This window comes from Amphiura filiformis, chromosome 11 (assembly GCF_039555335.1).
Source record: "Amphiura filiformis chromosome 11, Afil_fr2py, whole genome shotgun sequence".
Taxonomy (NCBI): Eukaryota; Metazoa; Echinodermata; class Ophiuroidea; order Amphilepidida; family Amphiuridae; genus Amphiura; species Amphiura filiformis.
Genome location: NC_092638.1, coordinates 16733476 through 16800041, shown reverse-complemented (window position 1 = coordinate 16800041; position 66566 = coordinate 16733476). Strand labels below are relative to the sequence as shown.

General features: G+C 35.7%; 5 protein-coding genes across 5 annotated transcripts; 2 read left to right on the top strand and 3 right to left on the bottom strand.

Annotated features, from left to right (window-relative positions):
• The first annotated feature begins 18841 nt into the window (after nt 1–18841).
• Nucleotides 18842–27366, top strand: LOC140164448 (uncharacterized). The gene is made up of 3 exons (XM_072187730.1): nt 18842–19101; nt 20101–20476; nt 21945–27366. The coding sequence occupies exons 1-3, from the start codon at nt 18966–18968 to the stop codon at nt 22336–22338; spliced, it is 906 nt and encodes a 301-aa protein (XP_072043831.1). The 5' UTR covers nt 18842–18965; the 3' UTR covers nt 22339–27366.
• LOC140163516 (uncharacterized) lies at nt 26468–30097 on the bottom strand. The gene is made up of 3 exons (XM_072186829.1): nt 29764–30097; nt 28288–28666; nt 26468–27991 (listed from the first exon to the last, which is right to left on the bottom strand). The coding sequence occupies exons 1-3, from the start codon at nt 29891–29893 to the stop codon at nt 27400–27402; spliced, it is 1101 nt and encodes a 366-aa protein (XP_072042930.1). The 5' UTR covers nt 29894–30097; the 3' UTR covers nt 26468–27399.
• Nucleotides 30098–33456: 3359 nt separating this feature from the next.
• On the bottom strand, nt 33457–38111 carry LOC140164447 (uncharacterized). The gene is made up of 3 exons (XM_072187729.1): nt 37729–38111; nt 37062–37443; nt 33457–35541 (listed from the first exon to the last, which is right to left on the bottom strand). The coding sequence occupies exons 1-3, from the start codon at nt 37895–37897 to the stop codon at nt 35139–35141; spliced, it is 954 nt and encodes a 317-aa protein (XP_072043830.1). The 5' UTR covers nt 37898–38111; the 3' UTR covers nt 33457–35138.
• Nucleotides 38112–43021: 4910 nt separating this feature from the next.
• Nucleotides 43022–46861, bottom strand: LOC140164446 (uncharacterized). The gene is made up of 3 exons (XM_072187728.1): nt 46650–46861; nt 45076–45460; nt 43022–44030 (listed from the first exon to the last, which is right to left on the bottom strand). Exons 1-3 carry the CDS (start codon nt 46792–46794, stop codon nt 43592–43594), a joined length of 969 nt encoding a protein of 322 aa, XP_072043829.1. The 5' UTR covers nt 46795–46861; the 3' UTR covers nt 43022–43591.
• A 7922-nt stretch (nt 46862–54783) lies between these two features.
• Nucleotides 54784–64977, top strand: LOC140164445 (uncharacterized). Its single transcript, XM_072187727.1, has 2 exons — nt 54784–54797; nt 59985–64977. Exon 2 carries the CDS (start codon nt 60002–60004, stop codon nt 61949–61951), a length of 1950 nt encoding a protein of 649 aa, XP_072043828.1. The 5' UTR covers nt 54784–54797; nt 59985–60001; the 3' UTR covers nt 61952–64977.
• The last annotated feature ends 1589 nt before the right edge of the window (nt 64978–66566 follow it).

The window sequence follows — 66566 nt, the reverse complement described above, 5'->3', positions numbered from 1 at the left end:
CGAAGTTTTTGTTTTCGCCGCCTTCGGCGCCAATTTTTTTTTAATGCATTTATACACAGTTAGGTGGGGAAAGTTGTTGTTTTTAGTGTTGGTGGGGAAAGTTATTTTTTTTGCTCATGTAGTGGGTGATTTTTTTTTCCAAAAACTTCTTACCCCCACCTGAGAATCTAATGGTGCGTCCCTTAGTAACATTTATACCAAGCCCCTCATTATCTGCTTTATGTTTATCGGAAGAAGTCACAGAGTGGCAAGAAAGTTTTTTCGGGGACGGCAAAGTTAGCTCTTTTGTTAGATTGATGAGGCAATTTAGAGTAAGTACGAAACTATCGGAGGGTAAAAACATTCAGTCTTATGAAACAATATTTAACCTTTTTAGAAAGCTGGAGTTTGAAACTTACGACACGATTGAGTGTTACAACTCTGTGAAGAACTACCAGAGCCGGGGCATGCACCACTCAGAACACAGGTCCTGTGCCGATACCTTGTGCCACCGCCACATGTCCTGATGCAAGTGCCCCAGGAATCCCACGAAGACCAGGCGGCTGTGTATAGGATTCAGAAATAAATCTAACGGAGCACTGTATTATCAACAATATTAAAGACAAAATAACAACAACAACAACAATAACAATAGCAACAACAAAACGAAATATGACGATATGGCATGATTGTTGTTAAAAGTAACTGAAATATGGCAGCATTAGTCTCCCTCCACAGTTACACTAACTTTTGCCATGTTTTAAGGGTACATAGCCATCAATTTCATTCAGAAAACAAGAAAGTACATAGTCTATAATGTCTGTATAAGATGATGCGGTAATCTGGTCTACTGATATTTCATAATGCTCCATTCCAAGAGGTCTCATACACTCTAAAGGAAGAAAACAAGAAAGTATATAGTCTATAATGTCTGTATAAGATGATGCGGTAATCTTGTCGTCTGCTATTTCATAATTCTCCATTCCAAGAGGTCTCATACACTCTAAAGGAAGAAAACAAGAAAGTATATAGTCTATAATGTATGTATAAGATGATGCGATAATCTTGTCGTCTGCTATTTCATAATTCTCCATTCCAAGAGGCCTCATACACTCTAAAGGAAGAAAACAAGAAAGTATATAGTCTATAATGTCTGTCTAAGATGATGCGGTAATCTTGTTGTCTGCTATTTCATTATTCTCCATTCCAAGAGGCCTCATACACTCTAAAGGAAGAAAACAAGAAAGTATATAGTCTATAATGTCTGTATAAGATGATGCGGTAATCTTGTCGTCTGCTATTTCATAATTCTCCATTCCAAGAGGTCTCATACACGCTAAAGGAAGAAAACAAGAAAGTATATAGTCTATAATGTCTGTATAAGATGGTGCGGTAATCTTGTCGTCTGCTATTTCATAATTCTCCATTCCAAGAGGCCTCATACACTCTAAAGGAAGAAAACAAGAAAGTATATAGTCTATAATGTCTGTATAAGATGATGCGGTAATCTTGTCGTCTGCTATTTCATAATTCTCCATTCCAAGAGGCCTCATACACTCTAAAGGAAGAAAACAAGAAAGTATATAGTCTATATTAATGTCTGTATAAGATGATGCGGTAATCTTGTCGTCTGCTATTTCATAATTCTCCATTCCAAGAGGTCTCATACACTCTAAAGGAAGAAAACAAGAAAGTATATAGTCTATAATGTCTGTATAAGATGATGCGATAATCTTGTCGTCTGCTATTTCATAATTCTCCATTCCAAGAGGCTTCATACACTCTAAAGGAAGAAAACAAGAAAGTATATAGTCTATAATGTCTGTCTAAGATGATGCGGTAATCTTGTTGTCTGCTATTTCATTATTCTCCATTCCAAGAGGCCTCATACACTCTAAAGGAAGAAAACAAGAAAGTATATAGTCTATAATGTCTGTATAAGATGATGCGGTAATCTTGTCGTCTGCTATTTCATAATTCTCCATTCCAAGAGGTCTCATACACGCTAAAGGAAGAAAACAAGAAAGTATATAGTCTATAATGTCTGTATAAGATGATGCGGTAATCTTGTCGTCTGCTATTTCATAATTCTCCATTCCAAGAGGTCTCATACACGCTAAAGGAAGAAAACAAGAAAGTATATAGTCTATAATGTCTGTATAAGATGGTGCGGTAATCTTGTCGTCTGCTATTTCATAATTCTCCATTCCAAGAGGCCTCATACACTCTAAAGGAAGAAAACAAGAAAGTAGTATATAGTCTATAATGTCTGTATAAGATGATGCGGTAATCTTGTCGTCTGCTATTTCATAATTCTCCATTCCAAGAGGCCTCATACACTCTAAAGGAAAAAAACAAGAAAGTATATAGTCTATATTAATGTCTGTATAAGATGATGCGGTAATCTTGTCGTCTGCTATTTCATAATTCTCCATTCCAAGAGGTCTCATACACTCTAAAGGAAGAAAACAAGAAAGTATATAGTCTATAATGTCTGTATAAGATGATGCGATAATCTTGTCGTCTGCTATTTCATAATTCTCCATTCCAAGAGGCTTCATACACTCTAAAGGAAGAAAACAAGAAAGTATATAGTCTATAATGTCTGTCTAAGATGATGCGGTAATCTTGTTGTCTGCTATTTCATTATTCTCCATTCCAAGAGGCCTCATACACTCTAAAGGAAGAAAACAAGAAAGTATATAGTCTATAATGTCTGTATAAGATGATGCGGTAATCTTGTCGTCTGCTATTTCATAATTCTCCATTCCAAGATGCCTCATACACTCTAAAGGAAGAAAACAAGAAAGTATATAGTCTATAATGTCTGTATAAGATGATGCGGTAATCTTGTCGTCTGCTATTTCACAATTCTCCATTCCAAGATGCCTCATACACTCTAAAGAAAGAAAACAAGAAAGTATATAGTCTATAATATATGTATAAGATGATGCGGTAATCTTGTCGTCTGCTATTTCATAATCCTCCATTCCAAGAGGTCTCATACACTCTAAAGGAAGAAAACAAGAAAGTATATAGTCTATAATGTCTGTATAAGATGATGCGGTAATCTTGTCGTCTGCTATTTCATTATTCTCCATTCCAAGAGGCCTCATACACTCTAAAGGAAGAAAACAAGAAAGTATATAGTCTATAATGTATGTATAAGATGATGCGGTAATCTTGTCGTCTGCTATTTCATAATTCTCTATTCCAAGAGGTCTCATACACTCTAAAGGAAGAAAACAACAAAATATAAAGCATTCATTGTGCGTTTATAATGCACATGTCTAAATAATGAAAGATCTGAATATGAATTTGCAAAAAAAACCCAAAAAAACAACAACACTTATTTCCACAATTCAGTTCCTCATGTATTACAGCACCCCACAGTTGTAATATATGTGTAGACATCTATGATATGATGACATACATTTCCCACTTAAGTGACAACTGGTAAAGATAAAGCTGAATGTTTGTCACCACTATTAGCTATTATATCACTCATACATAAATTCTAGACAGTTCATTGGTTGATTACCATTTGCCATTTTTACTATCACCCTCTCCGTTTGATAGTCTTTACCATCATAGTGCTGTGCCGTAGTGCGCCTGCGCCAAGCCTTGCGCTGACTCTTGGACTCGCCGATTTAGTTACGGGGTGGTCCCCAAAATGTGAAGTATATCACCGCAAAACATGGTGTTATGTTGATGAATAAATGTATTTCCTACCTTAAATAGTATTTTAGTAATAGAATTTATGCATGAGTGATATAAAACAAATATTAACTGTCTTAAATTCGTGTAATGGTCGAAATATAATCACTCGGTGAAAGATGTATTGTTCCATTCCACTCGCCGTTCCGGCTCGTGGAATGGAACAATCCATCTTTCACCTCGTGATTATATTTCGACCATTACACTCATAGACAGTTAATATTTGTATACTATCCCTGAAGACAAGATCAGCCAGGCAGTTCTTTCTGTGATATCAAAAGTACTTGAGTAGCTCATCGGCAATAAGATGTAGACCAACATTGTCTAATTTCCAACGAGCAGTTTGGCTTTAGAGCTGCGCACGTCTTACATTTCACAATACCTCAACAATGCATTAAACAACAATCAAGAAGCGTTGTCTGACTCAGCCTCAGTAGAGTATTTGACAGTGTCTGACATACTCGTCTCCTGCCCAAACTGTCTTCACTGGAACACTTGCTGGTTAACTATATCAGTTCGGGGGCACTGATAATTCAAAGACGTCTCTGATATCAAAGACTCTTCAGTGCCGAGTCACCTGGCAGTATCATAATTCAAAGACGTCTCATAAATCACATACTCCCTAGTCTCAAAACCCAGCCGCAAACGATATTGTGAACGTGAACTGGCGCAACGGGAATAATTTTGCGAGTAGGCCTAATGAGCATGATCAGGGTTGTAGCTAGCCCAAGTGCCTGCTAGCTCCTGCTAATTTTACTATCCAATTTATGAATTAAATCGCGGGCGCGAGATACACTCTTTCTAGTGAACGTGAGAATCGGAGAATGCTAAAAAAATGTTGCTCTTTTTCATAATTGAGCTTAAATGCTGCAGAATAACTTTGCTCCCTCGACGACATTTTGCAGACTTTTAATTCTCCGGACACATCAAAACTGTTTATTGGTTCGGAGCATTCTTTAGTATATTTTTTTACAGATTTCCAACTGAGCCGCGAATTTTAGTTTTAGGCCTATATGAACACTCGTGCTCAATAATTCCTCCAATTCAGCCTAAGTTTAGGCTTTTCTGTTTTGCTTGAGGGGGATGTGCTATAGGCCTATAATCATTATATCTATGAAATATAGGCCTATAATACCTAACAAATGTCCTGCGGACCTGACTTCTGCATGGGTATGAACCTGCTCAATTAGGCCTATATGGATAAATGCAAGTTAGCCTTTTCTTTTTTGACGGACAAGGGTGCCTGAGGGGGATTTGCTCCCTCAGAAGTTGGAGAATTATTTTCAAAAAGTTGTGAAAGCCACAATAAAGTCATTTGGTGTAAAATTTTACACTTATTATTCGTATTATTTTGGGCATAACAGATTTCAACGGACCCGACTTGTGAGGGGGATATTATCCTCAAACTAAAAGCCAATTGGTGCATCATTTTGCATTAGGCCCCTATTATTAACTTATTTTTCCGACCATCATGATTAAGCATAGCCTATAGGCCATATAACCATGTCATGATATTAAATGCATAATATGTATTTTAGAATGGATTTCCAATGGATGCGACTTCCGTTTCACAAATTTCAAGCATGAACATAATTATGATGCGCAATGACTCAGAACGTACTCTTCCTCGTTTCTTCTTGTTTTCTTCCTTGTTTTCTTTCCACTTTTCCCCCTTTCGTTTGCCTAAAAGTCCCCGGATATTGAAATGAGCCTGGGTGGCTGTGGCAAAACAAAATTTTCAACCCACTTTTGCTAATATTTTGTCCTGATTTTTGTAACATTTTCGTCTCGGTATTGGCAATTATTGTGTATATGTTTTCAGCAATGTCAGGATATTTCTTTCAATTTTTTGGGAAATCAGACCGAAAAAGTAGACATTTTTCTTTTCCTCCCTTTTCCGCCCTTCAATTTTTTGGGGGCACTATACTGCCCCACTGGCTATGCCCAGGCCCGTACGAAGAGTGGGCCGTGCGGTGGGGCAAAAGTCCTCAAAAAAATCCTAATTTGCGACCGTAGGGAGCAAAAAATATGTTTTTTATGCTTTTTTAGTCAAAAAAAGGTCCAAAGTTTGTGAAGAAGGTCCACTTTTTACAAAATCGCCCCTGGAAAAAAAGGAACGACTTTTTCAAAATCAGCACCCCCAAACAAAAACGGGCCTGGCTATGCCACTGCTCTGTCACTCCCCTTCCTCTCCCTCCCTCTCCCTTCTCTCTTCTCTCTCTGTCTCCCTCATTTTTTTAAGACCCGGGGCTGCAGGCCCCAAAGCCCCACTCCCTGGGCAGTGGGCACGCGCCTGGTTTACCGTAATTTGTTGATCTATTTTGAGCCACTACCTAATCATATAACCCAGCAAACACAAAAACGTTTTAAAAACGTTTTAAATAAGTTATATTTTGGCTTTTGGTTTAGGTAAAAACGTTTTAATAACATTAAAATGTCGGGTTATATAAAGGTCATGATAACGTTTTAAAACGTTTTGTATGAAAACACACTACAACAATATTTTTAAATGTTTTCAAAAATGTTATTGTAAACTTTTTTGCAAACATTGTTGCCAAATATTGTGTCAATACTAAAATAACATTATGTTAAAATATTTGAACCCAGCAAATACAGAAATGTTCTTAAAATGTTTTTTTCAAAACATTTTCAAAACATTTAAATGTCGGGTTATATAAAGGTCATGGAAACGTTTTTAAAACGTTATTGAAAATATTTTGTGCAAACATTTTTCGCAAAATATTTTTTCAACCCAAAAGTAACATTCTGTTTAGAATGTTTTGTATCAAGTTTTCAAGAATGTTTTTGGAATGTTTTTAAAACGTTTTTATACCCTTTATATAACCCGACATTTAAACGTTTTCTGTAAATCATTTTTGTTTCCTGACCAGTAGATTATCAAAAAATGTTTTTTAAGGTTATGAAAACGTTTTATACTTTTAATATACCCTTTATATAACCCGACATTTAAACGTTTTCTGACAACCTTTTATAACCTTTTGCGAATCATGTCGAAAACGTTTTGTGTTTGCTGGGAACATAACCCTACCCCTATCAATAAAATACAAGTGTCCATATTTCTCCGAATTCATCCCGTGCACGTGTGCAAGAGTCAGGCCACGAGGTTAGGCCTGAACGTTTCCGTAGGGGCCTACCATTTTTCAAGTCATTTTTGCCCGGCATTTTTGAATATATTTTTGAAAAGTTGCCGCCACAATGCGTGCCAAAATCGCTCCCCCCCCTTCGTTGACTGGCCAATAATTCATTGTTCCTCCTTTTTTGCCTTGCCAAAATATTCACTCCCCCCCGTGACTTGGGATTTTTTATTATTTCAAAACGTTGGATATGGCTCGATTTTGCCAATCTAAGTGTTTTCTGGGACCATTTGTCAGAATTTGCACAGATAGATATGATGTTTGCACAGGCAGATATTTGCTAAACATAGGAAAGCATATTCCGATACAGTCACCTTCTTTCCGATGTGCTGCATCTAGTCCCAAACTGTAAAAAAAGCACGACGTATGTGATATCACAGACCCCCGTATGTGAAATCACTGACCCGTCTTTGAATTAGCAGTGCCCCCGAACTGATATAATAAGTCACTGAAGGTTGTTCTAATCGGCAAAGTATTAGGTGCAAACCTTTATTCATTCACGATTTATTAAAAGACACGGTAGCAACTAAAAGCTGAATTTATGTGGAATTTACAATCAGTGAAAATTGTTAAAACACACAATGAATTACTTCATAATTGTTAAGTCATTTATATGTCACAGCACAAGTATTAAATAGGCACACACAAACCAGTAAAAAAAGAAAGTAAAAAAGAATAAATTCGAAGAATTCGCTACAAGGAAAATCTACAGATCAGCGGGTAGTATAGCTGGTCGAATCCAACAAAAAGTGTACACGGCATGTTCAGGGTCATAACTTTAAAGTATTAAACAATTGGCTTTCGTTTTTGTATTGTGTGTATTCGCCTTGATCATATGCTTCGCGCCATATATAATAAGACCCCCTTCTGTGAAAAACTTAGACGCAGAGACCCAAAAACATGCTATTTTGACCCATTTTTTCAAAATATTTCTTAAGGTATTTTTAAAAACATCTACATCAGTTATGAAAAGCAGTCGTTGGATTGAATCTAAATTGATTTCCTTAAAGGTGTGTATTCAAAGATTGTCTGTTAAATTTTTCACATATTTGTACATTATTATGAAATTTTTGTGATAATTTTTTGAGTGGTATTTTTTTACATTACCTACGAATACAATTTTTCATAGCGCTAGATACGGTATATCTCTAAAAAATGGAAATCACTAATAAATGCGCGATTGATACAAGCTTTGATATGTCCAATACTGAAATGCATGTCATTCAGACATCTTTATTATTGTGTTTAGCTGCCAGAAATTCTAAATGTATGCATTATGCATTACCTCCGAATACATGTTAAAAGCTCTGTCGTTTCCACAAACTGAGAGAATAGTAAATTATATTTAAGCAATAGGTGCAGGGTAATACACTCTTTAATACTACCAAGTTTCAATAGCCTGCATTTAATTATTTCTGAGATATTAACAAATTGAGTAAGTATTCGTAGTATTTTTCGCTAGCCGAATGTTGCCTACAAACACAATTTGACATCATGACCCTTTTGTGAAAAAACACCATTCATGCCAATGCCCATATCGGTACATAAAGAAGGCCCGTACGTTCGCTATCAAATCATATGTCAATGAAAGTTGCAAATTCACATCCATGCCTACCATGCAAAACTGAATACGGCTTAATTGTTGAAAAATATGTACTGAAATAAACGACGGTCTGCTCATTTGAAAGAAAAATCAGATTCGAGGAAGATTAGAAGGGGATAAATACCTGGATTTGTCAGCTGTCATGTGTGCTTCATTTTAAATGTTTACCGACCTTCTGGTTTCTGAGTAATTTGTGTCCAAATTGATTTATTCGAAGGTAACTTTTAACATTTTCGCAAAGATTACCTACGAATACCATGGACAAAAACGACTGTTATGATTGTCTCCTGATCTAGACAACACAGTGATGGACCCTGGTATAAAGTAAATTGTAGTTGCCCTCAAACGAAAGGCCACAAGACGTAACTGACACCAAGATGGATTTCATAAGTCTGTAATAACGGTTTTAAGCAAATTAAAGTCACTTTAGTGCCTTTGTTTTTTACTTCAAATCTCATTCAACCGCTGTGAACCGACATTATTAATACATGTCTCTAGTATGAATAAACGCACATAAAGAAAATAATACATTCAAAGTGCTATATAAAATGAAGATTTGATTTCGATATTCACCAAAAGTCTAATTCTTACCTACAAATACTGAAATGTTACTTACGAATACAGCATAATACATGACATGTGTAATGAAGTGTTCCTACCAATGGAAATTAATTGTCAAAAACTTTAAGCGGTACCCCGGACAATATTATTACCCATATACGGATTCATCCAACAATTGTTTATCATGTAAATTTACTGTTTAACTACTTGTATATCAAAATGAAGTGTTCAAAATCTTGCTAAAAGCATCAAAAAAATGTTGATCTAAGGTAATAACATTAATTCATTTGGACGTATCATCTGAAACAGATCTAAAAACTACCATTTTATTCATTCTTTAACATAATAGCAAAATTTGAACCTCTAAACTCAATATAGATATTGTTAAATTGATCATGTTACCTTCGAATACCCGGGTTTCTTCACCTGTTATTTTTATAAAGCGTTAGGTGTATGCTTATTATTCCTAATATTCATGAAACCAGATATCCCACTCTCTCCTATACAATATGTAAATTGATTCATATTCATTTGATACATGAAATACAGAAACTGACCGAAACTTCATTTTTAAAAATTAACTAGCATAAATTGAATAAGATCATATTGATCGCGTTATAAAAATGAAAACAAATATTTTCTGGTTGAGCTAGAGCTAGCATTTTCCTGACACCCTGTGGTCTACATTACACGAAAAAAGCATTAATGGGAATATTGCATTTGTTTTAGGTTGATTAGTATTGCGATAGTGAAAGCATCCTAGTGGTATTCTTAGGTAACATTGGGTTATGATGTCACATTTACTATCACACGTCCTGGATTTATTTGTCAAGATTAGTAATGGCACTTTTGGTTCCTATAAGGCCAACATGCCTTCATTCAATGGGCAAAAGGAAAAAAATTGTGGAGACATTTTTATTTTGGACTTTTATTTTTGGCCCGTGTACACTTTTGGTTGGATTCGACCAGCTACTACTAGTTTTCAGACGAAAATGTGATCTGACGAAACATAACTCTACCAGAAAAGTACAAGAGAAGAGAGTACATACCCTCTATGCATCTGAAGCTGATTTCAAGGTATTTTGTAGTGCCTCTACATGGATCGCGAAACACATCATTACTGGCATGTACGTCACAAATATGTTTCCCATTGCATACATTTTGGACAACTTGCAGTGAATTTCCAGCAGCGCAGTTCGTTGTTTGGACAGGTCCGGGACAATCTATCCCATCTTGCCGACCATAGATAGCAGAAATAACATTAATGAATCGTCCTTCCTTGCATTCTAGATGCAACATCTCGCCTTCGCAAACATATCTCAAAGTTTCACCTGCATATAATAATTCTAAAGAGTTGATAAAATTATGAGTACAATATATTAAGATACATATTTACTGTCTTAGGAACCTGGAACGGGAGACACTGAGAATCACTGGAAATGTAAACTTTTTATAAAAAATACTTCATATAATATACCTCATAAAATAATTAAAAACAGCTCAAGAACCATAGGAAATCTCAAGGAAACATAAAAAAGGTCTTTGTTAGTGAAAAATAATATAAATCAGTAAAATCACCCAACTATCAGGTCCTCGGGACATGGACCACTCCTTACACGTGTCCTGTAACGAGACATTGTCCCACCGCCACATGTCCTGCTGCATGAGTCCCAGGAACCCCATAAATCCCAGAAAGCTATATAGGATTTAGAGAATAAACGATATCAATCTTACGACCCGCTATATACACGCAGCTAGTGCGCACCTCGACAAGCGTGTTCCGTGAAGACGCGGAAGCCGAAGTCGATCGTGTGATCGGGGGGACACTCCCATATATTGGTACGCGTCATGTACGAGGCAAATCTGCCACCCAATGACCCCCTTTTTCAGCAGCTTACCCCCCTTTTTTTAAAGATATTTACAACAAAAGAGAAAAATTTTTCGCGCTTCGCGCGCAAATTAAACATGATATATTTTAGATGATAATATATTTTCAATTTAAAAGTTTATAGTTTTCATAATTGCAATTTCATATATTAAAAGCACGTATAAGTCAATAATTGTAAGAGTATCGGATCATTTTGAATGTTAATAACTGCAAAATGCCGGCGGTAGAGACAAGCAATTATGTGTATCTCAGCGATTTTAGCGATTCCTGCATTATATTAGTTTTTATGAATAGAATACAATAGCGGATACAATAGCAGATTCAATAGAACTCTATTTCGGACAAATAAACCTCGTTGCGTTGCTGAATCTTATTCTAACTGACCGTTATTTCATTAACCAACCGTTATTTGTCAACTTTTTTAATAATTATGACTTTATGTCAAAAATATTGCTCTGTTGACCTACAAACACAACTAATTTTGTTGATTCCATTTAGGTGTAAGTTGGGACATGTGTAAACATTACGAATATTCCAAAAAATCAGGTTTGAAAAAAATAAACTAATTTCATATTATTAGATCATACATTATGGCTTTAGCACACATATATTTTCAAAATAGAACCAGTCTATACGGAAGTTAATATGAATAATTTAGGTACATGTGGTATGAGACGGTGGAAAAGCTATTGCACTTTGATGTGGATTTAATAAGAGTTTCATTTTGTTACGAGTCGTACTTGAATCAAGGCCAAAATCACCTTTTACCCGAACTCACACGAATGCACAACACAAATACACTGTTTGATTATGCTAACAAAATCTAAGTCTTTAATTGAAAGCAAGTTTTGTTTGGTACAATATAATGACAACAAATGCACATATACACTAATCAAATATAATCACTCTTTATCTATTTTGTACTTAGCCAGCATTCTTCTTCGTGGTGATCATAAAGTTCTTGCAATGTTCTGGACGACTGATGTAATATATCCTTATTCACTTGTCCTGCGAAAATCAGCGAAGTCCTTTGTGCACTTGCATTGGTAAATCCTTGCGTATAAAATCCTCATACAAAAATGGTGTTACTTTCTCCCAAGTACTAAACTCTCCTTGCGTCGTTCTCCAAACACATTCGTAACTCCTTGCGCAGTTCTCCAAATCACTTTACTCCTTGCGCCGTTCTCCAATATTAAGCTCCTTGCGCTGCTTTCTCCAAACTTGGTGCTATTTCCACCTTTCACACAATATCTTCAGGAAGCAGGACTGCGATGCAGTTGTCCCCACTTATTTTGACAGTTGCGTTGAATCAAAATACCAGACTTCAGCAAGTCGACAGAAGAATATATTTCCTTTCTTGGAAGAATAACGTTCTTTGACGTATTCTAGATCTTCTCCGACAACACTGGTAAATAGTAGTACTTTGACTACATAAAATATTTCTGGTTTGTAATTTCATTTCTTTCAAGGAATTGGACTGTAAGCATAGCCCAGATCAACACTATCCACTGTGAATCATTGTTTACATTTTCTTATTATATACCAAGCTTGGGAAAAACCCCATTCTATTCTGGGCCATTTACTGCCTTCACACTATGCTCAATCTGGGAAATTCCCAAGTCCTACTTATAACATTAACCTTTCTCATTACATCACTTCCTGAGGGGAAATCCCATAACATCACTTCCTGAGGGGAAATCCCATTACATCATTTTCAGGTGGTTTCCAAATATTCCAAATTAGATATGATTCAGCTTGTTTTGCTCAATTTGAGAGGGGAATTCCCCAAAATGTCATCACCCATGTAACTTTGTAAACAAAGATAAATCATCAAATTAAATTACTCAGGGCACATCACAATATTAAAGAATTTGAATAACGCAAAATGTAGAGACTTGCATGGTCTAATCATGCTAATAGCTGCATTCTACTAATTAACTGCATTGTCAGAAAATAATAGGTGAAGGTATAAATTATTAATCATGCAGAACTATGTTCAATTTATACGTTTTAAAAAAGCACACGTCATACCAAATTATTGCGATTAATAGACCGATCCCATGGCAACGTCGAACAATAGTGCAATAGTTTTACCTTGAATACAAGCTAGTTTTCGGGCCACATTCCTCATTAAAATAATATGCTTTAATAATAAAATAAAATTTCTCAAACTTATTTATACTCGATGGGTAATTCTAAACATTTATTTCCTCTAGTAATTCTTGTGAAAACGTAGTTTTCCATGAAATAAAAAGTCTGTAACATTAACGGGTTTGTAATACATCTTTGCATTTTTGCTCTGATATGTTACTGTTAATGGAAGGTTACATAAAATTCGGATATATTTTCAATTTTTTTCATAATTGGTTAAAATTTTAAAAAAAAGGTTAAATGCATCGCACACTGACAAGCATGCATGTTACCATTTTTATATAATTCAGACGAAGATAGTAGGGGTTTTTTTCTAGGCATTTTCGGCAGGTATGATGTTCTTTTCGTTGACAAGCTTGATTTTCACCCATTTTACCTACATTTCTATACAATTTTCAAGATGCTAATTTCATAATTTTTAGTCAGCATTTATATAAAGATAATGCAATTTATGCTTTTATAAACAAATATGACCATTAAGTATAATTAAAGGGGCACTTTGTGGTTTGTGGTGCACAGCCTCACCTGGGAGGCTGTGGACCACAAAGTTGAGGATTTTAATGCCATCAGAAATCTAGGACTACATAATGACACTGTGTGCATCAGTTTTCTTGCAGAGTTGGTAGTTTAAAACGGCTGGCCCAATTTGTATTTTCGGACTGTCAATAGCCAAAAATTACAATATATGGGGTATCAAAATACGTTAAAAAAATATGCGTAACTCGCAAATTCAATATCCGAATCAACTGCAATGTTGGAGGAAATAAGCTTTTTTCGTGGACATCTGATTTAGCGTACTGTAAAAGGAGGATGCTAACATCAACATGATTAGTGTTTTAAGGTTATACAGGATTTTGAACTCTTGTGTAGGCAAATTGGCTGCACGTAGCCACCTAAAATATTTTGTTTTTCAAAAAATAAACATGGCAGGCCTAAAAATCATACTTCATCTTAAAGTTGACACTCTAATGATTATTATTGTAATACTTTTAACGTCATAGCTCATACACAAATGTACTTTGTAAGTGTTTCAATTTGTGTTCAATTTCATGAGCATGAGGTTTTTTGGGAAAGAGGCCAGGAAAATATGGGGAGAGGGTCCGATTTCATTGCGATTTCGCATATGTGTTACAAACAAACCAATGAAATAATGTACCTATTTATTCTTTCGATAGGTCCTCCTGATTTAAAACAGTAAGCTTACATGTTCACAGAATGTCAATGAAAATGATGGGGTAAATGTCGTCTTTTTGCAACAACAATATTAATTTAGTGTGCCAATATATTGACACAATTATTCCCTACATTATTTCTTTGAAGTATCAGCTAACACATGCATATCAAAATTTTATGAATCAGCTACGGAAACATTAAAAATAATTTATTTCATCTCAGCATATCAGGCCAAATGGTCCAAAATGGAGTTCTGAGATATCCACACATTTAGTTTCAAGTACTCACATTTTCTGCTATTTCACACTATCAATTCACAATCCCATAATATTCCAGGTGCAGTGCTCCTGTATTACTACTGATAATCCTTACTGCATGGGAAGTATCAATTGATTTTCACAAAACTTGCAGAAATTGACAAATTTCTGCCAAAACTTCCACACTATCTATTATCATGTTCAAACCATGTGCTAACTTGTTTACAATGCTAGTTAGTGTTGCCAGGGCCAAGGTGATAGTACTTATTTTATTGATTTTGTCTAGTATAGTGCTGGTTGAATACTCATGCTCCACTGTGCATATGCTTCAGTGATTTTAGCAATCAAATGAAAATGATAGGGTTGCCAGTTCATGCACTGGAATAATAATCACTATAAGGGGCACATCACTAAATAAATGTCCCATTGAAATACATGTGAAAATACAATAAAGTAACTAGGTGCATAATAATTATGAGTCCTGGGGAGGGTAGAATGGGGGGGGGGAGCAGTTTTTGGCAAACATTTACAGTGCATCTTTATAAGGCTTAGGAAACACTACAGAAACATTCAAATCTGCATCATAATATCTAGGCCATTTAAAGTTTCCACATTGGCAAAGTTAGGCTGGCCGAGATAAGAGCAGGGCCAGGGGAGGATGACAGGAAATGTTGGCATACCTTTTAAAATCTAACCCACGGGCCCCCCATGTATATTTGGGATTCCCCCTTCCAAAGAAAATGATAGCCCCTCACACCTTCTCTTTCTTCCATGAGTTTACACCAAATGCGAAAGGATTTAGTGTAGTGTCCCCTTAAAACAAGAACTGTCTTTAAAAAAGAATTAGTGCTGTGGGATATCTAGAGCAAATATTGATACACAAAAATAATTTAAAAAATACTTTGTTGATACAATTTTTTCAATCTACATCTCTGAGATGTTTAATATATACATATACTTCATAAATAAAAATTAAAAACAAAAGACAAGTTGAGTGGAATTTTCACCCTCCGTAACCTTAATTAATACACGTGAATACATACCTTCCGAATCTGCAGTGGCACATCCTAGTTTCTCACGTAACTCCGTGACATTGTCATTGTTAACCAGCGTTAATGGATCATCCGGGTAATAGAAGTTCTCTAAACCTGGGAGAGGTGACAGGTTCGTTCCTCCGAGCAGAATTTTGGTACAACTACACAAGATTCCCTTAGGTAGGACCCAACGTAAACCTAATTCGGGACGATCTGGATCGGGTTGCTGCCACATGACGCAGTCATTGGCCCCACAGACACAGATAATGGCTGTGTATAAATGATAATAAAATAAACATAACAAACACACATTTAAAAAAAACATATCAAAACTTAACTAGCTACATGGTTTTTAGGCGGATTGTTTTAGATGCATTAACAATATTAAATATAACAAAAACAACGATTCCCTCGGCATTCTAACCCTAACCATAAAATTACGATCAATACAGTGGCCTAACCAGAAGGAGCGATAAATCGTCTGCAAGATATTCTGTCTTATCCCACTCCTAACCCCAAGTCAACAAACATTACCAAAATCATTACATAACATTAATTTTTCTAGAAAAACACAGTAAAAATAATAGCAAAAACATTTTCACAACAGAAAGAATTCGAATATGAATAGCTCAAACATGTCGAATGTAAACTAAAATTAAGTTAATTGAATGATTTCATTGAAAAGATAATTTAAAATGACTTTAATGACGACAATTCCGATTTTGTTTTCAATTGTTTGTTTGTTGTTTAAGATTTCTTACCTGTCAAAGCCGCTATGGCGACTTTAATTGCCTTAGACATGTTGACGAAAATTGGGTAACTCTACGTCATCTTCCAATCCTATATGTATATAATTCCTGATAATGATGTACACATCCCCCTCGCTGGTAGGCAAGGAAAAAACTAATACTCCTTCCAAAGAAAATAACTGTAACATCGTTGTCGTTACCATAGTGCCATCGGGGGAACCAGTTATTATGGCGTCTGGTATATTAAAGAAATTAGGGTTCTGACTAATTTTACACAATATTTGTAATTATTTCGCTGATTATTTTACTGATTTTGAAATGTTCATAATATTATATATATAAGCTAAGATCACATATAAATGTGTACTAAAGTTTATTTATTATTATTTATTATTTATAGTATCGCATTGAAATTCCATTTTGATGGGTTCCCCAGGAATACGGGAGCTGGTATCCAGGGTAATATTCTGCATTTGTTGGTGTCAATGTTTCAGCTATTTTTGGAATGGTTTCATTGTTTAAATATCAATAAATGCGTTCAAACGAAATGTAATGCCCATTATTATGATTAAATCGTCATTATTGCTATCACTACAGTATCAGTATCCAGATAGGCGTTTAGAATCGTCATTATTAACATTTCAATTTGATATAAAGAGAAATCAAATTGATATATGTATATTGATGTTTTAGAGTAGTTCTATTACCATGGTAGTCAAAATGCAATGTAAGAGATCCGTTATTGTTTTGGATTCGCCATTGCGTGTAAAACATATCATTTGCTTTTCTGAGTCCATATCAGGGAACATTGAATTATGGGAAGGGAGACTGGAATTACGTTACAATTTAAGAATAATTTGTATCCCAGTAGGTTTAGACAATAAGCGCCATTGGTTCCTACATGATGTTATACAGGTGTCGTTAATATTTGGTACGAAAATACATTAGTTAACATTTTACAGTTATACTGTACTTTATTTTTAACTCCTCAACAAAAGTTTGGAAAGTTTTTCCAAGCATCTATATCTCAGATTATTTGTGACATGTTCTAGTTTTACAGTGACGTTAACTAGGCAATTGCCTATATTTCTAACATACACTATTTGTAGAGGTCACGCGTCAATGGGTGAGAGCACTGTGTATAGTGTATAGGAAAACGGACAGTAACTGCAGTATGAAGAATTTACATTAAGCACAGATCCTGGAACTATGCATTAGGGTAAAAATTCTTGGCGCTATATCAAGGTGGACCTGATTACGTTGTAATCACAGTCAGGCGGCTGGTCAAGTACACACGGCGTATTTTCTTTTCTAGCACAGTCAATAATAAGCTATAATACCAGCACGATGTAAACAAACGAACATACGGAACTTTAATAGATTCTTTCAGACTCTTTCCCTTTCCTCTTGTTGCAATCATTTTATACAGTAGCATTACAATCAATACAAATATTCCAAACCGATACAGAGACTGTAGGTATATAACAAGCGCGGGGTGAAAGCCCTAACATTTTTGTATAAGAGGCAAGCTTAAGGTAGAGCGGAGTATTTTATCTAATATTATTTTAATATTATTATCATTTATTATTTTTGGCGGGCCGAGAGGGGGGGCTTGGTAGTAGTAGTAGTAGTCAGATGATGGTAGATGCGATATCTCTATTTCTGACGTCGCCTGTGGATTAACACATAATCATGAAATCTTCACAAACAATTCTAAATTTGTTATGTGGTGTCAAAGCAAAATTATCTTACTCTAAAACCGTTGGGGTTCTGCAAAGTACCCCACTGCAAGTATGTTAATAATTGTCCATTTATAATCGCTAACCGTGTATTGTGAATGGGGCTGTCAGCCCTGTATCTTCGCCAGCCTCGTACGTCCGTGTTGCGTGTCCTATGCCGCCTGGTAGTAGTAGTGGTAGTGGTAGTGGTAGTGGTAGTGGTAGTGGTAGTGGTAGTGGTAGTGGTAGTGGTAGTGTGGTGGTGGTGGTGGTGGTGGTGGTGGTGGTGGTGGTGGTGGTGGTGCCGGGTGGTGGTGGTGGTGGTGGTGGTGGTGGTGGTGGTCAGTGGTGGTAGTGGTAGTGGTAGTGGTAGTAGTAGTAGTAGTAGTAGTAGTAGTAGTAGTAGTAGTAGTAGTAGTAGTAGTAGTAGCAGTAGCAGTATTTTTAGTATTTTTAGTATTATTATTATTATTTTTAGTTTTTTTAGTATTATTATTATTAGTAGTATTTTTAGTATTTTTAGTATTATTAATATTATTAATATTATTAATATTATTAGTAGTATTTTTAGTATTGTTAGTATTATTAATATTATTAGTAGTATCTTTAGTAGTATTATTAGTAGTATTATTATTATATTATTATTATTATCAGTGGTATTTTTATTATTATCATATTATGGGATTTTTGGGGATTTTTTGTTGTTGTTTTTTTTTTTTTCACTTTTTTCGGATCGTTAGTGCATAATTATAGCTAATTATGTGCAGGAGGCGTATCAATCGGTCAGCTGCAACAATGGATGTCCAGTGTCACCTTAACAGGAATCGTCCGAGGTTGCATAAAAAACTATTGACGCAGAACGGACCACACTCTGTATAACTCGCACCATTATTAGGCCTATACAAGAGAGCTGAGGAGTTATAAGTCATGTTATAGCAAAAACTATAATATAATACGTGTTCGTACAGTCAAAAGACTCAATGATGGATTCTGACATTGCAAGACATGAGGGGAAACAGCATGATAGCGGGTACATCATCTTATCTGTAATTTTAGCTGTTGTATTCGTGTGTGCTATGGGCATTAATGCTTTAGCGGGCGCAGGGACTGATATAGGTAAGCTTAAGGTTACTTACTGTATTTGCGTACAATATTTAAGGCCGGGGGTTCACTTTATCATCATAACAAATTATTTACAGAAATCAAAGACGTTTTTGTGGTAGAAATTGTAGTGTAAGGACATACGTATTGCTTGCGTGAGCCACACATAGTGTAAGGAATGACTGACGTAATTTTAAACAATGTAAAAATCACGGTGGGTGTCAAAAACGTCAAAAAGGGATGCATGTTTGAATGGTCTTCGAACATGAAACTTAATCATTTGAAGATTATAGTTCATCAGCTTGCCATTCCTATACACTGTTAAACCACCAAATAAGTTTTTCTGAAATGTGGCTCAATATCATACTATGATTGAACAACAGCTGTTAGGGGTGGTGCAATAATTATGTGTACCCCCGGGGGGGTGAATTATAGGGGGGGCAAAGATGGCAGGCCAAAAGGGGGGGGCAAGCATTTTTTGGCAGGTCAAAAGGGGGGGGTCAAGTGATTTTTGGCACAGATATTTTGGGCACCGTTTCTATATTACGCCCTAAAAAGGCGTAGGAAAACATTAGGAACACGTTCAAATATGCAAAATTTCCTGCTCGCTGCGCTCGCACTATATGATAAGACAATTTAAGGTTTTAAATTCGGGTTCCCCAAAATCTTGCATGTGTAAGGGGGGGGGCAAAGATTTTTGGCACATCAAAAGGGGGGCAAAGGTTTTTGGCACGTCGAAAGGGGGGGGCAAAGATTTTTGGCACGGCCAGAGGGGGGGCAAGCGATTTTTGGCAGACCATTTTGAGAATTCACCCCCGGGGTACACATAATTATTGCACCACCCTTAAGTAATAACGTTCCATTGCAAATCAACACAAAAGACTCATTCACAACAATAAATCAAGCAAGTTTTCAAAGTGTATGATTTGTAGAATGAACTTTCGCAAAATATCAAAGTGTTATTTTTCAATAATACATTGATTTTGATGATGAAATTCTATTCTATCCTGGCAGGTTGGTTCAAGAATGATACGGGTGACATCTCAGATGCCTATTACCTGGAGATAACGCCAAATGGATGGGCCTTCTCTATATGGGGGATAATCTACACCTGGTTAATCCTAGGGATTATCCTAATCCTGATATCAATCTGTATTAAGAACCAATCCGGACCAGTCTATCTCAACCCACCCATAATCAGCAGGCTGTTTTTGGTTTTTTATATCCTTGACATGGGGTTTAACATCGCATGGTTGTTTCTCTGGGATCGACAATACATGCCATGGGCTTTGGCTGTGTTTTTGGCCTATGATTTTTTGCTTTATGCGATGTTGTTTGATCATCACCGAAGATTAGATCGTCATTTGAAATACATGCAGGAAAATCACAGGTAAATTATTCATTGGTGGCGGAAGCATATTTTGTTTGGTTTATTTATTGAATGAGATGTGACCAACAATCAACCAATCAAATGACAAGTATCTACTTAGGTGGTATAAAATTACAAGTTAGTAAATGCGTATTACTTGTTGAGAGTGAAATTGTGTAATGTAGCCTACGTGTACTGAGATGTTGATGTATCTAATGAACGAGCCCCGAAGGGGGAGTGCATTAGACGCAGCAACATCTTAGTACAAGACATTATTTTGTACAATTTTGTAACTTATTTCATACACGAGAAAAAAACCGTGATTTTTGCTATTTTTATAACAAAATTGTCACTAAAAATGTTGGAAAATACGAGTAAATATAAATGCATCAACCCGGCCCACAAAGAAAAATTAATCAATCCTACGGGATGCGAACGCGTGCGAAAGCACTACGCATAATACGCGGAGTGCGTGCCCGTGCATTTATAGACCTTTTTCCCCAGACATCACCAATCGATCCATATTGGTTCCAGCATTCGAGTCATCCGCACCCAAACGCAAATACCGCGCCGGCGCGCGCGATCAACTTTGCGTGACGCTAGGCGTCCTGCGCGAGATTTCTAGCTCGCAATACGCGTTTAGTTCGTCACGCCCACAGAGGAGTAAGATAAGACAGAGCGAATACCACCAGTCAAAGTCCCCGTGTATTGTATGGTACCAGTTCTCGCATATTCATGAGGGCCGATTGTTCGATCATGCTGTGTCAAACAATCACGCCAGCGCTGCGTGCCTTCGCGTATACGCGATAGAGCGTTGCGTGCTTTCGCGATTACGCGATAGACCATGAAAATACGCGGTAATTGCGTAGCAGTCTCGCCTGTCGCATTTCATGGAACAATCGGCCCTCATTATCGGATGAGGCGGAGACTTCGACTGGTGGTACGCGCTCTGTCTTATCTTACTCCTCTGTGGTCACGCCATAAAAGTAAAACAAAACAAAGATTGATTTTCAAATAACATCGCGGTTTTTCCGTATCTTTTGTATTTTTGTAGTGTCAAAACTAACTGACACAAAATGTAACCAGTATACAGTTCCCGTTCAAATAATTATTTTGTAGTGGCTAAAGTGAAAGGAGAAAATACGCAGTATTTGGTGTTTTCACATCGCGGGCACGTTGGAAACGCACGTGTTTTTTGTTTACATCTAAGACCCCAATATCGATTAAATGACGTCACGGGAAAAAGGTATATACAATAATTAATGCACACTGCATATTTTTCTAACGACTTTTCAGATTGGCTATGTGGTGCTAAGAGTGTATGAAAAGTTGATAAACAACTTCGACTAGAGAAACGTGTGTTATTTCGTAGTTTGTGTGGCTGTGTGTTGGGTTTGAGGGTGGTCACTGTATGTAAAAACAATGTCAAATAAGTATCAATGACGGTTTATAAACCTAATATTTTTCTTTCTTTTTTTGTAATTCACAGAGTGAGTCTTGTTCTGAACCGTGTTATCATTCAAAATGGCGTCGCTTTACACGGGACATGGATCACCATAGCGACCCTAATAAACCTGGGTGTCGTCGTAACATACACTGCGGGTGCGCCTCAGCCAACAGCAAGCACAATCAGTCTCGCGATCCTTACATGCGAGGTTCTAGCCTATTTCGTTTTGGAGAATTTCATATGGGAGAAATATTTGCGTTATACATTCAGCGTTTGGCCTGTGGTGATTTGGGCATTAAGCGCGGGTATTGATGGCAACTGGGATCCAGAGAAAGTGAATTCCATCTTTAGTGCTGTGTTGTTGGCATTAGCTACTGTGTTTTTGATAACTAAAATTGTTTTGAGTGTTGTAAGATGTCGCACATCGCCTCTTTAGACTTTAGTAGGCTATAGATGAGTTGACATATGATGTTGCTTCACAAAAGGCAGAATAATACACCAGCGTCTACCAGACCACATAATTTTTAACCAAGCTTGCAAAACCTTTGTTATTTTGATAGCGTGATATTCAATGGTACTATTTGCTTTGAAACCAAAGTTAATGCAAAATATCCGAGTTCTTTCACTCATTAGGCTGAGGCGCCCTATTTAGGTTAGCTTTGTATTTTACTATTTTCTTTATTTTCCACCCGACTTACCCGGGTGAAAAATCAATAAAATAATTAAATGTCCAAAGCTTACGTTAAATATGGCGCATATCATCTAACCAATCAATCAAATTGTACAAAACAACCATGAAGTCAGAAGATTGTAATTAAGCAATACGTAATTCTGAAACAGCCAAAGTACCAAACCTAATCGTTGACCAATCCAGATATTGTGTAGTTGTGAGGTGACATGGCTCGTCACACTGTCACTGAACGGCCAGTTCATGTTCCATCTAATCATTTCGACGTTGAACTTTCGATGCAACAAGTATTCAACTTTCAATCTATTTCAATACATCTTTTAACGAATGTTTTTTAGACGAAAAATCAAAATATATTTGTCGTTGAATATTTGGTGACAATATAATATTATGATCGATTTTACGTCAACAAACATTGGTTAGAAGGTATAAGATATAGGTATTGGATATATAGACTGGGAATAGATTGAATAACGAATACTTGGGGAATCAATAGAGGTTATCCGCGTTCTATAAGCTGCATATCCTATTAACGACTGCTATACCTTGTTTAGAACTTTCAAAAGAAGTACCTGAATGTGCAACCATAACTTTTTCAAAATAGCCCGCCAAAGTCATGCAGGTAACTCCGAGGTCATGCATTGAATTGGTTTGAATGAGGAATACTACGGGAACCAGCGCCTTTTGTTAGAAGTCAGACATGAGTGAAGTGGATAACCTCTATTATCTGCCCTTTCGCAATTTCGGGAATAAAGCACAGCGCATGAACTGCGCATCAACATCTTGTGCCTCCTCCATTGACGATGCGTGTGATGAACCGCGCCTAAAAGGAATTCCCTCATGATTTTACTACTGTTTACATTCCTGTTTTCACAGTTTCTTGTTTCCTTGTCTTATGCAAGTGTTCAGAAGACTTCAAGACCAAAAAATAAAACGCATGTAAGAAGTGTTTCTTACAAAGTGCAAAGTTCACCCGCATTGAAATACTGTAGCAATGTATATCTCCCAAGCAAGAAATGTAGCGCATGCGCAGTCCGACATTTCCGAAATTGTTATTCGACTTATTCGACATTTAATAAAAAGAATGAACCGGACCGAGTCATCCAAATGACCGGTGTCATCGAACTGTTCGGTATTCCGACCCATATGATATACATGTAGGTACATCTTGTTCAATCGTCGGCCTGCTACGCTTTTTGCCCACGTCATTTTTGTAATTTTGAGAACAAAGTACAAAATATGGTTCAAGCATGCATTTAAACATATTTATTCACCAATCTGTGCACAAGAACAAATGATAATGATACAAATGAAAGGGAATAATCCGAAATAAATACGGTGATTACTTAACTGATGCATGCTTGAACCACATTTTGTTCTTTGTTCTCAAAATTACAAAAATGACTAAGGTAATTAGCGGAACAGGCTGGTGAAAAGTTTTCCTTATGTAATCTTCTTCAAAATGTTCGCGCTCTGTATATAAATTTATCCCTCAACCCTTTGCGTCAAGTAGATGTCTACACCACTGCTTTGTCATTATCTTCTTCATTTATGAATACGTAAAATACGTACTCGACAGTACAGGCTAAAATGACTTGTTCTACATCCCGGTTTACATCCGATTTTTTATTATTATTTTATTTTTGGTATTTTTGAAATTTGAAACGCACCAATTGGATCCTCTTGAAATGACAAGTGTTACGAGTCGTACTTGACTCAAGGCCAAAATCACCTTTTACCCGAACTCACACGAATGCACAACACAGATACACTGTTCGTTTAAGCTAACAAAATCTAAGTCTTTAATTGAAAGCAAGTTTCGTTTGGTACAATATAATGACTACAAATGCACATATACATTAATCAAATATAATCACTCTTTATCTATTTTGTACTTAGCCAGCATTCTTCTTCTTGGTGATCATAAAGTTCTTGTAATGTTCTGGACGACTGATGTAATATATCCCTATTCACTTGTCCTGCGACAATCAGCGAAGTCCTTTGTACACTTGCATTGATAACTCCTTGCGTATAAAATCCTTACGCGAAAATGGTGTTCTCCAAACACGTGTACAACTCCTTGCGCAATTCTCCTATGCTAAACTCCTTGCGCCGTCCTCCTATGCTAAACTCCTTGCGCCGTTCTCCTATGCTAAACTCCTTGCGCCGTTCTCCTATGCTAAACTCCTTGCGCAGTTCTCCAAATTTAACTCCTTGCGCTGCTTTCTCCAAACTTGGTGCTATTTCCACCTTTCACACAATATCTTCAGGAAGCAGGACTGCGATGCAGTTGTCCCCACTTATTTTGACAGTTGCGTTGAATCAAAATACCAGACTTCAGCAAGTCGACAGAAGAATATATTTCCTTTCTTGGAAGAATAACGTTCTTTGACGTATTCTAGATCTTCTCCGACAACACTGGTAAATAGTAGTACTTTGACTACATAAAATATTTCTGGTTTGTAATTTCCTTTCTTTCAAGGAATTGGACTGTAAGCATAGCCCAGATCAACACTATCAACTGTGACAATAATTGTGTTTACATTTCTTATATATCAAGCATGGGAAAACCCCCATTCTATGCTATTTACTACCTTCACATTATGCTCAATCTGGGAAATTCCAAAGTCTTAATTATAACATTAACCTTTCACATGACATCACTTCCTGAGGGGAAATCCCATTACATCACTTCCTGAGGGGAATCCCATATATGATGTCATCTCTTTACAATCTGAAGGGGGTTTCCAAATATTCCAAATTAGATATGATTCAACTTGTTTTGCTCAATTTGAGAGGAGAATTCCCCTAAAATGTCATCACTCATGTAACTTTGTAAACAAAGATAAATCATCAAATTAAATTACTCAGGGCACATCACACAAGATTGTATTAAAGTATAAACTACTGGATGGAGAACAGTCATTTTGATACAGTCGGTATAGTCTACCAATTTATATACATCTTATAAAACTGATGTGTAGCCCTTTCGCTGTATAGTAGCGTGAAAAAGTACCCAATGCTTTATAGAAATATCAGTCTTAACTTAAAGGAGTATTTCGTGATCCTAGCATCCTCTTTTTATGACATTTATTCGTTTGCGAGTATTGCATGATTATGTGTATCACAATGTTTTGTCTTGTATACCAGAACGAAATTCAAATGTCATGACATCTTTGCTAAACAAATTAATCTGCAAGATTTGTTTTTTGTATATAACAATTATGTAGCCAGAGGTTTCCAGTGATATAAAACCTTTTTTGAGAAAAGTGGGGGGGATGAGGCTGTGGATCACGAAATGCCCTTTTAAGTGTTATTTTTTAGAAGCCAACACACTTATCTGATTCGATATCTTTTCGTAGAAAATACTATTTTATTTATTAAACGTTTACTGCTTATATGTACATATTGTCATTCCATACCATTCATTAGTACATACAATAGTTCCCATTTCAAATGATTTATTTTAAGGGGGTACTACACCCATTTGTTTTTTGTTTTGTTTTTTGGGTTTTTTTTGGTTTTTTGCATTTTGCATTTTGTGAAGAAATATGGAAAAAATTGAAAAAAGCGGTATACAAAATGAAGGGGCAAATCTTGTTCTATTGGTGGCATCGGTATCAATGTAGCTTACATACTTTTAAAGGTAGAAGCCAAAAAGTGGTACATCACTGATGTACCCGTTCACTGAGAGCTTAGCGTGGAAATTTTCAGATTCATTTTGGAGTTAATATTTTTACCTGGAAACAGTAAAGTAGCCATCCACAAGAAGTACGAAATCTAAAATGTATAAACAGTGTCGTTAGTATAGAAAATAGAATATAAATGATAATAATGGCCCAATATGGACCTTTGAGAAAAGCCACACCTTATTTCCCCCCAAGTTCTAGAATTATGATAAACGAACTCTTTCCTATAACCTTAGTTACGTATTTGACAAATAACTTTTAAACCAATCTACCACCAATTCCTCTGAACCCAAAATGCTTCAATTTACGAAGTAATAATGATAGTTTAAATGCTTTTAACAAATCTAAATAAATTATAACAAATGTGGTTTTAGAACTTGCAACTATTGTTTAGTTCATCTGTATTGCTCATTATTTGGTTTGTCACTTAGTTGAGTAACTAATTGTTTTTGAAAGTTACTATACTTAGTTCTCTGGGTTGATAGGATGAACACATTTCAATCTGTTCAACTTATTACAATTTGTTCAACTTATTGCATTATAAATTGAAAAACAAAAAAGTTATTGTAAAATTGATACCAGTCACGTGTATCTGTTGCTATCCTTCTTTTATGTGGGGATGTTTAGAATACAACGAACAATTTTAATAGGGATCTGACAAAGACAGTTTGTTTTTTCATTTCTTATTTCATGATCTCATCATTGTACACATCAATATTGTAGTGTAAGTTAACTATCCATTTTGTTCAGATTGGGTGCCACAAACTTTGCGTCATCCACATGTCTTCACTTCTTCATGTTCTTATGGTTTATCGTATTAATACCATAATATATTCTTTATCTCGTATTTTCTATTTTATAACATTTATGTGAATTGAGATGAAAACAAATAAATTTGAATTGAACTGTGACCGTGAAGTTTATGCTAAAAATCCAAATCCAACTCCCCTTAAATTTGACTTTAAAACCAGTTTTGGCTGTAAGCTCTCAACATTATTTTTTTAAATGGTAGTTGTCTTTGTCACCTGTTTATTGTTAGTAGAATTTGATTAATAAAGTCTTGTAGAGCGACCACTCGTTTACACGACGTAGAGTGGCTTGTTACGGTGTCGCCATTTGGTCAATGGAATCTTAATAGCAACAAAATGATACACACAAACAAAAGTACCAGGGTAATAATAGAGTTACGATTACTCGCATCCCAATTCTCAACCAGAATCCCAATGAGAGCCCAAATATATACACCCCAATTAGAGAATGTGTAACGTTGGTATTTATCCCAAATAGTTGTACCAATGACGAAATCGAGGATGACGAAGACAGCGACGATCACGAGTCCGACGGTACTGGATGTGGATCTGTCGACGTCTCCTTCGTATGTAAGTACGATGCAAATGTTGAGCGTCGTGGCGAGAATAAGCCATGTACGGTATAAGACGAGTCCATTCTGAATCAAAATACGTATGGCAAATCTGTCTGCTTTGTAAACATGGATAAGAAAAAGAAAAATACTGGAACTTAATGTACTGAATGAAAACTTTTGGTTGATCGATTCCAAAAAGCATTTTGGCATTTGATATTTAATGTGCAAATTACTAAAAATGTAAATGATGGCACAGTTCCAATCATTGGTTTCACACTTTGGCACTACTTTTTTGGCAAGCCAGGGGGCAACAGTTTTGACAGGTCGAAAGTGGGGGACGCGATTCTTGCATCAATATTGCGCCCTAAAGGCCTGTGAAAATCTCGTGCTCCTGCAAATTAGGTTCCTGGAAGTACAAACATTTTTCGGCACGTCGAAGGGCAGTTTAAGATTTTTAAGCCGACTAGGGAGGGGCAAACGATTTTGATAGGATATTTTCATCATTGAACTCCCACCTCGATTACAAAGATTTGGTTCCACATCAAAAATCAGTTTTCAAAATTATAAGAGATTCAGCCGTAATTTCAACATGGAATGTCAACTGTCATTTGTATAGGACATAATTATCCAATTCAAGGCACTTACTTATGATCTTTCTTCAGCTGCTTGCCATACTTATGCACCGCCACATAATGCGACATCAAAACTGGGAATTCCAATGTAAAGTACATGAGGAATATACAGATGAATGACCATACTATTAATTTTCTATCGAAAAGAAACAACCACATGATGTTAAGCCACAAATTGAGACAAAAAGACATGAGGAAAAATGGCGTCACAATCGGTGGGTTGGTAAATACAGCGCCATATTGGTTTCGTCGGCAGAGTGATGTAAGGACATATATGATCCATGCGGCTTGCCATATGTAAATAAGGCCCCATATTATGAATGTGTAGCCAGCAGGGGTTATATCCAGTGGAAAATCGTCTGACACAGCGCCAATGCCATTCTTGAACAAACCTATTAAACAAAACAAAAACACCTTGTTAATAATGAGTATCGCCTTCAGTTTGTCAAAATGCAAAGTAACTTAATCTTTAATATGACTGAAAGTTGTGATGGCTTATACGAAATGAAAAAAGTCTTTAACATACTCTTTAGGGGTGCAATAATTATATACGTACCCCGGGGTGGTGAATTTGGCAGGCCAAAGGGGGGGCAAGCATTTTTTGGCAGGTCGAAAGGGGGTGCAAGCGTTTTTTGGCACAGATATTTTGGACACCGTTTCTATATTACGCCCTAAAAAGGTGTAAGAAAACGTTAGGAACACGTTCAAATATGCAAAATTTCCTGCTCGCTGCGCTCGCATTATATATGGTAAGACAATTTAAGGTTTTAAATTCAGGTTCCCCAAAATCGTGCATGTGTAAGAGGGGAGGCAAAGATTTTTTGGCACATCAAAAGCGGAGGACAAAGGTTTTTTGGCACGTCTAGGGGGGCCAAAGACTTTTTAGCACGGCCAAAGGGGAGGGCAAGCGATTTTGGCAGACCATTTTGAGAATTCACCACCGGGGTACACATAATTATTGCACCACTCCTTAAGGATGCTATAAATTTCTTCGGTAGGGTGAGTCATGAATATACTGGGGTCATAATCTTTTACACTAAAAATATTAGGGTGATAAATATATCAAGATCTTGTGACTATTTCGCTCCCGATTTCGCTCGCTTCGCGCACATTCTGTCCAAATAAACTAGGGGATCAAATATAATTATAACACATTTCGTTTCTTTTTAAAATAATTTGTTTTGGGTCTGTGTGTGCAGAAGGGTGGTCATAAATAAATTCAAGCCAGAAAAAGGGGGCTAGTAAAAACGTTCTAGCCAAGGGAGGTAAACAAATTGACTCTGGTCGCTGGCATGACCTCTCCCCTCCGAAGAAAATAACACCTAAAACAGGACCATAATCGTCATGAATCGACGGTGGATTAATGCTTCCATAGTTCAACGATTTACAAAATAATTTCAATGAAGCTATGACCATGATGACTCCATGCATGAACATAACCTGCTAAAGTTAATGCATTTAAAACAAGCCTACATAATAATACACTCACCATTGTTTGCAGTGGCCCCAATGAAATTGAAAAACAAAGTTACACAGAAGAGTACAAGCGTCACAAGAGATAGCGTAATCACTATCCACTTATAACACGGCTGTGTCTTCTTCGGTAGTCGTAGATCCATGTTCCTCGTAAGTTGCACCAGGAAAGTTCTTTCTCAACTTTCCTGGTTGCACATGAAATGATCACTTCAAGTTCAACTTGTATCTGCCACTAGAATATACCTGCTTTACTTTATCGGTAATAAGAATCGCATCGGTTCTCGAAATTAACGTTCATTTTCTAACAAATTGTTGTCTGAAAGGTCAACTAAAATCTAGTCCTGAAAATGGCAATCATGTGTGAAAAAAGTATTTCTAGAGTTTTTACAACTTAATGGAAGAAGACCAAAATCTTAAAAGAGAGAAAATAGACAGTTTCTTATTTGAAGTAATATTGAATGTCCGAATTGCTCTTGGAATTTACGATTCTCTTTGTTAATGTTTTACCTCAAGAAATGTGATCGCGATAATGGTTGAAAAAATATGAGAATTTATTTTTTGTAGCATTTCATAACAGAACCAATGACCTGTACAAATTTGGTTCCGCAACAGGAGCCACAAAGTCAAGTGCAGTTTGCCACTATAGAGTTCCTACTAAGAATAACACAATCATGTAAGCGTACAATTAGCTATACCGTTTCAATTATACTTTTTAAACAAGGTCGAGTTCGCTTAAATAACACTTAAGACGGGTTAGAAGGGAATATGACCTATAGTGGTGTTTGCACTCAAATATTGAGACAAATAAAGCTGACACACGAGAGGAATGGCAGGGGTTCTATAAAGGCGATCCCATGGCTTGTGGGGTGTTATTTCCGCCCCATGTGCGTGAATTTTCTTGGAAGTGTAAAAACGCTCAAAATGTTCGGTCTGATAATTTTTTTAATATTACCTTTATCCAAGAAACGTAAGACCCTAGTAATTGATAACACATGCAATTATAGGGTCCCTTGACTCGCTGTCTATAAAATCAATGTATTAATATTAAGAAGTGCAATGCTGCAGTGTTTAGTTAAATGGTTAAAATTGAAACATTTGGCTTCTGCCATCGCACTCGCCTTAATAAGACTAAACGTTACGGAGATACCACAAATATTATACTTAACACTATGATCACAAGAGCCTCATCCCAATGGCATAGTCCAATAACCTCAATTACATAATCATAGTTCAAAATTTGACCTCAAGTTGCAGAGTATGAGTTTTTGTACCCAAATCTTCAAAGGTCATTCTATGAATGTACAAATGTATCGGGGTTAAGAACTGTGCCCCTGATAGATGAGCATGTTGTGGATCGTGGTGTTTTTCCAAAATTGTCCATGTGTGTAACCCAGCAAACACAAAACGTTTTTAAAACGTTTTAAACAGGTTATATTTTGGGTTTTTGGTTTTGGTAAAAACGTTTTAATAACATTAAAATGTCGGGTTACATAAACATGATAAAGGTCATGAACGTTTTAAAACGTTATGTATGAAAACACACTACAAAACTATTTTTTAAATGTTTTCAAAATGTTATTGTAAAATATTTTTTGCCAACATTTTTTGCCAAATGTTTTGTCAACACTTAAGGGGGTACTACACCCCTGGCCAATTTTATGCCTATTTTTACATTTTTCTCAAAAATTATAGCACATTGGTGACAAGTAAGATATGTATATTATAGGAGCAAGGACTACAACTACTGTACTGAAAATTCAGCAACTCAAAGCAATTAGTTATTGATTTATTGATTAAATATTGGGTTTCCCTCATTTTTTACTGTAACTCCACAACTGTTGTCTTTGCTGAAATAAAATTTCCAGTGCAGTAGTTGTAGTCCTTGCCCCTATAATATATATATATCTTACTTGTCCCCAATGCGCTATAATTTTTGAGAAAAATGCAAAATTAGGCACAAAATTGGACAGGGGTGTAGTACCCCCTTAAGGGATCTGGAATGAGCGTTTTGAGCGTTTTGACAGTATTTTTGTGGGACATGAGAGCACATCAGACATATCGAATTGCATTCTGAATACGAAGAATGTCTTTCTGATATCAAATAATTTTCATTTTTGAAATTCACGATATAATACAAATGTTATGACAAATTATAAAAATTTGATATTTTTCACATTTTTGATATATACAGTCCTCGAAGTAAATTTTATAAATCTAATGATATATTCTTAAAGTGTATGTAGCTGGGAGAAAAAGCCGACGATCAATTGAAAATTTTGACCTTTCATGTTGAAGATATGGATTTTTTGTTTTTTGGGGAAAAAATCCATATCTTTAATACGAAAGGTCAAAATTTCCAATTGATCGTCGGCTTTTCATCCCACCTTCATACACTTTAAGTATAAATCATCAGATTGATAAAGTTTACTTCGAGTGCTGTTGAATATCAAAAATATCAAATTTTAATCATTTGCCATAAAATGTGTATAACATTACGATTTTCAAAAAATCAAAATTATTTGATATCAGAAGGACATGCTTCGTATTCAGAATGCAATTCGATATGTCTGATGTGCTCTAATGTCCCACAATAAATACTGTCCAAACGTCCATACCCCATCCCTTAAATAACATTATGTAAGAATATTTGCAGGAGGTTATCAAAAATGTTTTATACCCTTTATATATCCCGACATTTAAACGTTTTCTGGTAACCTTTTCTAACCTTTGACGAATGATGTCGAAACCGTTTTGTGTCCACGCTGGGAAGCTAGTTCAGATTAATTTGAAATCATTGTCGAATGCCTAATAGACGAATAGATAAAGCCAATAAATATATATCTTCTTCATCGTAAAGTCGCATATGACTGTGTTTTTGTGATAGTCTTGACATTTATGTATTGCCGGTGGAGTTTGCCGACTATAGTCACTATATTGTGGTAGCGGATTCCACCATTTTTTTTCAACGGAAATTTGATGTTGTGTCCCCTCCTTATTTTTGGTTGAAAAGTGTAGATGCACGCACATGGGACATTGATACCCTATATCAGCAGTTTAACGTGAGCATTGATCTGATATAAGCAGTAGATATGAGCATTAATAAACTACCAGGTATCAGCAGTACATGTGGGCATTGGTAAACTACCTGTTATCAACAGTAGATGTGAGCATTGATAAACTACCTGATATCAGTAGTAGATGTGAGCAGCATTGATAAACAGCCTCAACCTGATATCAGTAGATGTGAGCATTAATAAACTGCCTGATATCAGCAGTAGATGTGAGCATTGATACACTACCTGTTATTAGCAGTAGATGTGAGCATTGAAAAACTACCTGATATCAGCAGTAGATGTGAGCAATAATAAACTACCTGGTATCAGCAGCAGATGTGAGCATTGATAAACTACTTGATATCAGCAGTAGATAGAGCATTGATAAACTACCAGATATCTGTAGTACATGTGGGCATTGATAAATAACCTGATATCAGCAGCAGATGTGTATGTTGATAGCCTAATATACCTCGATGTATGAAGTGCTTTTGACAAATCTAATTCAATATCAATTGTGGTTTTAGTGCATGATCTGCACATTGTATATATGATTTCATTAAAAAGTCATTCAGATAAACAGGGAAAGAGGCTTATGCATCATACACTGGAGCATGGAACACTTAAACATTACAATCTAGCACACGGGATCATTAATTGATGATGCTTAATCGTTCAGTTCAGTTTTATTTCGCCACACATCAAAAATAAGAAAATACAACGCAGTATATAATTTATATTATTACAAAGATAAGTCACAAAAGTAATGCTAAAATAGATATAAGTAATATAATAATTTTGAGAATGGTAATGATCAAAATTTATATTATGTTACAGTTAAATAGTGTTGAAAATGTAAAATAGATTTATTCCAAAAGTGTAGATATACCTTATAATTTACTTAATTATAAATATTAAGATGATGGCGACGTTACTACTAATCGCGTGAGAACATAGTAACCTCTTCAAAATACAAACTATTACATTAAACATGAGAATGGAGTTCCAAATATAGCATAAAATATATGTATAGACAAATACATTATAAGCCTACACAGTAGGTAGTCATAATCAATAGGAGTACATGTAAATTTATATAGATGTATATCCTCCATCCACAATACGTTGTTATAATACGTTTACGGGATTGTTGGGCATCCAAATTATACCTGTTTTTCACTCGGGCTTTTGATACAATTACCATTTTCCACATGATACGCTTTCCAGTTTGCAAGAGGCGTATAATGAATAGGTGTTATTGCAATGTAATGTACATTTTGTAACCAAATGTGATTTACCTCCTCCTTTTTTTTCAAAGAAAGTTTTCAAGCTTAAAATAATGTCGTCGCGGATAACTGTTGCTGCCATGATTGAATAATATGCGAAATACCTGTGTGATGGTTGAAGGCTCTAAGTTATATCAACTACGGGGACAAAAATGGCATGGGGAAATTGTGTGAGGAACAGTTTGTGAGAACAGGTTACACCTAATGTAGTATGTGATTCTGAATTGCAAAGTATATTGGTTAGCAGTTTTTTGGGATTTTTTCCAAATTTCGTTATTGTGTTTTATGGGCTACACTCTTGCATTTACTTGTCGGGGAGTGACAAAATATTCTGTGTGCTTGGCCTGAAGGTCTGTAGCGCAAATCTATCCTTTTATCTGGCGTTTAGATAATGTGTACTCAACCGTTGCTATCAAAAGATCGTTGATTCTGGATTCTTGTCCGAGTATTTAATGACATTGTACCATATGTGCTATGCATTCTCCACTGATATATAGAACATCATTCATAAACTCTAATACTTCTTGGACCTAAAGATTGTAAGGGATTATACACTTCGATTCATACTTGCATTAGTCGGCATCAACCGACGTCGCCCGATGCTAGCCTTTCGAATATGCTTGCATGGAGCGTGTAAATAAAACGAGTTAGGTGTGAAGCATACACGAAAGGTTAACGTCGTCACGCGTCTGCAGAGTCCTGTATGTGCTAGTATGAACTTACATTTAATATTCCAAATACCATTTTGAACCAAGCACATCATCAAATCCAACATTCAACATCTTTTCAAGCCAACAAAGTCCAAAGGTCCCGTAAACGTCTTCGTCTTATACATCAGATTATGACAAATTCGTTCCCATTAATGATTAAGTATAAACCGTTAATTTGTTGAGTAACTTATATGTTTTATAGATAAAACAACCTTCTAATAGTTAATGCAAAATTTATACCATCTACCATGTCTACCTGATCACCCACCTGCACACCTATAGCATAGGAGATACCGATTTTACATAATTCGAAATCGGTCTTGCTGAGCGACCACTCGTTTATACGACGTAGAGTGGCTTGTTACGGTGTCGCCATTTGGTCAATGGAATCTTAATAGCAACAAAAATGATACACACAAACAAAAGTACCAGGGTAATAACAGAGTTACGATTACTCGCATCCCAATTGTCAACCAGAATCCCAATGAGAACCCAAATATATACACCCCAATTAGAGAATGTGTAACGTTGGTATTTATCCCAAATAGTTGTACCAATGATGAAATCTAGGATGACGAAGACAGCGACGATCACGAGTCCGACGGTACTGGATGTGGATCTGGTCACATTTCCTTCGTATGTAAGTACGGTGCAAAAGTTGAGTATTGTGGCAAAAACAATCCATGTACGATATAAGGCGAGACCATTCTGAATCAAAATACGTATGGCAAACCTGTCTACCCTGTAAACATGGATAAAATAGGGAAAACAAAATACTAAGCATTGACATGATTGACGGTACCAGATGAATTCGTTTTTAAATTAGTTGGTCGAGACAAAAGAACATTTTTATATTTGATGTGTATAATTATGCTAACCCAAATCCATATACTGATGGCATATTTCCAGTCGTCCAAAATTTGACGCTACTTTTTGAATCGTTTTGTTTTGTTTCTTGTTATTAAGTGGCATGATGCAATGCAAATGATCTTTGCAAAAAGCTCGAACCCTTGGTTCCTTTGTAACACTTCATATCTGTTCGCTAGACAATACCAAAATAGGGGTTCCGAAAAGAGAAACGTTAGTGGATTACAAGTATTTTCTTATTTTTATATGATAAAACCTGCTAGTACCGTACCTAGTTCAGTCAGCAACAAAATCAACATTTTTAGAAACATAGGGTGTGCTTAGGGTAATTCCTAGATATATATATATATAAAAACCTAACAGACATCTACCATGTTCATATATTTAACAAGCGATACCACAAGATCGCTGAAGTTGGATCTTAGAATCAGTTAGAGCCATAAATAACAAACGCAAGATATTTAACTACCCAAGTTAATGCTCGTATTACATAATTACAGAATACAATGTTTCAAATGTAGCTTCATGGGAGTACAAAGATTTTCGGCACGTCGACGTGTTTTCTTTTGTAATTCGAAAATGGGAGGGTAAGTCATTTTTCACAGGCCAATTTCATGACTCAACCATTAACCACCCCAGCAGCTTCTTGTTCAGTCATTTTATATTATTGAAAGTATTAGATCCAAACCATAATAATGATAAAATTGGATTTTAAACTGTTGCGATTTGGTAGTTCACAGCATCTTGCGAATGGTAGTGAGCTGTAGCAAAAATTGCATTGATTATTCATAGCGAATGTGTAGAAGAATTCAAATATCACAGATATAGAACCTGTGGTTCTTGAGTTATGTTGTAAAGAAGGCTAAAACAACAACACTTTTGTGAAACGTACATAACTCATTAACAAAAATAAATCAAGTTTTCAAAGTATATGATTTGTAGAACGAACTATTGGAAAACATCAAAGTGTTATTTGTCGATAAAATATTGATTAAGGGGGTACTACACCCCTGCCCAATTTTGTGCCTATTTTTGCATTTTTCTCAAAAATTATAGCGTATTGGGGACAAGTAAGATATATATATTATAGGGGCAAGGACTACAACTACTGCACTGGAAATTTTATTTCAGCACAGACAACAGTTGTGGAGTTACAGTCAAAAATGAGGGAAACCATTATTTGATCAATAAATCAATAACTACTTGCTTTGAGTTGCTGAAATTCCAGTACAGTAGTTGTAGTCCTTGCCCCTATAATATACATATCTTACTTGTCACCAATGTGCAATAATTTTTGAGAAAAATGCAAAATTGGGCACAAAATTGGCCAGGGGTGTAGTACCTTAATTTGTTAATGTTCAATGAAAAAATGTCATGACCACACACCATACTTACTTATGATCTTTCTTCAGCTGCTTGCCATACTTATGCACCGCTACGTGATGCGACATCAAAACTGGAAATTCCAATGTGAAGTACATGAGGAATGAGCAGATGAATGACCATACTATCAACTTGCTATCAAAAAGAAATAGCCACATGATGTTAAGCCACAAATGGAGACAAAAAGACATGAGGAAAAATGGCGTCACAATCGGTGGGTTGGTAAATACAGCGCCATATTGGTTTCGTCGGCAGAGTGATGTAAGAACATATATGATCCATGCGGCTTGCCATATATAGATGATAGCCAATTGAATTATGAATGTGTAATCAGCAGGGGTGATGTCAAGTGCAAATTTGTCTGACACAGTGTCGATGCCATTCTTGAACATGCCTATAAACATAATAACAAAAAGGTTACTAATAATAAGCATCGTCTGTCAAAACACAAAGTAACTATCTTGTTAAGAAGCTGAACTTATGATGGCTTGTTACAAAAAAAAATGGAAATTGGGATCCCAACAATTTCGAATGAGCAGGGGGGGCAAATCTTTTTAGGCAGGCCGAAAGGGGAGGCATGTGATTTTTGGCAGGCCGTTTGAAAATTATACTCCCCTCGGCCCGGGGGCTCGAAATTATTGCACAGCCCCTAACTTTAATTAAGACATAGTACACTCACCATTTTCAGTAGCATTCTGAATCGCACTGAAATGGAAAAACACAGTTACGCAGAAAAGTAGAAATGTGATAAGCGATAACGTAATCACTATCCACTTATAACACGGCTGTGTCTTCTTTGGTAGTCGTAGATCCATGACCATCGTATCTTGTGCATGAATTGGCTTCATGTTCAAATTATTTATGCTACTTTGGACCTATACAACTTCAACAACATTGTTGTCAACATCCGCTAATGAGTGTTTCAGCGATGGAATATTTATATTCCTGGCCAACAAATAGCAGAATGCACCTGGTTTAAGTTTTATTAGTTTAAGCACTCAAAATTCACGATTCTTTCGATTTTGCCATTTTTGACGCGATTGTTGTCTGAAAAGGTCAACTAAATTCTCGCCCTGAAAATGCGCAATCATGTGTGGAAAAAGTATTTCTAGAGCTTGTACAACTTAATGGAAGAAAAACAAAACAAAAAAGAAAACAAAAAGAGGCAGTTTCTAAATTCGAGGTAAAGTTGAAAACCTGAATTGTTATTGGACTTTGTGATGCTCTTTGTTGATTGATGTTTTACCTTTATACAGGTAAATGTAATCACAATAATGTTTGGGCAAAAATATGAGAATTTACCAACGACCTGTACAAATTTGGTTCCGCAACAGGAATCACAGAAAATCAAGTGTATGATTAAAGCAGTATTGTCAATATTAAAGTTGGGAGGTAAATACTACCAATAACACGTACAATTATAGCTATAGCGTTCAATTATAGTTCAAATTATGTTATCCCTAGAACTACTGAGCCATATTTGGTAACACGGACAACGAAGGGGAGTTGCAACCCCCCCCCCCCCATAATTTTCAATAAGAGTCACATACAGTTTAAACCAATGTATATGGGCCTCCTCTATCCAGTGATACCAAAGTAAGTACAAACATTCTGCACGTAATGTCGCTATGACGTCATATTGTGAGCGCGCCCATTCAAATTTGGGAAATTCTTGGTACATGTAAAAAGTATAGGCAAAATTGATTTTTGGCGAAAAATTCTGCGAACATTATTTCCTAAATATAAATGAAATGAATATTTCAATCCAACTAACAAGTAAAAAGGCAGTATGTTTTACAAGAGCAAAATAAAAATATGGATTTCACAGTAGAAACCTATGGTGGCCCTCCCCCCGGTCATTATGATGGCCGGTTATATCCCCGGGTAAGTGTTGAGGTAAAATGAGTACAAATGATGGATCTACGATTAGCTTAGGTCGTTTGGGCGTATTACGCGCACGTGTTTTTTTTATGACGGATGAAAAACCTTGGGGTTGGTAGTTCTAGGGTTGTTCAAACATTATTGAGGTATAGTAGTATTTTTGTTTTAAACAAATCGAATAGAACAAAAAAAATATGACTAAGTAAGACTGAACGTTTGTGGAGAGACCAACTATTACCTAACTATTAGCAATAGATGTGGGCATTTATAAACTACCTGATACCACCAATAGATGTGCATGGGTATTGATAAGCTATCAGATATCAGCATTAGATGTAGCCATTTATAACTACCTTATATCTGCAGTAGATATGGGTATTGATATGATATCAGCAATAGATGTTGGCAATTATAAACTACCTGTTAACAGCAATAGAATAATGTGGGCACATATAACTACCAGATATCAGCAATAGGTGTGGGCATTTATAAACTTGCTGATATTAGGAGTAGATAGTAGTAGATATGGGTATTGATAAACTACCTGATGTCAGTATTAGAAATGGGTATTGATAAACTACCTGATATCAGCAGTAGATGTAAACATTGATAAACTGCTTGCTATCGGCAGTCAGTAGATATGGGTATTAATAAACTGCCTGATATTTGCAGTAGATATGGATATTGATAAACTAACTGATATCAGCAATAGATGTGGGTATTGATAAACTACCTGATATCAGCAGTAGATATGGGTGTTGATAAACTACTGATATTATCAGTAGATAGTGACATTGATAAACTATCTGATATCAGCAATAGATGTGGGCATTTATAAAGTACCTGCTATATATACATGACAAACCGGCTATCAACTAAATTGAAAGGACATAATATCAGATTAGTTGACTCAAAAAATGTAATGATCAGCCGTAGATTATGCGAATGATAAACTACCTGCTATCAGCCGTAGATGTAGACATTGTCAAACAACCTGTTATCAGCATTATTATGTGGACATATCAGCAAAAGATGCCGACATTGCTAAACCAGCTGATATCAGTATTAGATGCGGGCATTGCTAAACTACTTGATATCAGCAGTGGATATATTCATTGATAAACTATTTGCTAAGTGTCAGAATCCCTTTTAGAAGAAGTACGCGATTATCGTCAACATTGATCAACTGGAAGGAGCTAGATGTTGTTGTTGACTATCGGCAGACCACTTGAGAACCAAACTATAGCGGTACTGCGTAATTACGCACTGGATGAATAAAGTACCCAAACTACACCAGGCACAAAAAGAAACTCGTCATTTATAGTCATCTTTGCTGTTCAACAACCTGATAGTTGGGGATTATCCTGAAATACACATTTTGTTAATTGGACTTTGCTTTCTCATTTGACACACAGTTCATGAAAATCGAACAAGAATTGACCAAGATATGCGCCTCCAAAGCCTCAAACCCAAAAATCAAAAGTTGCAATTTCAACGATTTTCAATGGGAACGCATCGTTGTATTGCACACAAGCACCACGGGCCAATCAATAAAGAACACAATGTAACAGGCACAATTGAATCGTTACGAACAGGGTGTCAAATGAGAAAGCAAAGTCCAATTAACAAAATGTATATTTCAGAATAATCCAAAATTATCAGGTTGTTGAACAGCAAAGATGACTACCCAGCAAACACAAAACGTTTTCTACATCATTCGCAAAAGGTTATAAAAGGTTGTCAGAAAACGTTTAAATGTCGGGTTATATAAAGGGTACATTAATGGTATAAAACGTTTTCCTATCATTAAATAACATTTGTTGGTCATTTACTGCACAGCAAATACAAATGTTTTACAGAAATGTTATATAAAGGGTATAAAAACGTTTTAATAACATTCCAAAAACATTTTGAAAACTTGGTACAAATCATTCTAAACAGAATGTTATTTTGGGGTTGAAAAATATTTTGCAAAAATGTTTGCCCAAAATATTTACAATAACGTTTTAAAATGTTTTCACGACCTTTATATAACCCGACATTTAAATGTTATTAAAACGTTTTGTAAAAAGCATTTGAACAACATTTCTGTGTTTGCTGGGTGCAAATATTTTAACATAATGTTATTTAAGTGTTGACAAAATATTTGGCCAAAAATGTTTGCAAAAATAGTTAACAATCAATGACATTTCGAAAACATTTTTAAAATATTGTTGCAGTGTGTTTTCATACAAAACGTTTAAAAACGATTTCATGACCTTTATATAACCCGACAGTTTAATGTTATTAAAACGTTTTTACCTAAACCAAAAGCCAAAATATAACTTATTTAAAACGTTTTTGTGTTTGCTGGGTATAACTGACTAGTTTCTTTTTGTGGCTGGTGTATGATATTAGCAGCAGTAGTTTTGTATAATGCTAAACTACCTGATATCAACAGTACATTATCAAAATGTTGATGTAATGTTTGTCGACACTGGCAAAAAATGAAGAGCAAACAGAGAAAACAACACCAATCAATGAGCAAAATGCTTACACTTGCAAAGAATAAAAACAAATATACTTTGTTATTTCTTAGTGTCTTTATTAGATGACAAAAACGGAGGTTGAGAGGGGAACCACATACGAACCTGTACTATTAAACATACACCCACACTCACACACCCCCACCCCCCACACCTACGCCCACATACATGCTGAATAACAGGGATGGGTATCGAATAAGCCTACTCTTTTAAATGGAAAGATTGAGGTGATGAGGTTAAAGTCCAAATTAAGATTGAGAAATTAGTCTTAAAGATTGAAAATTCAAACTAAATTCCCAAGTAATTTTAGACTTTTCCCTCAACACAATCTGTAAGATTGATTTTTCAATCTTTGGTTTTAAGAGAGTATAACCTTTTTGATATCATTTGTACAATATAATGAAACAAATTCTTACATTTAGATAAAGACTTGATTCATAAACCTGACAACTATTTATTACTTGTGCTTATTTGGAAGTTATTCCCATCCCGCAACGGACTATTCCGTTTAATATCCACACAATCCCTGTGGAAGATTTGGGAACACATTTAGGCAGCTCCATTTGAATTCCATGCACCTTCTGAGAAAGATTCAATCTGAATCTTCCACAGAGGGAGGGTGCGTTTCAAATGGAGCTGTCTAATGTGTTCAATCCATTTAAAATTCATACTCCCCCTGTGGAAGATATTTCATAAATCTTCCACAGGTGTTGTGTGAAATTTAAGTGGAATAGGCCAATCAGTACAATCTTACTATAAATAGGGGAATGTTGTATCTATGTATCTATGTATCTATGTATGTATCACTATAAAGGCTCCGTCAGTTTCGATCTAAATGTCGCCAAATTCATACGGGAGATCGATGAATATACGGGAACGTGTTTAAACTTTATTTGGTTGAAAACGGTCAAGAATTGGCTGCAAAAACAGTGAAAATATGGGTAAAAACGGGTTTTTTGTTATGAAAATCGGTTGTCAGCCTACGCGTCACTGCAGCTGGCCGGCAGCGCGTCGGCGCCTCGTGCGTAATGCGCACTACGCCAATGGGCGCGTAAACGGCGCAGAGCCACGCGACTGCGAGCCAGAGACCAGTGGACATGATAATACGGAAAGAAGGAAAAATAAAGGACAAAAAGGTACATGGACGGGTCACGGTGCACGGGATTATGATAACGGGTGAACACGTCCGCAGACACGCTATGAGAGGACGTAATAAATACGGGAAAAAGATGTTTGTATCAGGAAATGTAAGAAAAAAGAAGCTAAAATAATGAGAACAGAATTAAATAAAAAACATGGAAACGGGAAATCACAAGCAGCAAATAAACAAAGAAGCTAAAGGGAAATGTAAGAAAGAACATATTTAGAAAATAATGGGAACGAGGTTAAATAAATAAATAACATGGAAACGGAAAATCTAAAAAAGAAAGTGTAAGAAGAGACAGGTTTAGAAAAATAAAATGTACCTTTTCAATGATTCTACCTGTTCAGTAATTATTCCTGTTATGGTGAACGCTCCCATCTAGCGGGGACCCGCGCGAAGCGCGGGTATCCCGCTAGTGTATTCAAAAACATTTTGATAACAAAAAATATAATAGGATAATACTCTACATACTATGATACAATTATTCATAACATTTACATATAACAATTTCATCTTATTTTATCAAAATAAAAGACCGTGGTATGCCAATATTATAAATAACACTCAAAGAGTTACAGAAGTAATCAAGGTGGCGGAAGCATTACAATTTGAATTTAGGGTTTTACTGTGACATTTACGATTCCCTTTCTCCGATGAAAGCACCAGATAAAATAACCTTCCTTTTACGCGTTACTAACCTATCAAGGGTCGTGGTAAGTTTGATTGACAGTGACGTCAGACGCAAACTAGTCCCTTTACTTCAGTCTAGGATTATATTATGTTATACTTGCACTGACTGCTCTTTAACTAGTATATCAAACTATTTCAATTTTATTTAAGTTTTTAAGCGAAAACATTTCAATGTCAGACTATTTTAGACTAAGTTAAAATGAGAATGCACGGGGCAATTATTGCTCTATTTTTTCGTTTATTATGATTTTTAGGGGGCGTACCCATGGAAAAAATTAGGGGGTGCCGCCTATGGAAGTAATTCAGCTTTTTTCAGACCCAGTAGATTCATTGCTCTCAACATGCTGAACGTAAAGTGGATTTGAACGCGTACGCATGATACTCAACGCCAATTTTATCAGACCTAAAATACCCGCTATTAAAAGCAAAAAGAGAGTTATCATCGCATTACGACTAAGGCCCCAATTTTCAACGAAAATTCCAAGCAAAGCCCACACAACCGTGGTCCAGAACGTGTAAGTATAGCGAAGATATCTCTCCCAGATGAAATTCTCCAGAAAGAAATACACCAACATGATTGTGCCCAACATGGCAAGTAGAATGGTACTGGTGATATCTTGAGGGACTGAACCTACGTAAGACATGACAGAGCCCAACGCTAGATGAGTTGCAACTGTGATCCAGGTGAAGAATAACATGATGCCATTTTGGATGAGAATTCGGATAGCCCACAGATCACGCCTGAAAAGAGAATACAAACACAGGTATAATGACCATGATGATCCAAAAGAGGAATTTTTATAATTGAACTTATATAGCAAGAGTTAGTGTAAGAATGCCCTATCTGCAATAGCTGCCAGGTGTCATATGTGTACAATATGGAATGCAGATATCATCATATGTATATGGGGCAGCTATTGCAGTTAGGGTCTTCTTCATATCGGTATGTATACAGCACTTTCAAATCTAAATCAATCTTACCTCTTCCCTGATGTTGCAAGGATACTGGGCTATTCCATCTCAAATCCATACACCTCTATGGAAGACATGACTTTTATCTCCCACAAACATGACAAAGATGTGTAAATTTCAAATGGAGGCACCCAGATAACCCCATTTGAATTTCACACTCCCTGCAGTGGAAGATTAAGGGCATGTCTTCCATAAGGGGTGTATGAATTTCAACTGGAATAGTCCATTTTCCTTCTTAAAATAGAAGATTGACAATATTTTATTATCGACCTTTGTCGTCAACCAGGTATATGATGGTTTACCTTTAGCTTGTCAAAAATAATATCTTTGTGAAAAAAGGTAATTTCTTAAGATTGCAATGGTATTTGATACTGATGTCCTTTAAGATCAAAGTTTGTGTAAAAATGAAAAATAGCCGATTATACATATAGGGGCGAAGACACAAAAACGCATCAGGTATTAAAGATGTATGCTGAGACGACGATGAGGTTGTCAAAAAAGATGACAAAATGTTTGTGTCAAGAAAAGATCGAATCCTAGATTCTGAATAATGTGTAGCTTTAACAGGGTTAAGATATTTTTCAATGCCAAAAAGTAATTCCTAAAATACGTTTCATACAAATCAAAGCCACACTTCAAAAGATTTGATGAGGGATTCTTTGAAACCATCCTTGATACTTTTTTTTTAATGTCTAAACTATGCAAGGCATTAACAGCTGCTATCGGTATGATAGCGCTGATGGGTTGGCGCCAAGATAGTTGTTAACCTCCCGTTTGAAGCTCAGCCGATTCTGGTTAGAGATAAGATACTTACTTGTGGCACTGCTGTAGCTCCATCCCGAAGTTATCAACGGAGCGGTGAAGCGATATCAGGGTCAACAAAAATAAGAAGGTACTGATAGCTAAGACAACGAATGCCCCCACCAGCAATCTTTGATCAAAGAGAAATAACCATGTTGTCACCATGACAATGGCTACGCAGTACACCCACAGGACAAATGGCGAGACAACAGGAGGGCTGACAAAGACTGGTCCATACTGATTACGACGACACAAAGAAGTTAACACGTAGATCATCCAAGCCCATTGGAATAGGAAAATGATCGGCCAGATGATGTAAAATGTAAAGGCTGCTGGCTGAAATTCAGTGAATAGGTCACCGTCGTCTCTTGCATAAAGCGAGTCAGTCTGAAATATACCTATATCGATAATGAAAGATGACACAAAGTAAAGCAGTTGAACGTGGTATAAAAACACACACATTGTGGAGATGAAACTGAATTAAACATGGTAAAGTAATTTAAAAGTCAGGGAAAGTATTTAGCAATTTTTCGTGGGTCCAGGCTTTTTATATTCATGTTTATATATTGCATTTTTAGTTGATTTAGTTGACTATAATCTGTAATATCATTATCTTTTTTACATGTTAGTTGTAAAGTTATTATTACTGTAAGGTAATGTAACGTAACGTAACGTAACGTAGTGTAAGAGGGTCGTTCTCTTTTGGCCTTTCGAACGCCTCCTCCATGTCATAATAACAAAACAACTTTTCCAATTTTCACATTCGACATCAATACAATGTAATGTATAACCACTATCTTGGCTTACGTGTATATGTTTATGTTTATTTGTAATATGTATGACATGGAAATAAATTTGATTTGATTTTGGATTTGATTTAAATGCATGGGGAATTTTAATGTGTTGTTAATTCAATTCAAAACATTAAATCAAAATTGCACTATTGTCGTACAATCACAACTAATTTGTGACCAAATTCATTAAGCAAATCGTACATTATGGCTCGTAAATAATTTGATTCGAGCTTGTGTAACCGAAAATATTAGTATGATATTTATAATGGTGGCCAAACACGTTTTGAGAAATTAAATATTGGAGACATTTCAATTGGTGCGACCAATCGTATCTCTGGTCATACCCATACCACGATGTAGGATTCAATGTCTGAACGTCCGATTAATAAAGTTTTCTTCGTATCACTCAAAAGATGAAATTCTCACGTAGCTGGTCATAAAATCACTGTTACTTTTGATTTAAATAATAATAGAATACAACTAATGATTAAAACCATTCTCAACTTATGAGCTTCACTGCAAAAACAATGTTTAGAAAGTGATGGCAAGAATGTGTTTAGAAATGTTATGTTTAGAATATGGATGTCAGATGTTTAGAAATTAAACACCATCACTGACTAATGTTCAGAAATTTGACACATGATGTTTAGCTTCTAAACGTATTAACAGTGATGGCAAAAATTGTGTTTAGAAAGGTGTTTAATCGCTAAACATTGTTTTTGCAGTGCTAGCGATAAGTTACTGAATAACACTAGTATTAAAGCCATTTAAAAACTTAGAAGAAAATAATTACCGAGGTTAAGCTGATCATCTGGAATCCCGGAGTAAGATGCGATAAAAGTGACAACTATCAAAATCAAGAAGGTAAAAATGGCTAAACAGGAGACCAGACATTGGTGCCAAATGTCGTTTGTCTTTGTACCCGATAGCTCCGCCATTTTGCCGTCAACTTTGCTTTAATATACCAAACGGCCTGTGCCTATGTCGACAATATTAATTGTACGTGCACACAGTCAACAGAAAATTAACTGAAGGTTGAAGACAGACAATAAGTTGACCCGCCTGCGACTTTCTCTGTTGACATCGAATTCATCGAAGCATGTAAATAGTTCAAGTTCATCACTGTGTCTGTAATTTAAATTTGTTGGGTGTACTGAATGGGTGGCAAAATGGCAGAGAAATGACCTTACCGGGCCGTGCAGCTAAAAATGGCATAGGGTCGAGTCGCTCACTAACCACTTTTATCTCTTTTTTGACCAATTGAAAGGCTGACAAAATTGTGTAATGAGAGAAACTTTCTAATCGCGATACCAAGGGCAGATCATCCCTCCTCATCCACACAAAATATAATAAAAAGATAAAAACAAATTAAACATTTTACCACCCCTCGTCTCCCCCCCCCCCCCACACACACACGGAATATGAGTTATACAATAGAGTTGCATTTGCCCTGAAATATGTGAGCCAAAATATTTGAGTGCCAAATAACTAAAAAGAAAGAAAGAAAGAAAGAAAGAAAGAAAGAAAGAAAGAAAGAAAGAAAGAAAGAAAGAAAGAAAGAAAGAAAGAAAGAAAGAAAGAAAGGAATTCAAAATGAAGTAAACTCATGTTTGTGGCGCTTTTGTACGACTCTAGAAGGAATCCGCTGTAAATGAACTTGATACCCCCCTATCATTTAAAAGACCTGATTCTGAACGTCTGAATTTGCTTGCACCAAACCCGAGTTATACTTATTTGAATAAAACCAACCATTTTTGTAGCTGCACACTTTTTTACTTACCATGCGTGTAGTGTATGATTGGTATGGCGCTATATTCAAAGGCATAACCCAGGACGGTGCTGCAGTTTGGTATGGATACCTCCTCTTATAACCAAGATAACCCCTATTATAACTCGTGTAATTCAGTCTTCCGGATGGTCGGACTGAAACACTGAAATATTGCGAAGGGGTTGCGCCTTGAGCTGCTGATCTTTGGGTCTATTCAGTGGCGGCACTACGGGGGGAGGGCTGTATATATTTTCTCTCCCCCACACCCCCACCCACCCCCTCAAACACACACACTTTTGAAGCAAAAAACCCAAAATCACACAAATTTCCACTTAAATTTGTAGAACCCCTAAATTCACTTTGCCCCTCCCCTCCCCTCCATTGGCCACCCCACCCCCACCCCAAAATTCCTGGTGCCTAACTCTAACAATGTTTACTTGTAATCTAGCAGTTCGCGGTCTTCCGTTGAACTTCAAGCGGACTCCTAGTTAAAGAAACTATTTCGCCATAATTATATTGTACTTGGCTCATTTCTTAGTGTGCAGTGCAATATGATGAATTGAAATTGAAAAAATAAAAAGAACTTTTTTTTTTTTTTTTTTTTTCCATTTTTATTCACCTGTACTTGGGCCTGGTAGAAAGGAAAAAGAACATACAGACATGGTCCACCAGACCCCATCTTAATTACGGTAACCAAGATAGATGCAAAGATACAATCAGATTATGACAATGAGATTTAAATAATACTGCCCCACCATGACAACAGGACCCAACCAATACCTCTGTTAAAAAATTATTTAAAAAAAAGAGCAAATGCTATGCTACCAAGAGTGATGAAAAAGGCAAGCAGAAAAAGAAGTGGTAGCCCAGCAAAAGCATGAAAACACAAAGGCAACTGTTGGGTCCCCTGCCATGGGTGGGCAGAATCAGCACCATACAACATGCATAATAAGATCAAGCAACTCATGTTGATTACGAATGCATCAAAAAATTAGACCAGGGATTTTCTACACAAAACACAAATCCCCACCCAGCAAACACAAAAACGTTTTTAAAACGTTTTAAATAAGTTATATTTTGGCTTTTGGTTTAGGTAAAAACGTTTTAATAACATTAAAATGTCGGGTTATATAAATGTCATAAAAACGTTTTAAAGCGTTTTGTATGAAAACACAATACAACAATATTTCTAAAATGTTTTCAAAAATGTTATTGTAAACTATTTTTGCAAACATTTTTTGCCAAATATTTTGTCAACACTTAAATAACATTATGTTAAAATATTTTCCCCAGCAAACACAGAAATGTTCTTAAAATGTTTTCTTCAAAACGTTTTAATAACATTTAAATGTCGGGTTATATAAAGGTCATAAAAACGTATTTAAAACGTTATTGCAAATATTTTGGGCAAACATTTTTCCCAAAATATTTTTTTTTTTTTTTTATAACATTCTGTTTAGAATGTTTTGCATCAGGTTGTCAAAAATGTTTTTGGAATGTTATTAAAACGTTTTTATACCCTTTATATAACCCGACATTTAAACGTTTTCTGTAAAACATTTTGTGTTTGTTGGGAGTAGATTATCAAAATATGTTTTTCAATGTTATGAAAATGTTTTATACCCTTAATATACCCTTTATATAACCCGACATTTAAACGTTTTCTGACAACATATTATAACCTTTTGCGAATGATGTCGAAAACGTTTTGTGTTTGCTGGGCAGATACCCCACACACAAACATGCAGGACAAGTGACAAAACAAAACACTGAAAACTTTCCCATATCACAGTGCAAAAAACATGGTCCACAATAGCAAGAAAAAGAAAAAAAAAGAAAATGAAAAAAGGGGTAAAAATATATCAAACACACCATGATAAATGAAAATTGCATTAAAAACCAAGATCAAAGGAAAATTTCTTAAAGTGGTTACCCAGTTTTCCCTTGCTTTCCGCAATTTTATATTCTGTGCCAAATTTAACTTTCACCATGTTCTTGTAAGCTTGAAAACTAGGGTTGACATCTTGAAATTTGCATCTATGAATATAATATTTCAAACGTAAAACAAGAAAGTTGATGGCATTTTTGTGCTCAGATTCTTCAACATCCAAACCAAACATTTTCTGAAAATTTGAGAATCCAAAACACTCACCAGTTTTAGTTTCAATCAAGGCACTCAAGCTATCCCACAAACAAGTAATTTTTTCACATTCACAAAACAAATGTACCAGGGTCTCATCATTTTTTTAACAAAAACAACAAAATGGAGAATCAGTTCTACCAATCTTATGAAGAAATTTATTGGTACAAACAGCTCTATGAAAAACTTTAAAGTAAAATGCTCTCATCTGAGTTTCAATACTGCAAGTAAAGTTGTTATCATGAATTTTATTCCATTCAAGGGGCTATTCCAGAAAATAGATCCACACCCCCTATAGAGGAGTTCGGATATCCGGACTTTTTGTCCAGTCGTGACTGTTGGAAATCCAGACTTTTAAAGTGCCCAAAGGCAAAAAAATCCAGCAGAAAAATAGTTCAAAATCAGAAATCCTCAAATTGAGAGCTCATTTTTTAACATTTCCGTGATTTTTCCTTCATTTGATTGGATTTCCAAGCTTTTTCCAGTAACATTGGCAACTGGAATTCCAGTAGTTTTCAGAAAGCAGACTTGGAAATCCGGACATTTCTTTGATTGAAAATGTACTCCTCTATAGGGGGTGTGCACCTATTTTCTGGAATAGCCCAATATCGTCTTCAAGATTCAAGGCATCAATCCAAAATAGTTCGGTGTTTACAGGACTGTACTTTGCTTTCAAAATATTGTAAGAATATTTGGTAATTTTGCTATTTTCAAACAAAGTAGCAACTATGTTATCAAAAATATTCACCTGAACCGTTTTGGGACTGTAGAACCAATCAATTAAAATACCATTCATAAGAGAGTTGTATTTTCTTCTGTCCTTAATAGAGATATCAAATTCCATAACAAGATCTTCAAATGTTTTCACTAAGTTATGACCTCTATTAAGGTCATTCAGAGTGTAAATACCATGTTCAAACCAATCCTGATAAAAAAAGAACTTCTTAGTTTTAAGACGCACCTTTCGGTTCCACCAAATGGAATTCTGAAGATGATAGTCACAGTACCCTAGGTTCTCTTTTACCTTATCTCTGAACAAATACCAAACCCTGAGGGATTCAGCTAACTGTGAATTTTTTAGCAAAGCAAGAACACAGTTTGGCGCATCAGCTTTCCATAAAACTGTAGTATCATTATGAAATACCTTAAGAACCTGTGTCTCTAAAAGTTTCCAAAAGCTATCATAATTGGGGTCTAATAAGTGTTTTGACCAGACTAATTTCTGAGCTTGTGAAAAAGCCTCAACGTCAATCATACGCAACCCTCCATCACTGTAGTCATTGAATAAATAATTTCTTTTAACCCTGTCATTCCCACCATTCCAAATAAATTTAAAAACAAAGTGTTCAATCTCTTAAAAATGTCTTAGGAATTGTAATACACAGAACCGAAAATAAGTATAAAAGCTGTGGCAGCAAAAGGCTCTTTATCACAGTAATTTTACCAATAAAGACAAACTTCTTGAACGCCAACAATTCAAAATTTGCTGAATTTGAGTCAATTTAGGAATAAAATTTAACTCATACAAAGCATTCACATGTAAAGAAAAATTAACACCAAGTGTTTTAAAGGTATTCTCTTTCCATACAAGACCCTCATTGCTGAGGGGCTTAAATTCACTACCCTTCAACCTACCAATATGAATAGCCTCAGATTTAGACATATTTATCTTGCATCCAGATAACCCAGCAAAAGTCCTAAGAGAATCAAACAAATTTCTAAATGACTCAAAATCCCCATGCAAAAAACAAGTTGTGTCATCAGCCAAAAGACTCAATTTTTTCTTAACATCACCAATCTTAATGCCATTGATATTCTCATTGTTCCTGATTGAAATTGCAAGCACTTCGATAGCGCAAAGAAACAACAGAGGCGAAATCGGACAGCCTTGAAAAATGCCACGTTCCATTGAAATACCTTCGGAGAGAAACCCATTATTACTGACATAACTTCTCCTATTACAATAAAATGTTTTTATCCACTGAATGAAATCTGAGCCAGAATTAAAGGCCTCCAAGACCTGAAACAAATAATCATGCTCAACAGAGTCGAATGCTTTTTCAATATCTAGCAACACTATAGAGCCAGGAATGTCATTTGAGTCACAATAATCAATCAAATCAATAATAGTTCTAACATTATTGCCTATATTCCTCCCTTTCATAAAACCAGTTTGATCATCATGGATAATTTCATGCAAAAAAAGCTTAAGACGGTTAGCCATAAGTTTAGCAATGATTTTATAATCTGTATTAAGAAGCGAAATAGGGCGATGATTTTTCACAAAGAGAGGATCCTTATCTTTTTTTGGAAGTAAGGTAATCACACCATTGCGTTGTGAACTAGACATGAAACCTTGCTCAAAAGAGTAGTGATAACAATTTAAAAGCATGTCGCAAATGTCATTGAAAAAAACAATGTAAAACTCAGCTGGCAGACCATCATAGCCTGGGCTACGATTCATATTCAACGACTTTAAATAAGTTAAAATTTCAGCGTTGGAAATAGGCCTATTCAGCTTATTTTTACTTTCATCCATAAATTGGGGAATATCAAGTTTATCTAAATATGAAAGTATATCATCCTTATTGCTAGGAGAAGATTTGGAAGTGTACAAGGTTTCATAAAAAGAGTGTAATTCATTGAGAATATCTTTCTGATCTGAAATGATGGAGCCGGTAATAAAAAAGAACTTAACTCTTGAGGCCCGTTTCTAGGCCACAATGTAGCCCGCTAGCCTGCATTATTGATCGAGACCACTCCTGCCATATAACTTTATTTTGCATTCTCATACACTTGAGAATGTTCTTGCAATCTTATTGGTTCTTATCCGTGTGATATGACACGATATCATACACTTTACATACTCGTACGCGTTATTTGAACCAATCGGAGGTGCATAGCAACAGCGGGACTGATCGATTCTAAGCCCTAGGTAATTCCTTGTAAAATGTATAATTTAATTTAAAGGGCATTTCGTGATCCACAGCCTCATCCCCCACTTTTCTCAAAAAAGTTGAGATTTTTATATCACTGGAAACCTCTGGCTACATAATGTTTATGTACAAAATATTTCTTGCAGATTAATTCGTTTTGCAAAGATATCGTGAAATTTGAATTTCGTTCTGGTGCACCAGAACGAAATTACAACGCATTGTCTATGGAGCAGTGTAATACACATAATCATGCATAACTCGCAAACGCAAAATCGGAATCAACTGAAATTTTGGGAATAGGCTTTTTTCGTGGATATGTACTGAAAAATGTCATAAAAAGAGGATGCTAGGATCACGAAATCCTCATTTAATTGAAATTTGGTATACTTACTTGAATTGAAGTGTTTAAGAATGAGAATAAAGGTATTGTTTTAGCCGCTGTCGTGCATCTATCGACTCATATAACACGCGACATCATTATTTTTGGCGTTCGCCTCGTTGTTTTAGTTAAAATAAATATTTTGCCCGTCTTATATGAGACGATAGATGCACTCCGTTGGCTAAACAATACCTTTATTCTCTAATTTGAATATCACGCTATACCAGTCACTAATGTACTAGTACTATGCATGGTCATACATGCTTGGGAAAAGAAATCGTGTGCAGCTACAAAAATGGTTGGTTTTATTCAAATGAGTAATTAGAAAATATTCAAATACAACAATTCTTTTCTTAATTTTGACGTTCCGAATCTGCTCTTTTTAATGATATTTTCATTAACAGCAGATTCCTTATAGATTTCGTACAATAGCGCCACAAACATGAGTTTACTTCATTATTTTTAATCACCCTGTAGCAGGCCATGCCGTTTGAGGCGAGCGATCGCTCTCGCTCGCCACTGCTCGCCCAAACTCAATTTCTAGCGAACGAATTTAAATTCGCCAAAGACACTAAATATCGCTCGCTGAGAATCGCCCAAAATTGAATCCAATATCAATTTACATCCAAGTTTCAGCACTTCAGTGTATCCTGTATCCGATCTACCATAATAAGTTAGCCTTAAACCCTGGATACGAAAGAAAGGTTGTGAAGCTTTGTGAACATTGTGTAATATTGTTTCATGTATATGAATAATTTTTCAGACCTAGCGAGTAAAATGTAGTGAGTGATTCGACCACTCGCCTAGCATCATGCTGGCGAGTGATTGACCACTCGCCTTTAAAAGCGAGACGTCAAGGCCTGCTGTAGTGCAGGGCTTCCTGAACATTTTTTCAGTGACCCAAATTCCACAAGAATTCCAAAAATACTACCGTATTTACCGTAACTTAATAGTGGCGTACCGGGCAAAATTCCCAAAGGTGGTACAATTTTCAATTCATCCCGCTGACCAGTCCCAGAATGACTTAACCGGTACTAATGCGGTCAAAATTGGCAACTTAAAGCCATATTATAACATTTGCTGAGGAAGACGCCCTCACTGAATTTTTAAAATTCCTTTTTTTACACGATTAAATTGTACTTTATTGAACCAATGTACCCTGCAAAAATCAAGACTCTATGTGTTGTAGTTTTGTCAAAATCCGAGATTTTGAATAAAACGCCGGATTCGTCGCTTTATTATTACGATGGAATTATTAGTCGAACGCATACACGATGTTCATAACACACAGTACGTACATGGCATGCGGGGCGGTGATATACACAACAAAGGGTCGTACCACAACATGACCGAAGGAGTGGTAATAGTGACAAATTGAAGAAGCTAAAAAATCATCAAAATTCAGATTGTTACATTTTTGTGATTATATTCCCTACTTTCTCTCTTATTATTGCGCAATAGTTATATGTACTGCCCATCTTGTTTAATATCATGTTGCAATACAAGCTAATACACGTACCATATAATTTGTATGTAAGCTTGCGTGCGTGTTTTGTACTTGGGATTTTACGTCGTCACGAAATGTTCTAAAAATAGCATCCTGGATTGTACATCTATACAAAAACAGGCTAGGCAGACTTGAGCTTTGTTCCTAGGACTCAGCCCGGGGACTCGGACACAATTTTGATGCTTGTTGTGGCTCCACGGTATTTATAAACGTAAGTATTAAATTCATTTTATTTATTTATTATATTTTGATGTTTTTCTAGAGGTGGCTATTTCTCTTAGCCTTTGCAAAAATGACAGTATAGGACCATCGGGTGGCATCTATCTATGGTACGCTTTAGGATAAGCAAAATCTACACTTGTTTATAAATAGAGCGCTAAACAGAGAGGATATTTTCATATTCTGCTCTGTTTTTCGCTTTGTTTATATAATAATTATAGCCACAGATTTCATATTCTGCTCTCTATTTTTCCCTCTGTTTTAGCCACGGATTTGTATTATGCTCTATTTCGCTCTGCTTTTGAAATATTGCAACAGATTTCATATTCTGCTCTGTTTTTGAAATATAGCCACTGATTCATATTCTGTTCTATTTCTGAAACAGCATAAAAAACACATCAGAATATGGAAAATCTGTGGCTATATTTTAAAAACAGTAAAAACACAGGAGAAAATTCCAGGGCTAAAATAATATTTATGCCAAAACTGGCTATGTCCAGAATTACCAGTTTTGGGGCCCTCCCCAACCCCTGGGGCTGAAGAAAATTAAATTTTGCCTCAACAGCCCGAAAAGGTTGACCCAATTTTTTTCTCGGTCGTTTTAAAAAGTGAAGAGCAAAAAAAAAAAAAAAAAAAAAAAAGAAAAAAGGGTTTCAAGCGCCTAAAAGCAACACATTTTTTTCAAAAGTGTTGATGCTTAATCTAATTTTCAGCCCTTTTTATTTACCAATTCTTTTTGCCGCCCTTCATTTTGGCCGCCCCTGCTTTTTACCCCGGGGGGCTGGCGCCCCAAAGCCCCCAAAAAAAAAAAAAATACGCGGATGCTGGGCCAGGGCAACATTTGGATAACTCACCGTGAGGAAGACATTTGCAATCAAGTGGGCCAGTTTTGGTTTACGTGCAGTGCATGGCGGAGGAAGCATTAAAATGTTGAGGTGAACAGGTATGTTCCGATTTTACTGAGACCATACAGTTGCGCGCGAAGCAGGCGAAAAAATTTCAACTTTTAGCCCAAAATGGAGTGATGAAGGTGAATTTTGCTATTTGAAGAGCCATTGCGCAAGAAGCGCACAAAATTTTACCCATGTTACCCAAAACATGGGCTAAAAAGGAAAATGCACATTGGGGCCCCAAAATTTTGGTGGCCCTGTGCCCAGGCCCATCTATCCCAATGGTAAATCCGGCCCTGACAACTGGCTATGTCCAGACTAAAAATGTTATGTCCAGTAAAACGTACTTTTTCCCAGCCAAAGGTAGCTATGCCCATCAGGATATGTTACACCCTTCGTACTACAATGGTAGGTGGGGTTTTAACTGCTTGGCAAAAACAGTTTCGGCCAGGTTTTTGCATCTCAAACCAAATTATTAAGTAACAAAAATACTTTTCTGCGTGTTACAATTATAATTACAAATTAAGAAATAAAAGGCATGGGTTTATATTGCTCACTAGTGCATTTAACTGAAATGCGGCATATCATTTTCAAAACTTTTTCATTTTAAGGATAAAGAATATGTTGAATCAATCAATCAATCAATCAGATTTATTTTATTTCCATCAAAAATTACAACAAAATTCAATAATTATAAAAAGTACAACACGATGGAGGAGGTACAACGATAAGCGAAGCCTGTAAATGCTGCACCCCCTGTATAATTAAATTACACAAATTAAAACAGAATTTACAAAAACAAAACGAGGATCTGTAGCCAAAAAATTTAAACACAAATATAATGAATCAATCAATTTAAATATAATATTGTACTATAATCATGAGTATTTAACATTAACATATAGCAAATTACAAACACTGATATAAAGCATAAAAGCAATGATAAACAACTTTGAGATGACATATTAAGTGGAGGCAATGATTTAATAGAATGATTAACAGAAATATCACACTATAATAATGAAGCAAAACATGCTTGGATCTACTTGTCATTCAGTAAGGCATGTACTCCTCTCTTAAAGAGAGAAATGTTGGTAGCCTGTCTAATCTCCTAAGGTATTTGATTCCAAATTTTTGGACCATTTGAGACAACAGTACTTGTTTTGTGCAGTTGGTAATTATGCTTATTTCTAGTATTATAACTGTGAATATCCTTAAGACTCTTAAACATAGCATCAAATGATTTTGGTAACATACCTTGGGTATACTTATACATAAAATAGACAACTCTTTCTTGTACATATCAAATATATCAAGAACATTGTATTTATCAAAAGTGGTCTTGAATGGCTTAAATACGGACTATGAGATATTATTCTTAAAGCTCTTTTTGTAGCTTAAATAATTTGTTCAGATATGCCTTGTTTGCATTTCCCCAAAGTAAAATACCGTAATTAAAATAGGGTACAACTAGTGAACCGTAAAGGTTATACAAAGTTTGTTCGGGTAAATAATGCTTCACCTTGTTCAAAACGCCAATATTTCGAGAAGACACATTACAAATATTAACAATCTGTTTCTTCCAAGAAAGATTTTCATCAATAGTTAGACCCAGGAATTTGGCTTCTTTAACACGAGCCAGTTTACAACCATCTAAAGATATTACAATATTATTGTCATTGATTTCCTTGGTTTTGGACACAGTACCTAAAAACATGAGATTTGTCTTTTTTGCATTGAGTGAAAGTTTGTTAGCTTTGAACCAGTTAATTACCTCCCTCAGCTCATTATTAATTACATTACAGAGTTCATTAATATTTTCATGTGAGTAGAAAACAGTGGTATCATCAGCGAATAAAATAAATGATAGTAATTCAGATGTGTGAGCGATGTCATTCATATAGATGATGAAAAGCAGAGGACCCAATATTGATCCTTGTGGAACGCCACATAAAATCGGTTCATAAGATGAGACTTCTGAATTGTATGACACATATTGTTTTCTCTCAGAAAGATAATTTGAAAACCATTGAGATGTTACTCCTCTAAAACCGTAGTGTTCCAGTTTGCTTATCAAAATATTATGATTTATGGTGTCAAATGCTTTTGACAGGTCCATAAAAATACCAGCTGTGTGTTTCTTTTCACTACTTGCATTTTCAATGTCACATACAAAATCCAAAACTGCCATATATGTGGAATGGTTGCTTCTAAAGCCATACTGCTTATCATACAAAACATTGAATTTATTTAAAAAATCAATACATCTATTATACACAATCCGTTCAAGTAATTTAGAAAAACATGGTAACACTGAAACTGGTCTGTAGTTACCAAACATTTCAGGGTTGTCTTTTTTGTATATTGGAACTACCTTTGCCATTTTTAAATCATCTGGCACAACACCTGTGTTTAAAGAGAGATTCATTGAAAGTTGTGTGTTACTGTTTATGAGCGTTGTGTATTACCTTTTGATATTTGACTGACTATAATTATGTGAGTGTTTGCCATTGTTTGCAATTTCTTTTTTTATGCCGGTTAAAACCAGTTTTTGCCACTTTGCCGGTAAAAAAAGAACCCTGGTAGTTGGTGATAATAATCAATTCAATGCAACACTCTGAAAAATATCACTGATGCCTGTTATGTCCAGTTTGTCACTATTAGTCTTGCTATAATTTTATGCCTGAAATACAGCAGCATTTTAAAATCTGTGGCTATATCTTAAAAAACAGAGCGAAAAACAGAGCAGAATGTGAAATATCTGGCTATAAAACAGCGAAAAACAAAGCAGAATATGAAATCTATGGCAATATTTCAAAAACAGGTCCAAAAATAGAGCAGAATAACTGCTCTGTTTTTCGCTCTGTTTATAAAATATAGCCAAAGACTTCATATGCTGCTTTGTTTGTTGCTCTGGTTTTTGAAATACAGCCACAAATTTCATATTCTGCTCTGTTTTTCGCTTTATATCTATGGCACGATTTAGGATAAGAAAAATCTGAGATAAATAGAGCGCTAAACAGAGAGGATGCTTTCATATTCTGCTCTAATTTTCGCTCTCTTTATAAAATATAGCCACGGATTTCACATTCTGCTCTGTTTTTCCCTCTGTTTTTAAAATGTAGCCATGGATTTATACTCTGCTCTATTTTTCGCTCTGCTTTTGAAATAATAGTCATAGATTTCATATTCTGCTCTGTTTTTCAATATGTTTTTGAAATATTGCCACAGATTTCATATTCTGCTCTGTTTTCGCTGTTTTTAAGATATAGCCACAGATTTTGAAATAATAGTCATAGATTTCATATTCTGCTCTGTTTTTCAATATGTTTTTGAAATATTGCCACAGATTTCATATTCTGCTCTGTTTTCGCTGTTTTTAAGATATAGCCACAGATTTTGAAATAATAGTCATAGATTTCATATTCTGCTCTGTTTTTCGATATGTTTTTGAAAAATTGCCACAGATTTCATATTCTGCTCTGTTTTCGCTGTTTTTAAGATATAGCCACAGATTTTAATATGCTGCTGTGTTTCAGGCACAAAATTGTGGTAAGACTACTAGTGACAAACGGATTTTTTTCATTGAATTGGTACCATTGTAGTACGAAGAGTGTAACATTATCACGATCCCGGGATCACGATGGACATAGCTACTTTTGGCTGGGAAAAGTACGTGTAACTGGATATAAGTTTTGGTCTGGTCACAGCCATTGTGGTATAATAAACTGGACATAGTCAGTTTTGGCATAAACAGATAAATATTATTTAAGCCCTCGAATATTCTCCTGTGTTTTCACTCTGGTTTTAAAATACAGCCACAGATTTTCATATTCTGCTCTGTTTTTTTGCTCTGTTTCAAAACAGAGCAAACAATAATCTAATCATAAATCGTACCGTATATCTTCAAGGTATGATATAAAGGATATTACTCTGGGGTTATTTAAATCCCAGAGTAATCACCCGTATTCGGAACTGTAAGGGTCTAAGCTTCATATAATTTATATTATTAATATTCGATGATGTGTTGTCAAAATTGACCCAAGTCCATTAAGTCTTGCCCTCAGCCCCCACTCACCCCAACACACCCCACGTCGAGATCGAGCCTTCTACCTTTCACATACATTATATTACTATCTAGGCTATGTTGGCATACACGTCATATACCCCCGCACCCCTTTCCCACATACACCCCCACCCCCCCGACACCCCTACGTACCCCATATCACATCACAACAAATTACTCCTTTCATCTTTCTTTATTCGTTTGTTTTGTATATATTTTACAGACAGGATTGAGGAAAGCATGCAACGCACAATGATAATTTGGTTTTTCATCACTTTTTACCTGTGTGGAATTTCCCGGGCCATTGACCCCTTTTGCGACAATGGATGTATTGGATTTTCCCCATCATCAAGCGAGGCATTGCGATCCTGGTTGAAGGAAGACATCCCTCATGACGAAATACTAGTTCGAGTAGATTTAAATATAATTTCTCAAGCATGCGGTTATATTCTTGACACGAGGGGTTTCTTTAAACAGACTCGACAAACTGAATGGGTACTTGCTAAAGATAGCAAAGCAGTTTTTCTTATGAGCCTTCCTGGCTTACTGGAGATGATATCAGTTAGAATCTTCCCGTCTCTTGTGAAGAATTTTTATGTTGATATGGTTCAACTATCACCGGATTGCACATGCAGCTGCACTACAGAAGACATTCTCAAATTATATTCTAAAGAAATTGAGTCTTTACTACAGACAGAACATGGGAACTTCCAGTTTGTTTGCTCAAAAAATGAAAGCTTAACATGTTGGTCTGACGAAACCACTGACGGTGTTCAGCATCAGACATTTGACATTCTGGAACAAATCATACATATCTTTGGATATGTGTACGGTATTGTTATATTACCCATGGTTCTCATGTATAAGATCTACTCTCAGAAGGGTACCTTTGTTAATGAAGATGGCGAAGAATGCCTTCGGTATGATATTCACCCACTTCCAGTTGGCGTTCGCTACTGGGCGCTCTATTGGAGACCTTCCATCGAAGGTATTCGCATCTTGGTCTACATCATACGCGTTTTAGCCTTTTTATACATTTGTGGTTTATTTTCATTACTACGACCTACGTCAGAATATAATTCCTCCGTTGGTGTGATTATTTATGGGGATTTCTGGAATGACATGCTTGGAGTCTCGTCTGTTATGTATCTTCTGTCACTTCTTGGCTCTGTTCTGGTCATAGCTACCTATTCAACAGTGAGATCGTACTTAGAATCTTCGAATGAACCAACTGAAACTGAAAACCAAAATAATCATCACGACGAACACGAAGGAGACACAAATTCTATCCATTCGCAAGAAGTTTTTTCTATCCTTGGCAATTTAACAACTGAACAAACCGACGTCCTAAGCCAGAATAACGAAATACTCGATATCGAACATGTAGAAGGGTTATCAGAAGTTATTGCTCATTCATGTCCACCTGAAGAACAGATATCATTACAAGCACAGGAAACTGCTCGCCAATATAACCCCCAGAACCAGTTCAATAATACCGAAGTACATACAGAAGACAGAATTTCAGTAAATTCACAGGAACAAATTCTTAATTCATCAAACAATGACAGAGAGCTTCCCAATTGCCGTAAAACGGGATTGGTCGTAGATACAGATATAACACAATTCGTTAAAGGATATGTCCAGTGGTTTTGTCACGTTCCGAACAGGGATAACTTTCTCAAGTTAATAGGAAGTCCACCTTTTATTGAAATATCCAAGTTGAAACAAATTAGATCCATATTTCAATATGTCATGTTTGTAACATTTAGCATTATCATTTACCAACCACTGACATCCTTCGCTAGTTGGGTTCTTTATTGTTCACATAAAAACTGCAAAAATATTCTTTCTCGTTATCAACTAGGCAAAATCATGATGATATCATTATTCGTTTTCAATACCATTGTCGCTATGCGATTAACCTTACTTCTTAAAGCCAACGAATGGGCAATTGTAGTAGTCCTTTTTGAGGTATTTTACCCCATGTTCCCACTTATTACGATAATCAAGCATTGGCGTTCGATCAAAACGGGGAAGTCGCAAAATCCTGAAACATTACATAATTTCAACCAGGTTGTAACTGTAATTCGTATTATTTTGCTCTGGCTACCATCAGTGGCAAACAGTTTTAATGTCCTAGTTCTGAGTCCTGTTTGGTTATTTATTGTCCTAATATTATATCAGAAATAGTTATCACTTACTACATACTTGTAGTTGCTGTGATCTATGTTATTGTAAAGGCAGTCTCCGGTTTTCATGATAAATATTTACGATTCTTTCGACTCGTGGTAAAAATCACCCAAAAGGAGCAAAAATTAATTCAAGAGAGAGTTCCGATTTCAGACGCATTTGACGAAAGTTCACATGCCCAGACTTCGTCAATAAACGGCAGCAGACCTAGTGCAGATATGGTTCGCTCTCACAATTCCCTTACAGATGAGAATGCGGGTCCAAATGAATTAACACCGGACTACCAACAAACTCAGATGGGTCCATGTCAAACAATAGATGTCCCGTACATAAAGTCGCGAATATTTTGGGTCTTAGTGAAGAGGTACAAGCCTCTTCCCAAGTCCATTATTTTCATGTTTCTGAAGATAATCATTCCCTCTGCTTTGCTTATTATCGGTTATGCGATATTGAAACACGTTGGAGAATTGCATTCAGTCGACAAGGTACACCAAATTGCTGGTATGATTTTGATTTCATTTGTCACACCAATATTTAACATGATTTTTAATTCAAGTGAATCAGAAAAACGACGCAAAGAGATTCTTGAATATAAAGTGGGTAGTGATATCAGGCAATTGCTGCAAAATTCAGAATCAAGGCTCCAGGTAACCTGTGAAGTTGTTTGAAATATTAAAGTATAAAATGAAGAGAGCATTTGTGATGAGCACTAATAGGCCAAACTTCTACTGATATCCGTAAGGATTACTTAATAACAGCCTACAGGGTAGTTTGTCAGGTACATGTTGTCCTTAACACTCGGATGGCGAATAACTATTGGAAGGACTGGTTGGAAAATATCGTCACAAACCGCAGTTAACCCCAAAACTCCGGGAAATAAATGGGAGTAAATTAACGATTTCAACTTTGTTTAAAAAAGTTTTTATCGTTGTATATAAAAATTATAATTTCGTGTAATGGTATACATGAAACAACTACAAGTTGTATCAAAATGATTGGTACTCATCAGTTTTCATTGATAATAGATGAGTTTGACACATCAAACTTCAAGATCTAAATAATTTGTAGACTTATTGTAAAAAATATTCTGGACATTTCGAGTATCTAATGTTGAATTTGAAAGAGGCAGACTTTTTCAATAAACATCCAAATTGATAGGTACCAATCATTTTGATATACAGCCTAAAACATTATGTGGTATTGTATATTTGTATGATTTTGCTTATCACGTCTAATAACGTCACGTCTATGTGTAGTGTACATTGGTCATTTGTAGACATGAAATTAGCAAGTCACAATCACTATCACCAATTCACCATTTGGCCTGAGAAAGTACCTTCGTAGGATGTGAAACGTCTGATTGTTAAAAACGTGGGTTTCCAACAAAGGTTTGGAAGAAAAGGTTTGGCAATTGAATATATGAATACAAAACCCACCCAAGTCCATACTTTGGCCAAATTGAGTTAAGCATGGGAAATTGTTGCTATACATAGGCCTGTCATATGTATGAAAGAACAACTCAAATCCAGGATTTGAGTCTTGTAACACATTGATTGAAATCCAGTATGTATAAAAGTCCACTTGTAACACATTCATTGCTGGAGAGTGACTTTTGAAAAATGAAATGGGTTTAATCAAGGAAAGTGTGTGGTTTATATTACATGGCAGTATGCTTATCAACATTATACATAACTGTGTGCTTTATTTTGTATTATCTTACTAGTGGTAATATCATTCGAACATTGTTGTCTTTGTATGATTCAAAAAAACCACCCAAGTCCAGCATTTAAAATGATCCCCACGAAGTCCCTGAAATGCTAATCGTCATACCTAATACAGTTTGACCCACTCATTTGCACGTAAAACTTAATCATATTGACCAGGTACATCTAACTGAAGGAATAAAAATGATACACAGGTTTTTTTCTCAAAATCACTTCCCATGGACTTGGGTGGGTTTTGTATTCATGTATTCAATTGTTTTATGTATGCAGAACTATAATTTCGTGTATCGTATTCACATCTATGATCTTACTGTTATGCTGTGATGTTTGGTCATTGTAAAGAAGTGAGGAGATCGAGGTAACCGCCAAATGAAAGTGTCTTCCCTGGGTCAGCTACCATTTGCAAATGTGAAGCGTCTAGTTAATACTTAAAATTGACGGCTTGAAAAATTAGAAAGAAAAGGAAAGTAGTTTACAAAATATCCAGACAACTCTTTATAGAATTTAGGGCTAATTGATTGTGTTATAATAGAACTAGATTACGGTGTCTAAACTTATCATTAGGATTACATATAAGGATTATATATATTTTAGATGAACTTACATCCTATTTCAAAACTATGTACTCTGGGAATAAAGATAATAATGTTGTTATCATATCTATATCGCTACAGTGGTCACCATTAATTAAAGCAATTGTTTGAGACAGTGAACGTATTTTCTAAGCTTTTCTATGTGTATATTTTAATGTTATTCTGTGAAATTATAAAAAAATATATTAAGGGTAGACGAGGTATTGTTGGTCGAAGCAACCTAAAAATCGATTTTCATTATCTAGATCAATATATTATTGAAAAATAACACCTTGATGTTTTGCAAAAGTTCATTCTGCAAATCATATACTTTGCAAACTTGCTTAATGTATTGTTGTTAATGAGTTATGTACGTTTTACAAAAGTGTTGTTGGTTCAGCCCTCTTTACAACATAACTCAAGAACCACAGGACCTACAAAAGTATATCTGTGATATTTTAATTCTTCTACACACTCGCTATGAATTGAGCAATACAGTTTTTGCCAAAGCTCACTACCATTCGTAAGATGCTGTGAACTACCAAATCACAACAGTTAAAAATAATTAATAACCTTAAGCATTTGTATCATACATTGTATACGTATAATTGTATAACATTGTATGTAATTTCCATACGACGGTTGTACAACCATAATATAGCTTCAGGGTTTTCACCACCTACCATCATTTTGTTCATTTGTTGTTTTCGGTTTATATTCCAACAAACGCATAAATGTTTTTTGGGGTTTTTCGGGGGGGGTCAAAATTGGTCAAAACAAAATATTTAAATATCATGACAACGTTTAAAAACGTTTGTATGATATGAAAAGACTACAAAATCGTCTATTATATTGATTTTCAGATATAGCCAAACAAAGACAATAATTTCTTTTGTTGCATATTGTTTTGGAAACACTTCAACTGTTCACATCTTTGACCTATATATATTGTTCAATTTCAATGGGGTTTTCTGCAAAATGTAGCTTTGTAAAGGCTATATACACTCATTTCAACTGCAATCAGACTTCAGACTGATTTTGCTTGATGATCACACCACATATTGCAATACAATTTATAAAGACTGTTAACGTTTGAATAACAAATTAACAATACTTGAATATGGTTTGAAAATGTTCTTACTTATTGTCGAATTGTCTTAAACCCAGTGATAATAAATGAAGCGTGTTAAAACGTTTAAGTTGTCATTTATTTCTCGAAATAAGTTTTTCTGGAGAGATAGCGAGGGACTATATTGGTGGAATATCGTGGATCATCATATGTATCAGAATACACTAGCGTGAATGTGTTTGCGTAATTCTGCGTCTTTGATGTATAACTTAACTACATAATTTATGATACCAGAAACCCGATAAGGAAAATGAGTAAAACAATGCTTGATACATGTAAGGTCGATGTTGAAAGCATATCCCAAAACACTGACTTCCAAAGAGAAGGAACGATACCCAATTTTCATATTTTGCTAAATGGACGAAAAAGACAGGATTTCAGTATATTGACAGGAACAAGTTCTCAATTTGTCAAACAATGATGACGATATGAGCTTCCTAATTGCCGTAAAACGGGATTTGTCATTGACACAGATATAACACGCCTCGTAAAAGGATACGTCCAGTGGTTTTGTTAAGTTCCGAACAGGGATGACTTTCTGAAATCCTTGGGAAATCGTCCTTTTAGTGAAATGCCAAAGTTCATCAATAAACGTCAGCAGACCTAGAGCAGATGATAGATTGCAGCGAATGATACTACAGATGAAAATGCGAGTCCAAATGACATAACACAGCTAGGTTACCAACAGACTCAGATGAGTCCATGTGAAACAGTAAATGTCCCGTACGTAAAGTCGCGAATATTTTGGGTCTTAAGTACAAGCCTCTTCCCAAATCCATTATTGTCATGCTTCTAAAGATAACCACCCCCTTTGCTTTACTTATTATTGGTATGCGATATTGAAACACGTTGACGAATTGCATTCGGTCGACAAGGTGCACCAAATTGCTCGTTTGTCACACCAATATTTAACATGATTTTTAATTCAAGTGAATCAGAAAAACGACGCAAAGAGATTCTTGAATATAAAGTGGGTAGTGATATCAGGCAATTACTGCAAAATTCAGAATCAAAGTTTGAGTTGATCAGTGGAATTGTTTGAAATATAAATGTAGGGCGTTCGGGAGGGCGTTACACAATTTAAAAGGTCGCCTTTGTATTTGACCCACAAAACGCTAATAAAACATTACAAAAATGCTACATTATTTTATCATTTTGTGTCCGCGGTTCCTATGTCAAAACCATTGATC

Excerpts from the sequence above, each read along its gene's own strand:
- LOC140164447 (XM_072187729.1), bottom strand. The coding sequence starts at position 37,897 with ATGAAGCCAATTCATGCACAAGATACGATGGTCATGGATCTACGACTA. Across the intron at positions 37,444-37,728 it reads TCAGAATGCTACTGAAAATG|GCATGTTCAAGAATGGCATC; the intron begins GTGAGTGTACTA and ends TTATGTTTATAG. Across the intron at positions 35,542-37,061 it reads CAGCTGAAGAAAGATCATAA|GGTAGACAGGTTTGCCATAC; the intron begins GTAAGTATGGTG and ends CCATGTTTACAG.
- LOC140164448 (XM_072187730.1), top strand. The coding sequence starts at position 18,966 with ATGATGGATTCTGACATTGCAAGACATGAGGGGAAACAGCATGATAGC. Across the intron at positions 19,102-20,100 it reads GGGCGCAGGGACTGATATAG|GTTGGTTCAAGAATGATACG; the intron begins GTAAGCTTAAGG and ends CTATCCTGGCAG. Across the intron at positions 20,477-21,944 it reads TACATGCAGGAAAATCACAG|AGTGAGTCTTGTTCTGAACC; the intron begins GTAAATTATTCA and ends TGTAATTCACAG.
- LOC140163516 (XM_072186829.1), bottom strand. The coding sequence starts at position 29,893 with ATGGATCTACGACTACCGAAGAAGACACAGCCGTGTTATAAGTGGATA. Across the intron at positions 28,667-29,763 it reads TGGGGCCACTGCAAACAATG|GTTTGTTCAAGAATGGCATT; the intron begins GTGAGTGTATTA and ends TTTGTTTAATAG. Across the intron at positions 27,992-28,287 it reads CAGCTGAAGAAAGATCATAA|CAAGAATCGCGTCCCCCACT; the intron begins GTAAGTGCCTTG and ends GCAATATTGATG.
- LOC140164445 (XM_072187727.1), top strand. The coding sequence starts at position 60,002 with ATGCAACGCACAATGATAATTTGGTTTTTCATCACTTTTTACCTGTGT.
- LOC140164446 (XM_072187728.1), bottom strand. The coding sequence starts at position 46,794 with ATGGCGGAGCTATCGGGTACAAAGACAAACGACATTTGGCACCAATGT. Across the intron at positions 45,461-46,649 it reads AGATGATCAGCTTAACCTCG|GTATATTTCAGACTGACTCG; the intron begins GTAATTATTTTC and ends TTATCGATATAG. Across the intron at positions 44,031-45,075 it reads GAGCTACAGCAGTGCCACAA|GCGTGATCTGTGGGCTATCC; the intron begins GTAAGTATCTTA and ends TTCTCTTTTCAG.